At 42.8% G+C, this 60,948-nt stretch overlaps 1 protein-coding gene and 1 long non-coding RNA gene across 2 annotated transcripts; both read left to right on the top strand.

The window, feature by feature from the left end:
• Positions 1–24,000: 24,000 nt before the first annotated feature.
• Positions 24,001–46,448, top strand: LOC120025558 (zinc finger protein GLIS3-like). Its single transcript, XM_038970117.1, has 10 exons — positions 24,001–24,418; positions 29,269–29,476; positions 29,659–30,829; positions 37,539–37,700; positions 38,144–38,254; positions 38,763–38,904; positions 39,090–39,210; positions 45,021–45,187; positions 46,034–46,219; positions 46,324–46,448. The coding sequence occupies exons 1-10, from the start codon at positions 24,001–24,003 to the stop codon at positions 46,446–46,448; spliced, it is 2,811 nt and encodes a 936-aa protein (XP_038826045.1).
• An 8,748-nt stretch (positions 46,449–55,196) lies between these two features.
• On the top strand, positions 55,197–60,712 carry LOC120026294. Its single transcript, XR_005473074.1, has 3 exons — positions 55,197–55,311; positions 59,542–59,846; positions 60,182–60,712. It is a non-coding gene; the product is annotated as an uncharacterized LOC120026294 (long non-coding RNA).
• Positions 60,713–60,948: the final 236 nt, after the last annotated feature.

Here is a 60,948-nt window from a genome sequence, read left to right on the forward strand (position 1 = left end):
CAGCATACAATACATTTTTGGACTCACCTTGTTGTGCTGTGCTCACTTGAACAGGAAGGTGCTGTGGTGGTCCTTCGTGGGCAAAATTTGTCATCCAAGTCTGGCATTCCCTGGATTTATGGTGCTTTCAAAACAACTGGAAACTATGAAAAAAATAAGGTTGAATCATGATGACGTTATTGATCTTCAGGTCGTAGCTCTAGAAAGAGGCCGGATTTACAATTAAAATCAAATAAAATGTTATTTGTCACATGAGTGGCGGCACTGGTTAGTCGAGGTAATTGAGGTAACAGGTACATTTAGGAAGAGTTATTAAAGTGAATATGTATAGATAATAACAGAGAGTAGCAGCAGTGTAGAAGGTGGGGGCAATGCAAATAGTCTAGGTAGCCATTTGATTAGATGTTCAGGAGTCTTATGGCTTGGGGGTAGATGCTGTTTAGATGCCTCTTGGACCTAGACTTGGCGCTCCGGTACTGCTTGAAGTGCAGTAGCAGAGAGAACAGTCTATGACTAGGGTGGCTGGAGTCTCTGACAATTTTTAGGGCCTTCCTCTGACACCGCCTGGTACAGATGTCCTGGATGGCAGGAAGCTTGGCCCCGGTGATGTACTGAGCCATACGCACTACCCTCTGTAGTGCCTTGTGGTCGGAGGCCGAGCAGATGCCATACCAGGCAGTGATGCAACCAGTCAGGATGCTCTCGATGGTGCAGCTGTAGAACCTTTTGAGGATCTGAGGACCCATGACAAATCTTTTCAGTCTCCTGTGGGGGAATTGGTTTTGTCGTGCCCTCTTCACGACTGTCTCGGTGTACTTGGACTGTGTTAGTTTGTTGGTGATGTGGACGCCAAGGAACTTGAAGCTCTCAACCTGCTCCACTACAGCCCCGTCGATGAGAATGGGGGCATGCTCAGTCCTTCTTGTCCTGTAGTCCACAATGATCGAATTTGTCTTGATCACGTTGAGGGAGAGGTTGTTGTCCTTGCACCACACGGTCAGGTCTCTGACCTCCTCCCTATAGGCTGTCTCCTCGTTGCCGGTGATCAGGCTGTTGTGAAATCTGAAAACGTAATGATGGTGTTGGAGTCGTGCCTGGCCGTGCAGTCATGAGTGAACAGGAAGCACAGGAGGGGACTGAGCACGCACCCCTGAGGGGCCCCCGTGTTGAGGATCAGCGTGGCGGATGTGTTGTTACCTACCCTTACCACCTGGGGGGGAGCCCGTCAGAAAGTCCAGGATCCATTTGCAGAGGGAGGTGTTTAGCCCCAGGGTTTTTAGCTTAGTGATGAGCTTTGAGGGCACTATGGTGTTGAACGCTGAGCTGTAGTCAATGAATAGCATTCTCACATAGGTGTTCCTTTTGTCCAGGTGTGAAAGGGCAGTGTGGAGTGCAATAGGGATTGCATCATATGTGGTTCTGTTGGGGCGGTATTCAAATTGGAGTGGGTCTAGAGTTTGAAAATGTCAGTGAAGACACTTGCCAGTTGGTCAGCGCATGCTCAGAGTATACATCCTGGTAATCCGTCTGGCCCTGCGGCCTTGTGAATGTTGACCTGTTTAAAGGTCTTACTCACATCGGCTGCAGAAAGCGTGATCACACAGTCGACCGGAACAGCTGATGCATGTGTCAGTGTTACTTGCCTCGAAGCGAGCATAGAAGTTATTTAGCTCGTCTGGTAGGCTCGTGTCACTGGGCAGCTCGCGGCTGGGCTTCCCTTTGTAGTCTGTAATAGTTTACGTGCCCTGACACATCCGACGAGTGTCGGAGCCGGTGTAGTATGATTCGATCTTAGTCCTGTATTGATGCTTTGCCTGTTTGATGGTTCGTCGGAGAGTATAGATTTCTTATAAGGTTCCGGGTTAGAGTCCCGCTCCTTGAAAGCGGCAGCTCTACCCTTTAGCTCAGTGCGGATGTTGCTTGTAATCCATGGCTTCTGGTTGGGATATGTACGTACAGTCACTGTGGGGGCGACGTCATCGATGCACTTGTTGATGAAGGCAGTGATGTGGTGTATTTCTCAATGCCATCGGAGGAATCCCGAACATATTCCAGTCTGTGCTAGCTTAGCATCTGCTTCATCTGACCACTTTTTTATTGATCTAGTCACTGGTGCTTCCTGCTTTAATTTTTGCTTGTAAGCAGGAATCAGGAGGATAGAATTATGGTCAGATTTGCCAAATGGAGGGTGAGGGAGAGCTTTGTACGCGTCTCTGTGTGTGGAGTAAAGGTGGTCTAGAGTTTTTTTCCCCTCAGATGAAAACTCTCTAGGTAGATAGTGTGGTCTACAGTTTATCATGAGATACTATACCTCAGGCGAGCAAAACCTTGAGACCATGTTTGTATACGGCTTTATTAACTCAATGATATATATATTTTTACACTGATATGTGAATTAATGCCAAAATAACTTCCAAAACAGGCAAAAACATTATATATATTTTTTTTTTTTAATTGCTAAAAATGTGGTGCTCAAAACATACCCTGAATGACGGGTTTGACTTTGTTGCATTTAGGGGGACTCATGTCTCATTCAAGGGGTCTGAGACCACCCTGGGCCCCCTGTAATTCACACTCTGCCTGCATCCCACACAGCTCCGCTGGACAGATGGGACATGGAGGAAGAGAGAGAGAGAAAAGCTTATGTCTCTATCAAACCTTATGAGACCAGAACTGTATAAAAAGATATCGTAGTCATCAATCTACTGCTAAAGTTAGAAAGTGATGAGAAGCAGGATCAGGGTGAAATACTGAGATCCTGGTAGCTAATTACTGGCTTAAGAAGATCACACAGCTTCCGGTTAATCAGGTGAGGTGCCTGTCCTCAGCAGTACATCCCAAACTGTATTATGGGAATGTTCTTTCCAAAATAAGAAGGCTCCACTAATATAGTATGGCCAGATAATATGTCCTCTCTGACACTTTAGAAACACCAAGCTAAGTCAATTGCAAATGGGGTTTCATTCATTCTATGGCCATGAAAACATGCTGTCATACTGTCAAGACATTTAAGAAATGTTAACATCCAATCTCACCAAGTCAATTACTGGTAACTACAGTATGACCTTGGACGCAGATTGTCATTAAAAGTTTGTCCGTTTCCGGAAGCATGCATTGAAACGCTTGGCTTTCTCATTGCTTTCTCATTGCTTTCTTTTGCAAAATAACTATGAATTAACAGACTTATTTTCAAGTCATTGTCAACATACAGTGCCTTCAGAAAGTATTCACACCCCTTGACTTTTTCCACATTTTGGAAAAAAAGTATTAAAAACATAACACTAATATATCTTGATTAGATAAGTATTCAACCTCCTGAGTCAATACATGTTAGAATCACCTTTGGCAGTGATTACAGCTGTTGGTCTTTTTGGGTCTCTAAGAGCTTCCACACCTGGATTGTGCAATATTTGGCCATTATACTTTTCAACATTATTCAAGATCTGTCAAATTGATTTTTTATCACTGCATTTTCAGATCTTGATATAGATTTTTAAGCAGATTTAAGTAAAAACTGTAACTCGGACACTCAGGAACATTCACTGTCTTCTTGGTAATCAACTCCAGTGTAGATTTGGCCTTGTGTTTTAGGTTATTGTCCTGCTGAAAGGTGAATTCATCTCCCAGTGTCTGGTGTAAAGCAGATTGAACCAGGTTTTCATCTAGGATTTTGTCAGTGCTTAGCTCCATTCTATTTATTTTTTGTCCTGAAAATCTCCCCAGTCCTTAACCATTTTGAGTATACCCATAACATGATGAAGCCACCACTATGCTTGAAAATATGGAGAATGGTACTCAGTAATGTATTGTATTTGCCCGAAACATAATACTGGTCATATCTCTGGTCTGTCTTGGAACATATGGGAATTGGCTCCAATTTCATTAATATGATTAAAATGCTATATGCCGTCCCTCAGCCATAGTTATAACCGGCAATATCTGCTCTGCTTCGTTCAGAGTCACTAGAAGCAGCAGACAAGGCGATCCAATTTTTCTTTTATTATCCATGGACCCCTGGCCCAGGCAATTCGCCAATCGAATGAAATAACACAAATTTCCCTCAAATCTACTGATCCCATCTCATATTTTACTATATCTAGACAATGTACTGTATCTCACCTGTTTCCAAAGGCATTGAAGATCATATATAAATTCACCTTAATCTCAAGTTATAAAACGAATATCACCAAATCTCTCAAGACCCCGATGGAGGACTCCATTTCTACTTAAGAAATCTCAAATCGTTTCCTATTTTAAATATTTGGAAATCTTTTTCCTTCATGAGATAAAACCATTGCCAGAAACTTTAACAAAATGCTCAAATCAATTCAAAAGTATGTGGACACCCCTTCAATGTAGTGGATTCTGCTATTTCAGCCACACCCGTTGCTGACAGGTGTATAAAATATAGCACATGGCCATACAACCTCCATAGACAAACATTGGCAGTAGAATGGCCTTACTGAGGAGCTCAGTGACTTTCAACATGGCACCGTCATAGGATGCCACCTTTCCAACAGGTCAGTTCGTCAAATTTCTGCCTTGCTAGAGCTGCCCCGGTCAACTGTAAGTGCTGGTATTGTGAAGTGGAAATATCTAGGAGCAACACCGGCTCAGGCGCAAAGTGGTAGGCCACACAACCTAACAGAACGGGACCGCCGAGTGCTAAAAATCGTGTGTCCTCAGTTGCAACATTCACTACCGAGTTCCAAACAGCCTCTGGAAGCAACGTCGGCACAATAACTGTTCATCTGGAGCTTCATGAAATGGGTTTCCATGGCCGAGCAGCCGCACACAAGCCTAATATCACGATGTGCAATGCCAAGCGTCGGCTGGAGTATTGTAAAGCTCACCGCCATTGGACTCTGGAGCAGTGGAAAAGCGTTCCCTGGAGTGATGAATCACACTTCACCATCTGGCAGTCCGACGGACAAATCTGGGTTTGGCGGCTGGCAGGAGAACGCTACCTGCCCGAATGCATAGTGCCACCTGTAAAGTTTGGTGGAGGAGGAATAATGGTCTGGAGCTGTTTTTCATGGTTCAGACTAGGCCTCTTAGTTCCAGTGAAGGGAAATTTTAATGCTACAGCATAAAATGACATTCCAGACGATTCTGTGCTTCCAACTTTGTACCAACAGTTTGGGGAAGGCCCTTTCCAGATACTTTATTTACATAAGTATTCAGACCTTTTGTTGTGAGACTCGAAATTGAGCTCAGGTGCATCCTGTTTCCATTGATCATCCTTGAGATGTTTCTACAACTTGATTGGAGTCCACCTGTGGTAAATTCAATTGATTGGACATTTGGAAAGGCTCACACCTGTCTATATAAGGTCCCACAGTTGACAGGGCATGTCAGAGCAAAAACCAAGTAATGAGGTCGAAGGAATTGTCTGTGGAGTTCCATGACAGGATTTTGTTGTGGCACAGATCTGGGGAAGGGAACCAAAGCATTTCTGCAGCATTGAACGTCCCAAGAACACAGTGGCCTCCATCATTCTTAAATGGTAGAAGTTTGGAACCACCAAGTTGAGCAATCGGAGGAGAAGGGCCTTGGTCAGGGAGGTGACCAAGAACCTGATGGTCACTCTGACAGAGCTCTAGAGCCTCTGTGGATGTGAGAGAACCTTCCAGAAGGACAACCATCTCTGCAGCACTCCACCAATCAGGCCTTTATGGTAGAGTGGCCTGATGTGCCTTTTACTCCTCAGTAAAAGGCACATGACAGCCCGCTTGGAGTTTGCCAAAAGGCACCTAAAGGACTCTCAGACCATGAGAAACAAGATTCTCTGGTTGGATGAAACCAAGATTGAACTATTTGGCCTGAATGCCAAGCGTCACATCTGGAGGAAACCTGGCACCATCCCTACGGTGAAGCATGGTGGTGGCAGCATCATGCTGTGGGGATGTTTTTTAGAGGCAGGGACTGGGAGACTAGTCAGGATCGAGGGAAAGATGAACGGAGCAAAGTACAGAGGGATCCTTGATGAAAACCTGCTCCAGAGCACTCAGGAACTCAGACTGGGGCCTAAGTTCACCTTCCAACAGAACAACAACCCTAAGCACACAGCCAAGACCATGCAGGAGTGGCTTCGGGACAAGTCTCTGAATGTCTTTGAGTGGCCAAGCCAGATCCCGGACTTGAACCCAATCGAACATCTCTGGAGAGACCTGACAATAGCTGTGCAGTGACGCTCCCCGTCCAACCTGGCATAGCTTGTGAGGATCTGCAGGGAAGGATGGGAGAATCTCCCCCCAAAAAAGTGTGCCAAACTTGTAACGTCATACCCAAGAAGACTCAAGGCTGTAATCGCTCCCAAAGGTGCTTCAACAAAGTACTGAGTAAAGGGTCTGAATACTTATGTAAAAGTAATATTCCAGTTTTTTATTTTTGGTACATTTTGTAAAATTTCTAAAAACCTGTTTTTGCTTTGTCATTACGGGGTATTGTGTGTAGATTGATGAGAGGAAAAAAACGATGTAATCACTTTTAGAATAAGGCTGTAATGTAACAAAATGTGGAAAAAGTCAAGGGTCTGAATACTTTCCAAATCCATGTATGAATAATCTTTTTGCTTTCAAAAATGTTTTTGTAGTTATACACGCTCCATGTTCAACATGTTCAACCAGTTATCAAGTCAAAAAATAATAATATCCTAGTTCTGACTAGCACGTGAACACGGCATAAGTTTCTAAGTGACAAAGTGAGGGCTTTGCATAGACGCTTTGCGGCGATTTTAAAAGAACGTTATTAAAACCAGTTCCCATGCTTTTAAAATAACGGTTATTTTCCCGGAAGAGTATAGATCACTCGGTTTGGGTTCTGCTCCTCAAATAATTGAGTTATTTTCCGGTTTTCGGTTCTGTTCCCTGAACCGGTTCAAACCCTTGATTTAAATATTGTACCTATAACCCCCCCCCCCCCCCCCCCCAACAAAAAAAAGTACAAAATAAAGTACATTTCATCACACAAAAAAAGGTTTGCTTCACCACAGTCAAATGCCATGTCTAAAAAAATAAAAAAATAAAAACAGGCCTTGTGTCATTCTCAGGTGGCCTCGTGGAATTCCTCCACTCTAGTGAGGGGTAGTATGACTACAAAGGTGCCATTAAAGGGGTGATGTGATGGGTGTCCTTTAGGTAGTGTCCCAGTACAAGGAGGAGGAGGAGGGCTATTAATTACCATCTGCCTCAGAGAGAGGCCAGCGTCATCACTTTAATGAAGACGTATTTGTAGATAAGAGAGCCTGACCAGGAGGTGCTAGGCAGGGGGCTAATGACACAGAGGGTCCACTACCTGGTCCTGGCCTCCCACTGAGGCCAATGGGCACACCCATTAACACTCGGGGTGGGTTGCACCAACATGGATTAACTCTTAAACTGGGTTAAATCAAGGTGTGGCTATAAATATTGTTTCACCAAAATGTAAACCTAGTTTTAAATCAATCCTAGTTAAATTCCTCTAAACTCAGTTTCATTGTTTTACTTTAAACCAAGATCAAATGTAATCTTGTTGCTCCATTGTTTTAAAATCAGTTTTAAATTTAGTTTAGGGATTAAATCTAACTGGTTGAGGTTTTTTGTTAATCTAATGTCACTGTATGTGCAGTTTCTTTCTGTGTTATTAACCATTTTAACTCTTGTGGTTTGTCATGTTTGTAAAACTAAACTAGCCAGCTAACTAATTTGACAAAAAAGTTCAGAATTTAGCCCGAAGTCAAAACTCTTGTTTCCACAGAAATATAATTAGAACATATTTCTATGGTGAATCCATTATGACACGTGTCTCTAATCATAATTTTGTGATTTAACCTTGAAATGGTGCAACACATCTCTAGATTTACAAAGTCTAGGTTAGGTTTAATATAACATGTATTTGAAGCATGTTGGTGCAACCCACCCTCAATATTAAAGGTAGACTCAGCGAAATGACGTTGCCACGGACAGCATTGCAGAAATTGAGATGAGCAAGATGCAAAACTTTGCTCTCACACAGTCGCACACAGTATCTGTGCATGTGCACGGGTTCGCTTCACGCTGTTCACATCATGTTAGCCAGAAGTTGAGCCTTCAACGCTCTTAGTTGTTGCGAAAATTTACCCATTATGCTGTTTACTTTCTGCATCTATGTCATATCACAAAGTCTACCTTCAACTCCACACACCCTCACCACCTAGGTCAGAAATCAGGACTAGTGAAATATTACTGTGCATAGTGACCCCTGCGTGAGCTTACACTTTTCAGTGAACCTCAGCTACACACTTATCAAATGCATCTTTTGAAGGCCTGTCACATTTAATGTGACGCTCTGTCTGATTCAAGAGGTTGAATATACATTTGAAACGGTCTGTGTCAGAAAATGAAGACAAAAACATGTAAGACCATATGTAACGGTGATGTCACTTTTTTTTTAAGTGGTTACGCCTCCTGTCTGAAGTGATGCTGCAGTTGAATTGTAGAGTGTAATTTCAGAGCTCATGCTCAACAGCTCTCCACCCATGAACTACTTGGAATGTTGTGACTCATCTCCTATGAGTGCTCATATTTACTCACGGCATCAAGAGGAGTCAGAAAGGGACTACTGCAAACTGTGTTCAACTCAAGTTCAATCCAATCCAATCTAAAAACCTGTAGGCCTACCTCATTCAGAATCCTATTGATACTTTTTTCCTGGGATGTTCACAAACTCATCTGACACAGGCCTTGCTTATTTCCTCAACTACCTCTCAAAACTCACAATAGCTCTGGGAAATTGCAGCTCCAGCTCTTTTATGTTCATACATCAACAGATCGCCACGGTGGAAGACACGGGTCAATGATGAACATCACTGTACTCTGATGTTACTGGATTTCCTTTTGTACGTTTATTTCTTTGATTTTTTATGACCTGGCCCATTTCAGCTTTTGAAGCAGAACAAATGTCCTGAAGCTTTTCATTACGTTTTACAAAAAAACTCCTCTGTTTGCCTTAATTTAGGTGACATGCTGGCCCAGGTATCCTGGCCGATTGGCAGAGGGAGAAGAAGAGCTGTGGAGGATGCCCAGTATGAGGCATCGCATCTGAGGTCCAATAACTGTGCTCTTAATAACATCCAAAGAGAAGTGAGTTTACGACACACACCCTCGGGCCTGAACCTGCTGGCCTACTGAAATTAAAAACAAGCATTTGGCCCGACGGTTGTTTCCAACACAAGCTGTTGTGTCAGCAGTCTTTTACTATAGTCATCCTGTCCTCAAAGACAACAGTGAGAACAGAAAAACAACACATGACAAGAATGAAAGAGTGGTGGCTTCTGTCTATATCTGCATCTATCTTCTGACTGCAATCCATTCATTTTCCTCAGTTAGTGGTTATTCTGTTGCAAAGGTCATTAGTGAAGTAGAATAAGATTGATGGATGAAAGTGAGAGACATTTAGAGGCCCATCTCTCCCTCGCTCATCCCTGTCTGGAGGATGTGAGGGAGGGACTGCCTTCAGAGGGCAGAGGGATGGATGGCTTACACTCCCCCTTAACATTGGCATTCACAGTGGATGGCATCATCTATACTTCAGATGAGAGGAGAGAGAGTTTATGGCCTTTAGAGTGATGATGAGGCATTGTTTCCAGGGCAGCTCAGAGAGCCAGCTCTTATTCATACCCTCTCCACCCCACAACGCTGTTTACAGCAGAAAACCAATCATGATTATATTGTATGAGATTACTGTATGTTACAGGTTGTCCGACATGCAGAAAACATCCATCCTTTCCGTAATGGCCCTCTGGAGTATCTATGGAAAAGCTCTTATTTTTTTGTATTTTGTTTTGCATTCCAGTAAAAAGGATAATGTATCTGTGTAATTTATGCAATTGAATAAAAGCCCTGGGATTTTGAGGGATGATTCAAATAAATTGATAACTTTAAATCACTACAAGCACTCCCTCTGTCTCTCACTCTCCTGCACTAAAAGGGTTGAGTCAGCCTGCAGTAACCTTGTATTTGACTTGTATTGTCATTAGCAAATCAAACGTGGCTTAATTAGCCAGCACTCCAGCGGAATGTGCATTACCCTAAGTGACTACAGTAATATAACTTCAAGAAAAATCACCAATGGTCTTTCACATTGACACCAGAATGAATGAACAAGGTGTTTTGCTGCTTTTGGAAGTGCTGCTATTGTCATTAAGTATGGACATTGATTATTTTAGTATTAGAGAGCCCATAAGTGCATTAATCCAATACAAATGGAACTCTCTCTCCAGATGGGTGCCACCCCTTTCCCCCGGTCTATCTCAGATGGGTGCCACCCCTTTCCCCCGGTCTATCTCTCTCTCTCCCTCTCTCTCTCTCTCTCTCTCTCTCTCTCTCTCTCTCTCTCTCTCTCTCTCTCTCTCTCTCTCTCTCTCTCTCTCTCTCTCTCTCTCTCTCTCATACACAAATAAATGGTTGGAAAGAAACATCTTTAGGGGTAAAAGTAACAATCTTGTATGCTGAGTTTACTCTAAGGTTTACATTAACAGTAAATACCATCTACAATGGACATAAACCCAATCGTGGTGTTCCCGCTCTATCAGTGTTTGTAGTGAAGATGGAGTTAGAGGGCTGTTTGTGTGACTGTGTTGTTGCTCTGCCCCCAGTCCTACTGCTGTTATATTCCTCCACGCTCTGACATTTGAAAACCCACCGTGACTAGCTTAGCCAGGCAAAGGGAAAGGAGAGGCCAAATCACAGAGGGACCAGGGGGAGGTTGCTCCTTGAAGGAACATACCCTGCAAGTATACAACCCTCATGATACTTTTGTAAACAACATCAAATCACATCTAGTTGACCTCGACAGGCTGCATATGTGGCAAAAGGTATTGTAAGTCTATCCTAAAGGGACACTTAACTAATGTACTGTACTAGACTCCAAAATCATCTCATGGGTGTACTAACAGTACCCCCTGCTGGTAAGAGGGATAACTTTTTACATACAAGGAGAACAAAAATGACATGATGTACGTGCTGTGAGCTGATGAAAATTACACGCAGTACTACGCAATAAATATCAAATATTAAATGATGAATGGGGAATGAATTAATAATGACAGCAAGTGAGCAGAGGGAAAGGGATGGGCGTGATCCTGTTTATTGAGGATTAAAGACAAGTCTTCCTTCTACTCTCCAATAGAGGTCATCATCATACTGACTTCCTGCTGAAAGCTGACACAATTACCAATCTGCCCCACTTCCACTCTAATACACAGCCTAAAATGCACAATGGAACGTTACAAGTCAAATGCCATATGAGTTAGAATGTAAGATGTATTTCTCCTAGTTATACTGCCATTACTTTAGCTGGGATTCGTCTTGACACTGAAACAGGTGTAATCAGAGACCCACTGACCCTAAAAGGCATAATACATCACTGCCCACCTAAGAATCTCAGAACGTCCTTGATATCACATGATTTGGCTAAAAGAGAATGTACCCACCATAGAGATCCTATAAAATGAGTATTAAATTAGTAGGCTATTCTAATTCCTAATTATATGGTATCCACATACCGATACGTCAATGCTCAATGTCCACAATATAGTGTTTTTGACCAGTCCCCTGTCACACAGCCTACATATAAAATGCATTTATTTGGTATTTAATGTGCTGTATATTCCCTCCTATTTTATATTTCTCTTGATACTATTATTGGATGTGTTGCCCCGGCACAGAGAATTCCTCCTTTACAGGTTCCCAAGCACTACTACCTTCAAGTCACCCTAGAGTAAACACTGTGGTTGCCATGCCAACTTGGAGCAGGATCCACAGAGCAAACACTTTAGACGCCAGGAGAAAAGTGCGTAACAATGGAGCCTGAACTGGGATTAGAGGGGAAGGGGGAGCAGCACACAGGTAGACTGGGAACATTAAGTTCCATATAGCTAAATAAACAGTGTTCAAAATCTGGGGACACAGACAGGTTTATATCTAAGTCATATTCGGCTTAACATTAACAGTTTGCCAATCTACTGCCATTTCCGAGCCATACCTATCAAGTTAAATTATGGTCAGAAATAGGCCTACTGGTATATCATATAATTATCTGTCTCTGTCTGTCTCTCTCTCTCTGTTTGTGTGTGTGTGTGTGTGTGTGTGTGTGTGTGTGTGTGTGTGTGTGTGTGTGTGTGTGTGTGTGTGTGTGTGTGTGTGTGTGTGTGTGTGTGTGTGTGTGTGTGTGTGTGTGTGTGTGTGTGTGTGTGTGTGTGTGTGTGTGTGTGTCTCTCTCTCTCTCACACACGCACACATACACACACAGAGATTACACTTTTTTATCTAACACACACTCATCAAAATTATGATGTAGCCTAATATTCAGCAAAATGTTAATCATTTTACCAGTTGTAAAATATCTGAAAACCATTGGATTTTCAATTTGCATAGAGCAGAGTTAAATAATTACCTCTTGCTGCAAACTGGACTCAGGGGTAGACATAACATAGTTAATGTAGAGCTGCTTCCTCCATTTAGTATGAAATGATATGTTATGAATTCCAATTTCTTGTTGCTAACGTTAGCTAGGTGGCTAATGCTAATGTTAGCTAGGGGTTAAGGTTAGTGTTAGTAGTTAGGTTAAAGGGTTAAGGTTAGGGGAAGGGTTAGATAACATGCTAAGTAGTTGCAAAGTAGATAAAAAGTAGTAAGTAGTTGCAAATGTGCTATTTAGCTAAAATGCTAATGTGCTTGCTAAGATTCGAACACGCAAGCTTTGCCTTAAGTAACCTTCTGTCTTGTGTAACCATACAAAACATAACATATCATACTAATTTGAGTGTCCCAGATTTTCGTTTATTGTGTCACGTCTAGTATATGAGACCAGGCTGCTTGAATATGAAATCACATCGCTCACACACAAGGGCAAAAGGGTAACCGATACACCTCCCTGCTGGAGAAGATGACCAAAACGAATACGTAGCCTACCAACAAGAGGCTCAGTGACTAGGTGCCAAGAGCGCGTGGGACCAACTTCATCACAACTTCTCAACTTCTCAAACATAGATATGAATAATGTATCGAAACCGCGAACAGTAATTTCACCTTAACTGTGTGGTGATGTCGAAAATCTGCCTTATTTAGATACTTATCTGAAGTCATTATCGCCTTGTCGTTTCGAGTTTTCACCTGTCAATCTACTACTTGACAGAAAATTGTTTCAGTGCTAAAAAATTTGCAGGTGAGTAAACATGTAATTAACAGTATTTACAATTCAATAAAAGTTTGACATTGTCATTAACTTTTTATTTACTTTAATTTACTGTAAACGTTAGGGTTGACAATGATAGGCCTACTGCAAACATTTGAAATAAATGTTCTTGCAAATCACTCTGCTAAGTGCTAAATCTACCAAATTACTTGCAATTGTAATTCGTCTTTAGTAACAAAGTAGCCAACAGTAAATAGAAACTGCAATCTGTCTTGTAGAAAGTTGCTTTTAATGATAAAGCATGTACGATTTGATTTATAATATGCCTGTCATGTTTTTCAGACAGAAAGTGCATTTGTGGGGGACTTAAATCAAATGTAAGGGATTTGCATTTTGCAAGTAACGTTACAGACTTAGCGCTTCAAAATGGTATACCATACACTGTAGTTGGGTCAAAAATGGGGAAGTAATGTTGCTTTAAATGTTGATGAATGTGTAATTCAATTTTGGAGAAAAAGTCTTTCAAAGATTTCGAAGCCATTTACACACTTGCTTTACAATAATCCTTGGGAAACATGTATTTAGAAAATTAATATTTTTACCAAATTTCCAAAATAGATATTCTGTACATTATCTCACTAATTCCCTCATTAGGCAAAACATGAACGGTATTAAATTGCCTATTTGTTGTATAATAAAGATAACCTTTCATATTGAAAAGCTACAGTGCTTCTCTTTGTTCACGCCCATTTAACATAGTTCAAACACTCTTAAGCCTTAGACCCACCCATCTCTATAAGAATTCACATGTGAACCCATGTGACTGTGGCCATATGCTAAAGCAGTGAGGTACATTGCTTAAAAAACAAAGAAAATATTTAAAGATTACAATATTTGATTAACTTCAGGTGCTAGCTTACAAGAAGGAACAACTTAAAACACACAAACACATAAAGGTAAAAACAATCTATATAGATCTAGGCGTATATCATAAGATCCTTTTGAGCAGTAGTGGTGCGTAGTGGAAGCCAAGAACCCCCCCACCCCAAAAAAAGCCATATTAGAACCTACACAACCGTTCAAAAGTTTGGGGTCACTTAGAAATGTCCTTGTTTTTGAAAGAAAAGCACATTTTTTATCCATAAAAAAACATCAAATTGATCAGAAATACAGTGTAGACATTGTTAATGTTGTAAATGACTTGTAACTGGAAACGGCAGATTTTTAATGGAGTATCTACATAGGCGTACAGAGGCCCATTATCAGCAACCATCACTCCTGTGTTCCAATGGAACGTTGTGTTAGCTAATCCAAGTTTATAATTTTGTAAGGCTAATTGATCATTAGAAAACCCTTTTGCAATTATGTTAGTACAGCTTAAAACTGTTGTGTACCGCTGTGTACTACTGAAGGGAGTAGTACACAGCGGTGTACGAGATCTTCAGTTTCTTGGCAATTTCTCGCATGGAATAGCCTTCATTTCTCAGAACAAGAATAGACTGACGAGTTTCCTAAGAAAGTTCTTTGTTTCTGGCCATTTTGAGCCTGTAATTGAACCCACAAATGCTGATACTCAACTAGTCTAAAGAAGGCCAGTTGTATTGCTTCTTTAATCAGAACAACAGTTTTCAGCTGTACTAACATAATTGCAAAAGGGTTTTCTAATGATCAATTAGCCTTTTAAAATTTTAAACATGGATTAGCTAACACAACGTGTCATTGGAACACAGGAGTGATGGTTGCTGATAATGGGCCTCTGTACGCCTATGTAGATATTCCATAAAAAAATCTGCCCGTTTCCAGTTACAATAGTCATTTACAACATTAACAATGTCTACACTGTATTTCTGATCAATTTGATGTTCTTTTAATGGACAAAAATTAGCTTTTCTTTCCAAAACAAGGACATTTCTAAGTGACCCCAAACTTTTGCATGGTAGTGTATGTGTTTTGATAATTGCGTTGTTTGCTCTATAACCTGTTAATTCATATGCCTTGCGAATGTGATATATAGGCCTAAAGGTTGATACAATAAGAAGACACAGTGGCAGAATAAATTCAACCACAACTTTGTTTTATCACAAAACCAGATAGCAACCTCTGTCCAGTGAAGTCCACAAAGCATATTGCATGTACAGTAACAGTAATATGACCCACAGCATGGTCAAGAAAGTTAATGTTTCCGCCATTTTTGGACCACTTAACTATTGATTTAGAACCACAGAGAGTTACCGTAAATCACAAAGAAAACAGGAGCTGTCTGCACTATTCCAGCACCATTTCAGCTTCAACATTTCAAAACCATCAAATCACCACTGCTTAGTCTAATACAGTGACAACTAAAAGATACAACGTAAGCTAAATATGTTGTAGCTGTCCATGGTTCTGCTTTCTGTGTGTGTGTGTGTGCGTGCACGTTCATGCAAGTAGATTTGTGTGTATTAGCTAGTTCTTGTGGAATTGTTAGATTACATGTTAGATATTGCTGCACTGTCGTAACTAGAAGCACAAGCATTTTGCTACACTCGCAATAACATCTGCTAACCATGTGTATGTGACCAATAAAATGTGATTTGATTTGACATGTTGACTAACCCTACTTGTAGAGAAACACCAATGCCATCCTCCTCTCTTTCATGTCTATCACTCTGTCATACACTACACACTTTTATTTTTTGTTGTCCTAGGCTACCTAGCTAAAATGCTTGCTCGCTAGCCTAACTTCCATTCATGGCCAATGGTTATCTAGTTAACATTAGCCTTCTACATCTAGCTACATATTGAACCTCCATCCTCTCAGGCCAGGGGCACAACAATGTATGAATTAATGGTTGGATCAGAATCGCCGTTATAATCATTGGCCAGTACGGAGAATTAAGTTAAACCAGAAGTCCAAATCCCTATCTCAGTCCATGGCTAATTTAGGAAAGGGACAATATTTGCTAGCTAGCTAGCCACCGGAGGACAACAACACAATGAGATGCAACAATTTTCTCTGTCAATGATGTATGCTCTCAATGGGATTTGATAGAGGAGTGACGGCAAAATCCATGTTGGCTTCCCTTGACACTTTGTTTTGGTGCGCCAGGACCATTCACAGTTTAGCTCAACGCTGATTGGAAAAATGTTTATATATTTTTTTATCAAGGGAGGCCAAATGCTTGCTGGCTTCCTTTGCCTTCAATGCTACGGGCGGCAACAATGTCATACTCGTTTGGACCAGACAGCATCAGATAGATGGCCTACACATAAAGAGACAGAGAGGTGCTGTTTCACTCGATCGAATGCTTTCTCCTATGCAATACATTCAGCCGCTTGCGAATTGAAAGAAAATGAGGAAACACAGAGAGACAAAAGATAAATCATTTTATGTATTTTTATTTTTTATTTGCCAATTTTTGGGGGAAGCCTGGCTTCCCTTGGCATCCATGAATACACGCCACTGCCTTTGAGTGACTTTGGTTCAGGTCATGTTATGATATGAACAAAGGAATCTATTTCTGACCTGCCATTTGGAGCAGGACATGTAATATTCATGGCCTTTTCATTCTCAAAAAGATATGTTTGCCGGGATGTGTCCAGTCCAGGGGATGCTTGCACATCTCTGGGAGGAAGGACGTCAACGTTGCACAGCAGCTGAAATCTGGTTCCATCTGAATGAAAGCTCCTTGGCTACAACAACACCAGGCTCCAGACATTTGAAGCCGTAAAAGAGGAAAGCAGACTAAAATAGACAAGACTTTAAAACCTTGTATTAAAAATAACAAACCCAGCACTTATATTCACTGACGCCCAAGTTAAAGCAATAAGCTCATAAAGTACAAATACAAAATACCGAAAGTGCTGCTTGTTCACCCTTGTTCATCTCCTTGTACTTGCAGAGGAGAGCAGGTTCTTCTTATGCTGAAAGACAAATTCCAGAAAATAGGTTAGAGTTAAAACATAAATACATTCATACTCTAATAGCTTGTTATTGGCTGTTGACTGCTACAGCTGTACTAATTCACCAGCTAAAAAACAAGCCCTGTAGTCAACCTGCTTGCAGTGAAACAATGGCAATGCTGACACAACTTATTTAGCAAACATTTAACTTCATAATTAGCTAAATGTAAATGATATTCGTCTAGCTAGCCAGTTAGTTGAAATGGCAAAAAACGACCTAAATCTAAATCTATTATCCAATCTAGATAGCTTTTTAGCTTTTTAGCCATTATTTAATTGTGGCTAGCTAGCTTTAAAACCTTAGCATGTATGTACCTATCACCTGGCTAACATGGGTTAGCATATGCACCACAGTGGCTATTTTCGGTGGTTAAACATGACAAACTGACAAACATGACAAAGATTATCATCATGTCATGCATGGCTCAGCACATCAACCATAAACATTAGCCAATCTAACATTAGCTAGCTAGCTAGAGTTCTGGCCAGCTAAAGTTAGCTAGCTAGCTAGCATGCTACCTGTATTAGTGCTGTTTATTATTAGTTATTATTATTATTTTATTATTAGTGCTTTTTGAGGTCGGTTCGGTTTCGGCTCGATTATTTAAAAAATTATAAAGATTTTTGATTTCGGTTTTGATAATTTAAAAAATAAATACATGCACCAAGCATTATGTTGGTTGAATGCTGTAACAACACGGAATAAAACAATGAATAAAGTCCCATGATGGTAGTGAATGTTCATTACTGCTTATCACTTATTAACCATCAGTTATTCACATTACTTTACTTGAATACAAGATTTCAGTTGTTGTGTATATTACATGTGTTTTATTTGATGACTTTATTATTTCATTCCAAGTCATCATCTCATCTCTATAGAGCTGCTGCCTATGCTGTCTGACAAAATCACTATTTTAGTAGTTCTTCAAAGTAAATAAGGCATACTTTATGTATCCCCTCTTGATCGCGCATTCTTCTGTGTCTTGTGTAGCAAGTGTAAAAGAAACACAGACTGGACGAGTAGCCGTGCAATGGATTATGGTCATTGTAGTTAATTATTTTACATTTTAGTCATTTAGCAGACGCTCTTATCCAGAGCGACTTACAGTAGAGTGCATACATTTTATTACATTTTACATACTGAGACAAGGATATCCCTACCGGCCAAACCCTCCCTAACGACGCTATGCCAATTGTGCGTCGCCCCACGGACCTCCCGGTTGCGGCCGGCTGCGACAGAGCCTGGGCGCGAACCCAGCCCAGCCTGGGCGCGAACCCAGAGACTCTGGTGGCGCAGCTAGCACTGCGATGCAGTGCCCTAGACCACTGCGCCACCCGGGAGATAATTATCATGTTTTCTGTGCTAAACTATGTAGAACATTGGCCTGTTGGAAACTACTACATCTCACAGTTAAGGCATAATCTGATTTATCTCTAGATGAACTGTAGTGCAATGTGCTCATTGAGCTCACAGAAGATTTAAAAAAATATATATAATTCAGATAATTGAACCGACTTCAGTCAATTAGTAAAAAAATTCAGGGAAAAAAAGACTCTTTGTTTAATCGTTCAGCAGTAGCCTGTATGCAGGTGTTTAGTTACACAGCAATAGCCACTGGGCACACCACCTCATTTCAACGTGGATAATTGGGTAATATTTGGTAGATACATTGATCAACAATAGGACTAAATCAAATCTAACTTTAAATACACTTTAAATACAATTTGATTTGATGTAATCTTATTCTTTCAATTGTATTTTTGGTTTAGATGGAGACGTGAATCCAACATGTATTATTAACTTGTAGATTCCATTTGAAGTCAACCAAAGCTGAAACGTAGGCCTATATGTATTTTCTATTTTTAGTTGAACCCTGGGTTGAATTGAAACATTAGCTGTTGATGACTTCCCAAATGCTATACAGGCCTAAATATCATCATTGATGATATATGATTGATAAAGGACGGTTACATTTGATTTGATTTGTTGGACCTACCCGTTGGAATGACTCCGATAGCAACAGTGAATCTATTAACTTGAGATTTTCTCAACAATCATTATCACGATAGCACATTGGTAATAGTCAGTGACAAATATATCATAGCTAAACAGGGCTGGGCTTGGTTAAAATCCTGGATGGGCGACAGAAGGAATAGCTGTAGATAGATCAACTCTTTATATTTTTTGTTATAGTGGCTATTATGTTGAAGATCTGACGTTGTTTCAGTTGTATAAATTCAACATATTTTGGTTGTTGAAATGTTACCCTCAAAATGACAGTTTTAACAAAAGTTCGTAACTTTTTTCAAATCCAATGTGTTTTCCACCACAGGAAGTTGGCTGCACCTTAATTGGGGAGGACGGGCTCGTAGTAACGGCTGGAGCGGAATAGGTGGAATGGAATCAAATACATTAAACACATAGTTTAATGCCATTCCATTCACTTCATTCCAACCATTATTATGAGCCGTTCTCCCCTCAGCAGCCTCCACTGTTTTCCACGTAGATTCCACATCGCAATACATTGACAAATTACATTGATTCAACCAGTTTGTGCCCAGTGGTTAGCTAGCAACGAAAACAACTTTATGACACTGTGTTGAGCTAGCTAATGAAGTGTGCACATGAAGCTAGCAAGCTGTTTCCCTGGGGACTCTTACCTGCATATGGATGATGATTAATCACAGCAGACTAAAACACTTTCAAAATATCCTTCCCACTCGGCATCAACCAATAAGAGCTGCATGATACCAGCACCAGCAGAATTCAGGGCGACATTGTTGTTGAAAGCTGTAGCTACACTTTGCATGTTATCCATAATGAAATATGAGTAATTTTTCCAATATCCGCGGTATCAGAGAGCAGGATGTGACATTTGACAGAAGGCTAGTGACAGACTCTCTCTTGTGAATTTCCCGTCCCCCTCCTTATCCCAACCAATAATGGCGGGGCAAGATTCTGTATTTTCTCTGTGGCTAAACAGCTTCGTTTTAAAAATGTTCTTCATAATTACAGATCACATACAAGTTTATTATTAAGGCATCAATGCGTTAAAAGTTCACATGTTCAAGAATACATTTCTGCAACAACACAAAAAAGCCTTTTAAACGGCTCTACTGTATAGACGGGTTGGCTGACAACATTTTGAAAATGATGCGCGTGCATTGATGGGTCCAGAAGCTGTGCTTTATTATGATTCTCAATGGTCAGATAGCTGGCAAAAATGACAAGAAGCTGCCATGTGGGGAATCGTAGGTGGCTCGTTTCAGGTAGGTTTATCTTGTTCTTGATACCATGCCTTGTTTTAAGGTGTTTTAAAGTAATTCATGTCAATGCTAATATGGCAAAAAATTCGCTAGCTAGCTAACCAAATCAAACTTTATTTGTCCATCAAATCAAAGTTTATTTTGTCACGTGCACCGAAGACAACAGGTGTAGACCTTACAGTGAAATGCTTAATTACAGACCCTAACCAACAATGCAATTTAAGTAAAAAATAGGTATTAGGTGAACAATAGATGAGTAAAGAAATAAAAAACAACAGTAAAAACACAGTGAAAAATAACAGTAGCGAGGCTATATACAGCAGCGAGGCTATATACAATAGCGAGGCTATATACAGGCACCGGTTAGTCGGGCCAATCGAGTGTACCTTACCGTGAAATGCTTACTTACAAGCCCTTAACCAACAGTGCAGTTCAAGAAGAGTTAAGAAAATATTTATCAAATAAACTAAAGTAACTAAAAGTAACACATTAACAGAAACAATAACGAGGCTATATACAGGGGGTACCGATACCGAGTCAGTGTGCGGGGGTACAGGTTAGTTGAGGTAATTTGTACATGTAGGGTAGGGGTGAAGTGACTATGCATAGATGATAAACAGCAAGTAGCAACATGTACAAACAAATGGAGAGGGGGGGGGGGGGGGGGGGGGGGGGGGTCAATGTAATAGTCCTGTGGCCATTTCATTGTTCAGTTGTTTAGCAATTGTTCAGCAGTCTTATGGCTTGGGGGTAGAAACTGTTAAGGAGTCTTTTGGTCCTAGACTTGGCGCTCCAGTACTGCTTGCCGTGCAGTAGCAGAGAAAACAGTCTATGACTTGGGTGACTGCAGTCTCTGATAATATTATGGGCTTTCCTCTGACACCGCCTATTATATAGGTCCTGGATGGCAGGAAGCTTGGCCCAGTGATGTACTGGACCGTATACACTACCCTCTGTAGCGCCTTACGGTCAGATGCCGAGCAGTTGCCATACCAGGCGATGATGCAACCGGTCAGGATGCTCTCGATGGTGCAGCTGTAGAACTTTTTGAGGATCTGGGGACCATTGCCAAGTCCTTCAGTCTCCTGAGGGGGAAAAGAACACACAACTGTCTTGGTGTGTTTGGACCATGATAGTTTGGTGGTGATGTGGACAGCAAGGAACTTGAAACTCTCGACCGCTCCACTACAGCCCCGTTGATGTTAATGGGGGCCTGTTCGGCCCGCCATTTCCTGTAGTCTACGATCAGCTCCTTTGTCTTGCTCACATTGAGGGAGAGGTTGTTGTCCTGGCACCACACTGCCAGTTATCTGACCTCCTCTCTACAGTGGCGTGCGAAATTATTTACCCTGCTTGGCATTTTTCCTATTTTGTTGCCTTACAACCTGGAATTCAAATAGATTTTTGGGGGGTTTGTATCATTGGATTTACACAACATGCCCACCACTTTGAAGATGCAAAATATTTTTTATTGTGAAACAAACAAGAAATATTACAAAAAAAGAGAACTTGAGCGTGCTTAACTATTCATAACTAAAGTCAATACTTTGTTAGAGCCACTTTTCCAGCAATTACAGCTGCAAGTCTCTTGGGGTATGTCTCTATAAGCTTGGTACATCTAGCCACTGGGATTTTTGTACATTCTTCAAGGCAAAACTGCTCCAGCTCCTTCAAGTTGGATGGGTTCTGCTGGTGTATATCAATCTTTAAGTAATACCACAGATTCTCAATTGGATGAGATCTGGTCATTGTGCTGCTGGAAGGTGAACCTCCGTCCCAGTCTCAAATCTCTTGAAGACTGTTTCCCTCAAGAATTTCCCTATATATAACGCCATCCATCATTCCTTCAATTCTGACCAGTTTCCCAGTCCCTGCTGATGAAAACATCCCCACAGCATGATGCTGCCACCACCATGCTTCACCGTGGGGATGGTGTTCTCGGGGTGATGAGAGGTGTTGGGTTAGCACCAGACATAGCATTTTCCTTGATGGCCAAAAAGCTAAATTTTAGTCTCATCTGACCAGAGTACCTTCTTCCATATGTTTGGGGAGTCTCCCACATGCTTTTTGGCAAACACCAAATGTGTTTGCTTATTTTTTTCTTTAAGAAATTGCTTTTTTCTGGCCACTCTTCTTTAAAGCCCAGCTCTGTGGAGTGTACAGCTTAAAGTGGTTCTATGGACAGATACTCCAAACTCCGCTGTGGAGCTTTGCAGCTCCAGTCTCTTTGTTTCCGCTCTGACCAATGCCCTCCTTGCCTGGTCTGTGAGTTTTGGTGGGCGGCCCTCTCTTGGCAGGTTTGTTGTGGTGCCATATTCTTTCCATTTAATAATAATGGATTTAATGGTGCTCTGTGGGATGTTCAACGTTTCGGATATTTTTTTATAACCCAACCCTGATCTGTACTTCTCCACAACTTTGTCCCTGACCTGTTTGGAGAGCTCCTTCGTCTTCATGGTGTCACTTGCTTGGTGGTGCCCCTTGCTTAGTGGTATTGCACACTCTGGGGCCTTTCAGAACAGGTGTATATATACTGAGATCATGTGACAGATCATGTGACACTTAGATTGCACACAGGTGGACTTTATTTAACTAATTATGTGACTTCTGAAGGTAATTGGTTTCACCAGATCTTATTTGGGGGCTTCATAGCAAAGGGGTATGAATACATATGCACTCACCACTTTTCCGTTTAGTTTTTTTTAAACAAGTAATTTTTTTTCCATTTCACTTCACCAATTTGGACTATTTTGTGTATGTCCATTACATGAAATCTAAATAAAAATCTATTTCAATTACAGGTTGTAATGCAACAAAATAGGAAAAACGGCAAGGGGGATATTTTTTGCAAGGCACTGTATACGCTGTCTCATCGTTGTGGGTGATCAGGCCTACCACTGTTGTGTTGTCAGCAAACTTAATGATGGTGTTGGAGTCGTGTTTGGCCACGCAGACATGGGTGAACAGGGAGTACAGTAGGGGACTAAGTACATACCCCTGAGTGGCCCAACAACTGTAACAATGCATTTGAGAGACAACAAGTACTCATTGTGCAAATGTATTTATGTTTTCAATAAACATTTGGAGACTAAATATAGTTTACCTGTTGTTAACAATATAAGCCAAGCCCGTCTGTTTTGCCCCATAGTTGCGCACGTGAAGGTTTTCTGTTGTAGTTCTGTTTGCTGTCAAACATCCCAGACAAGGACACCTGATTCAACTTGTCAACTAATCATGCCCGCAATTAATTGAATCAGATATTCTTTGTCCGGGGATATAATAACAATGTGTACTGTTGGGGGTTCCCGATGGACTAGAGTTGGGAACCATGACTAGACTATGGCAACATATTTTTGGGAGATTTCAGTAAATTCTTCCCTGCGTGAGTTATAGTTTGTGACTCATTTATTACTCAAAACTATAAATGTGTGCCTGTCTCACTGATATATTTCAGATGTCTTTGTCCGTATGGAGAGACCACAGAGGGCCTGAAGATGAGATGCTGATTTAGCCACGGATCTTCCTCTTCTGCAGACTCAAGCATGACTTTTGGGAAGAGGAGCATTTTCGGAAAAGTTGTTCTAGTCTCCTAAACCCTCCAAGGCTGCTTGTGAAAAATAAACTGGGTCAGACATGAACGGTAAGGGCTGTCACCTCTTGGTCTCCCCCTCTGGTGTACCCCAATCGCTGGGCATGATCACAGGACAGCAGGCCCCCTCCATCAGGATGCCTATGCGCACCACCCTGTCCCCGGGATTCTGTGCCACCCTGAGCCCCTCTCCAGTGGGTAGCAGCTGGGGTAGAGGAGGGGGTGTCCACCACTCGCAGGTACCCCTCAGCTCCGGGACAAACTCTGGGAATTCTGGGAGTTCTGTCCTGCTCCCTGCCCTGAGCCTCCGCAGGCAGATGTTGACCAATGGGAAACAGCCAAATGTGTCAAGTGTCTCACAGATGTCACGGCAACAAGTGCCCGCCCTTCAACTCCCACCCATCAGCGTTGCAGCCACCAATCAGGGCATGGCGTCTGACTGCTCTGACAGTGGTGTCAAAGGTACGTTCTTGTAAGCTTTGTCGATATACAGTATTACATTCAGACTAATACATTTACACGAGTGTAGATGTGAGTGATGTCTTGACCTTTTGTGTAGGATAAGGTCATTTCCATGTGAAAGGTTACATGAGCACCAACATGTGAAGTTCATAGGAGGATATCAAATTGGGTGTCAAATGAAAGCTAAGTCTCTATTTATTTTTTATTAAGACATGTACATTTTTCAACAATTTCCATCCTAGAAATTAGGAATAAACATAGGCTTTGATTTCTTGTCAAACAGGTGGAAAAGAGGTCTTAGAAAATATCTACCATAAAAAGCCTTAAAATCTATTAGAAATAAACTCAGCAAAAAAAGAAACATCCCTTTTTCAAGACCCCGTCTTTCAAAGATCATTCGTAAAAATCCAAATAACTTCACAGATCTTCATTGTAAAGGGTTTAAAACTGTTTCCCGTGCTTGTTCAATGAACCATGAACAATTAATGAACATGCACCTGTGGAACTGTCGTTAAGACACAAACAGCTTACAGGCGGTAGGCAATTAAGGTCATAGTTATGAAAACTTAGGACACTAAAGAGGCCTTTCTACTGACTCTGAAAAACACCCAAAGAAAGATGCCCAGGGTCCCTGCTCATCTGTGTGAATGTGCCTACTACAAGGAGGCATGAGGACTGCAGATGTGGCCAGGGCAATAAATTGCCATGTCTGTACTGTGAGAAGCCTAAGACAGTGCTACAGGGAGACAGGACGGACAACTGATCGTCCTCGCAGTGGTAGACCACATGTAACAGCACAGGGTTGGTACGTCCGAACCTGCCCAAGTTACACCAGGAACGCACAATCCCTCCATCAGTGCTCAGACTGTCCGCAATAGGCTGAGAGAGGCTGGACTGAGGCCTTATAGGCCTGTTGTAAGGCAGGTCCTCACCAGACATCACCGGCAACAACGTAGCCTATGGGCACAAACCCACCGTCGCTGGACCAGATAGGACTGGCAAAAAGTGCTCTTCACTGACGAGTTGCGGTTTTGTCTCACCAGGGGTGTTGGTCGGATTTGAGTTTATCGTCGAAGGAATGAGCGTTACACTGAGGTCTGTACTCTGGAGCGGGATCGATTTGGAGGTGGAGGGTCCGTCAGGGTCTGGGTCGGTGTGTCACAGCATCATCGGACTGAGCTTGTTGTCATTGCAGGCAATCTCAACACTGTGCGTTACAGGGAAGACATCCTCCTCCCTCATGTGGTACCCTTCCTGCAGACTCATCCTGACATGACCCTCCAGCATGAAAATGCCACCAGCCATACTGCTCGTTCTGTGTGTGAATTCCTGCAGGACAGGAATGTCAGTGTTGGCCAACGAAGAGCCCGGACCTCAATCCCACTGAGCACGTCTGGGACCTGTTGGATCGGAGGTTGAGGGCTAGGGCCATTGCCCCCAGAAATGTCTGGGAACTTGCAGGTGCCTTGGTGGAAGAGTGGGGTAACATCTCACAGCAAGAACTGGCAAATCTGGTGCAGTCCATAAGGAGGAGATGCACTGCAGTACTTAATGCAGCTGGTGGCCACACCAGATACTGACTGTTACTTTTGATTTTGACCCTCCCTTTGTTCAGGGACACATTATTCAATTTCTGTTAGTCACATGTCTGTGGAACTTGTTCAGTTTATGTCTCAGTTGTTGAATCTTGTTATGTTCATACAAATATTTACACATGTTAAGTTTGCTGAAAATCAACACAGTTGACAGTGAGAGGACGTTTCTTTTTTTGCCGAGTTTACATCAAAACACAATAATGTTGAAGACCCCTGCCAACTAATATCAACATTTAGTTATGGGGGAAAAAATTCTGCCTTCTGTAAGTTTCCATTGCCAAAATCTTCATGATATTTTCACATTTCTCTCTCTCATTAGGGGGGAGGATAATGACAGTTCACAGAAGTGACAAGTGAAGGTAGACCTGCCAGTTAGTTATAGTGTTTTTACTGATATTAATTTTGTAGACTAAGTGATTAAAACAAATTGGTAACAGAATTTCTGCAAATTAATTGGCTACAATGGGAACTCAAAGCAGTCACAAACCACAGTTGGGTCACCTGCTACTGTCCTCCCATCCACTGGCATTCTGTTATGTTCAGCTGACAACTGTTTCCTTTCTCTTTCTGTCGTCTGGTGGTCAAAGCAAGTGTGTGAAAAGTCTAGACAACCCCTCCCTCTCTCGCTCCCTCTCTCTTCAATTAATGTCCCCTCTCCCAGCTCTTACTGACACTCCCTTTCCATTTACTATAACCAGGATCCTCACCCACTGAACACTGACCGACACCTGACGTCCATGGACATTGAAAAGTAGTTTGCATTTGGTCCTGGCCTTGATTTCAACATCCACAGACGTTTTTTGAGGGCCTGGTCCAGACCAGACTTGATTTCAAGGTCCACAGACGTCTGTACTGACCTTCATTTGTCACAAAAATAGATGTCCATGATTCACAAGTTTGGACAGCACAGTACATTACAGTACAGTACAGTAGAGCACAGAAGAGTACACTACAGTAAAGAAATGTAGAGTATAGTACAGTACATTATAGTAGAGCACAGTAGAGAATAGTACACTACAGCAAAGAAAAGTAGAGTATGGTTCAGTACAGTACAGTACAGTACAGTAAATAAAAGTAGAGTACAGTACACAGTAGAGCACACTAGAGTGGACTACACTATAATGTACTGTACTGAACTATACTCTACTGTACTGTACTGAAGAATACTCTACTTGACTATACTGTACTGTTTTCTACTGAACTCTACTGTGTTGTACTTTGATGTCCAAACTTGTGAAACATAGACATCTGTGATTAGTTAAGATTTCGTCCAGTCTGGACCAACCAAATGTGGTCTTATTTGGTGGCGGAGCTCATTAAAATAATAGCCAGTGTGGTAGAATAATACCAAAATCAGAGGATATTACATATTTATACCTTTGTGTACCATTTTAGGATACAACACCATGAAGAGAATGACATTCCTATCCATAATTATGCATTTCTGTGTAGTACAGATCAGGGACCAATGATGAAATTCCATTACTGCAATTCAGTTACTGGATGTAAATCCACTTAATTTACTGTAGTTCAATAACCAGAAGAGATTTAAAGATCAAATAGAAATAAAAATAAAAATAGTGACACGGGAACTAAATACAGTGCATAACGAATAACAATAACGAGTGAAAATAACATGGCTATGTACAGGAAGTAGCTATAAGCATCTGCACAGTTCTTCCAGGAAATTGTTAAAAGTAGTCCTTGTGCAGAGAGTTGTACAGTTTGTTAAACTTTGAAATCAATGGGGGTTTTTTGGCATACAATTTAAGAGAAAAAAATCTGTGTCTCAGCGCAGTTCCTTTAGTGTGGAATTGCCCATAACTGTAATTGTTTTGATCAGTCTTGACTTTGTCCCCTCATTATGAAATATTGTGACCCTCGTGACCTTAGGTTAGTTATCCTCTCTAGGTGCACTTGCAAGTGAGGATGTCCCTCCAAGTATATTGAAAGCACCCTATTAAAGTAATCAGTTGTTTAATAGCTAGCTAAATGTTCCCTACCATAAACTATTTATTTAACGCCTGATACCTATGCCCTCCAAGGACCTGTATGGAGGACCTCTTCCTCCCTTTCAATTGAAAGATCACAGTGTGCACATGTCCCAGTGATATGTTGTAAACAGCATTTCAATCAGCCCCTCTCTTCTCGCCACTCTTCAAAGTAGCACCGATTTACATAGAAGTCTTCATACTTCACTTCACTTCAATGTCGTCCTCCCACCCTAACCACCGTTATTCCCCAGAACTCCTTTCTCCCTGGCTTGTTTATTGATAACTAACCAAGCAGAAAACATATCCCTAAATGAGCGATGGAGGAAAGAGAGGAAGAAAAAAATCTCATTAGTAATTAACAGAGCAGAAAGTGTCTCTGGGCAGTCCAGGTTTGTTAGGGTGAATTCCAGGATTCATAAGCTTCTATTGAACAAGACAAAAAATGTTAGGTTTGTGTTTGATTTCTGTTGATGATATCTGCCTCATGGGTCCCTGGTGTGCAAACACAGTTGCGTGTGTTAATATGGGGAAGTGAACTGTGGCGGAGAGGAACAGACCCTGAACCATGGATTCATTGCGTCTCTATCAAAGTCAGATACTGCCAGTACAAACTAAGAAATGTGTGTCAAGCATGATGACAATGGTTGGATGCAAATGGCAAATGCCACAACCACTGAAGTGTGAACATTGTAGAAGACTACACAGTAGTTGAAGCTCTCGCGACAATTAATGCACAGTGAGAGTTCTCCACAAGTGTCTCTCTATTATCTTCGTCTGGAATTTACTTTGAATGACTTGATTCCATAATTAAGAAAGTTAGTATTATTTCTCATGGTGTTTTCTTTTTCAATCTTGTTTCAAGCTGTGTCGAACGGTTTTGTTTGAATGTGGTCTTTAGCACAAGCAGCAGCACTGGCAGGCTGGATGCTCGGATGTAAAGGCCTCTTATTTATTATGATTTTTATAATATTCCCAGTTGAACATGAATTTGAAACGGTGTTGATTAATTTAGAGCCCGCATGAGGCCTAAGAAATGTCACTCGACATTTTAGACCCTTGGTCATTAATACAGTATGTGGTTCCTCACTATTTAGATATTATTATGCGAGGAGAAATGTCTGTATTTTTTTGTTGTTGTAAAGTATATGGTCTAATTCAAGCAAACCATGTCAAGTGATTGTATTTCCTACTGTATGACCCTGTATACTTTGACATTGATGGTGAACCCTCAACCCTCTAATGGTGAACTTGTCTCTATCAGGTTACTCTGTCTCAGGACCAAGTATGCAGGTGTTGGGCCAGCCAGCTGGTGCTAACCTCTGGGTCACCAGTAGTCCGATGGTGGTCCAGAGCCTGGGCCCAGTGTCTCCTGTGAGTGCCCAGGCATACACCTCAGGTCCTCTGGTACCACACGCCCCCCAAGACTCCCAACCCCCACAAGGCCTGATGGTACCCTACACAGATGCCAGGTGAGTCAACCTCTGCACCACACTAGGTGGGGGAGTATACCTGCAAACTCTTTTCATTGCACTGATTTCTGAGCTACTTTAAACCATTTCCATGTACATTATTAAACAGCTGTGATACTCAACTCTACCAGACTTTCCTGGTACTGCTATCCTTACTCACATACTACAGTGTTGTGCCTCAGGTCCTTGCTCTCCAGAGAGTCCCTGGCCTCCACCACCCTGAGCCTAGCAGAGACCCAGTCAGTTCTGAGTGGCAGACAGGAGTGGCCCTATGGCTACCGAGTCCTTCCTCCACTCTGCCCACAGCAGGGCTCAACCCTTGGCAGCGAGGGGGGTGAGTTGCTCAGCATGCCCCCTGGCACTGCCATGTCAGGGAGCACCAGCATCTCCAACTCTGCGTCCCTGCCTTCCTACCTGTTTGGCGGGGATGCCAACAGCCCCCGGCAGTACTCAGCACGTTCCAAGAAGAGGGCCCTCTCCATGTCCCCTCTGTCAGATGGCTATGGCATCGACTTCAACTCCATCATCCGCACCTCGCCCACCTCGCTGGTGGCTTACATCAATGGCTCCCGGAGCTCTCCGGCTTCCCACCACACCCTTTCACCCCTCCAGCCTGAGGTCTATGGCCACTTCCTGGGGGTGAGAGGGAGCTGTATCCCCTATCCTCAGTCTCCAGGCCTCTTCAGCCTCGCAGGCTCGACGCTGGCCCTGATCCCACTGAGTGACCCCCACCCTGGGACGGAGTGTGGCCGCATGCAGATGCTGGAGCAGGGTGGGGCGCTGGAGAGCCAGATGGCTAACATGGTGGTGGAGCAGCAGTGTCTCCCAGAGGAGGGAGGGACACTACAGGAGGCAGCCAGGAGTGCTAATGACCTGGTGCCATCTCTACACTTTCAGCTAGAGTTAGCCACCATCATCAGATCAGATAGTCCACCGCAGGGCCCTCCGCCCCCCTACCACTCTCACCAGCACCTCCACCTCCACAGACCTCCCAGCCACATCCAGGGCCATTCCCAGGGCCCTGTCTCACAGGCTCCCCCAGCTCCCCCTGTGCATGGGGCCAGCCTCCTGCCTCATCCCCTGTCCCTGTTCCCCATGCTGGAGGAAGAGGAGGGGGAGACAGAGGAATACAGTGGGGGCCATTGCTGCCGCTGGGTTGACTGCAGTGCTGTGTATGACCAAAAGGAGGAGCTGGTAAGGCACATAGAGAAGCTCCATGTGGACCAGCGGAATGGCGAGGACTTCACCTGCTTCTGGGCAGGGTGTCCACGCAGGTTCAAGCCCTTCAACGCCCGCTACAAACTCCTCATCCACATGAGAGTCCACTCAGGAGAGAAGCCCAACAAGTGCACGGTACATAGCAAATCAATCTCTGGTGAATGCCTCAAAACTGTCTTTAACATGCAAGTGTGAATCTGTTTAGTCACCCACTTGAGGATCCATTGGCTTTACCTGAACAAAATGTTACCTCAGTTATTCCACCCCTTTATGCACAATGGTTAACATATTTTTCCCATAAGTATGCTAAGGGGGGGAAGTGAGTGCACCAGTTCCCTTCCAGGCTGTCTCCCCTGTCTACTGTGAGTCAACCAGCCAATCCTCTAGACCGGAGCTGTAGAGGGCCTTTCAGCCTCCTAATAGCCTTGCTGAGACGGTTTAGAGGGAAATCGACGTCTTGAAGTACGCACGTTGTACCTCTTTAAGGCCTTTGTGTGCTCTGATGTACGTCCGAAGGCTGAAGGTTTGGGTCAGAAATATGGTCTCTCTCTCCTCTTAACTGTGGCCATGGGCTAATTAGTCCAGCTCTGTGATAGTTGACATGGCAGTTAACTTAATTATGTAGTTATTAAATCAGCACAAAGGCAGCGCAGCGCTTAAGTTCTGGCAGGGCACCAGTCAGCCAGCCTCCTGATCCCTGCTCTGCCACAGTCCCCTCTCTCTCTCTCTCTGAGCTACTCTACCAGGCAGTCACAGGGCCTGTCAGCAGCCATGAGCCTGCCAGGCAGGGACAGACTTGGCTGGGGTTCTGGGAAGGTGATGTTCCCTGGCCCGGTTCTGATTGGGTCTGGTTCTGTGGCCAAGGAGAGAGAGACTTGAATGGAGCTCATCTGAAAGCCATGTATCCTTGGACCTGGTACTGATGGGGAGGATTGGCTGGATTCCCCTGAGACAGGTGCTCCCAGTCCTAGTGCTACCTTTTGTTCTCTCAGATGTGCTGTTAGAGAAGGCTACGTTTGGTTCTTTTGATTTCATGGCATGACAACATACCATGTTCAAAGCCAAAGTCAGTTGACAGATGAGTTGTTCAGCTCTGTATAGTCTTCCTGTGCTGTAATTGCAGTTATAGGAGTCCTTCAGGAGCCATAGCAGCACAAAACCGATGCACATTAGTTGCAGTAGTGAGCTCGGGCTCTTTTTTAGGCTCATCAAGCTGGATTACTAAAACTAAAAAGAAACTGTAGAAATTATATTGGACCTACACTGAAACAGTCTTTTCACTCTTTCCAGGTTGCTATGAATCACCGAAAAGAAATCTGAATAGTTAGGGAGAATAAAACATTTTAAAACAATTTTGACTGCAAGGAAATCGAACACATTTTCTGGACTTTGATAAAGACCCGAATGTGGCCCATGGGCAAAATGGCTTTGACATCCCTGGTCGAGACAATTGTAGAGATACCCCCCGCCCCCCGCCCTCCACCCCACTGGGAACATACTTGAGGTTCAGATGAGTAAGAGGCCAACAATTCTCATTCCTTGACCCGTTTCGCTGCTTCTTGGTTAGACAATTATTAACTGGATGCATACCTGTGGTCGACCTTTCACTCCAAAACACTCACTTATTAGTACCAACCAGTCCCGTTGCTATGGAGGCTGCAGCTGCAGTCAGATGGGTCTGTGTATCATGTAATCATGTGTTACAGGGGGAAATATCCAGGGTCATGCCCAAAAACAGAACGCTGGAAATGGCACCTTATTCCCTATATAGTTAATAGAGTGCCTATTTGGACATACCCAGTGTGTGACATCCCATCATCCCAGGCTTGACTTCAGCATACGCTGAAAAAGTCAGACCGAAAAGAAATAGAACGAGGTCAGTCTAATTGACAGAAACTGTCAGAAAACCCATACTTACTGAACAAAACAGTCTGAGCAATCAAAGTCAGAGCCGAGGAGCTAGACAGGCAACAGAGACTCTCACAGAGCGAGAGAACCAGTTCTACTTCACTAAAAACGTCTTAGATGCCATGCCAGTCAATTGTCCGAGAATTACACTCGGGCTTATTGTGAGGAATGATTGACAGGAAGGATGGGGCTGGTGAATGGCAAACAGAGGCGCGAGCCGCCCGCCCAGCCGGTAGCATTACAATGAAGTAGATCTGATTACGCAGCACACTGCCCCACATACACCAGGCAAGCCGTGACTTGTACCTGTCAGCTCTTGTACCTGTGAGGGTGATTGAGCACTTTCTTAACACATAGTTGATTCATCTGTGTATTTAGTATATGCCTTATCACTGGGATTTCAACACTTTCAACAGTTTTCAAACGGGTTTGGAGCATTGGAAATCCCCAAGAGCAACGCCTATGTAAACACATTAGCTAATCATGTTTTTACTAATCATTAGCTAATCATGATGATTTACTGTTCGAAGGATGAACAATTACCGCCATAGTTAATAATGGTACATTTTCCGGCTTAACAGCTTTAGATGTTGTGCAGTAGATTCATACAGTTTCTTGTACAGCTGAACCATATCTCCTCCTACAGTAACTATATTATTTTCTAATGAAAGCTCCCTGTGTTGTTGGATCTGGATCGTAGTTAATTAAATAGAGAGACATATGGGGTACCCAAGCAACTGTGGAGGCCAGGGTTCCTCTAGCTTAGTCAGTTTAATAAAGCACTCCATGGGAATGCAGGCGTTCAAGTGTCATGGTAGCTGCATGGCTGTGCAATTAAGATGAACCAGGAAGCTATCAGTCAGCTCAGATAATTCCCGTTGGTTACTCAATCCGCATTGCTGCAGTGTGATGTTCAGCTACGTGAATGATATAGACGATATCTTGACACATCCTGGAGTTATCGGTGTTGTTTGGGCCCCAAAGTATGTACATCTTCTGAATTATAAATGGTCTTGATGCTTCTATTCTGCGCTAGAGTACTTGAGTTGTAGGTTCACTTGAGGAATCACAGTGTGCATTTTAGCATATCTCTTATTGATGTTCAAAGACTGTAGCCGTTAAGGTGTAACACAACCCCAGTAGTTCGGTTTTAATCCACTTAGTTTCCCTTACAATGGACAGCTTGAAATTCTAGTCCTGCCTGCAACGGCACAGAATGCAGGCCTGATGGGATTTATGGTTTGCCAAGATTTTTAGCGCCATCTCTACAACCGTAAGGAGGGAAATAACTTGATTTTGCCGCCAGAAACCGGTTCAGACTTCAAAGTGTTTTAACGAACCAGCTTATTCTCAAGTTTCTGTAACCGTTTTCAGCTCTTATTTTAAAGACCTCAAAATCTCATGAACCAACTTTTTGCATTTATAGAAGATGACGATAGATGAGAAGATAAGAGGGAGAGGAGACGTTGACTGGGCATGAGGAGAGGATATGTGAGAGGGGGTGAGATTTGAGCGTTTGAAGAAGATAAGAAAGGGAGTTGAGCTGTAGATAAGAGTAAGGAAAGCGTTCTGTAAAGATGTGAGAGAGAACAGCTGGAACATGGAAGGGATGGAGAGTAGAAGAGAGAGTGGAGATGTGAGAGAGAGGAGATGTGAGAGAGTGGAGATGTGAGAGAGGGGAGATGTGAGAGAGGGGAGACTTGAGAGAGAGGAGACTTGAGAGAGAGGAGACGTGAGAGAGAGGAGACGTGAGAGAGAGGAGATGTGAGAGAGAGAGGAGACGTGAGAGAGAGGAGACGTGAGAGAGAGGAGATGTGAGAGAGAGGAGACGTGAGAGAGAGGAGACGTGAGAGAGAGGAGACGTGAGAGAGAGGAGATGTGAGAGAGAGAGGAGACGTGAGAGAGAGGAGACGTGAGAGAGAGGAGACGTGAGAGAGAGGAGACGTGAGAGAGAGGAGACAGAGAGAGAGGAGACGTGAGAGAGAGAGGAGACGTGAGAGAGAGGAGACGTGAGAGAGTGGAGATGTGAGAGAGTGGAGATGTGAGAGAGAGAGAGAGAGGAGACATGAGAGAGAGGAGACGTGAGAGAGAGAAGACGTGAGAGAGAGGAGATGTGAGAGAGGGGAGACGTGAGAGAGAGGAGACGTGAGAGAGAGGAGACGTGAGAGAGAGGAGATGTGAGAGAGAGAGGAGACGTGAGAGAGAGGAGACGTGAGAGAGAGGAGACGTGAGAGAGAGGAGACGTGAGAGAGAGGAGACGTGAGAGAGAGGAGACGTGAGAGAGAGGAGACCAGAGAGAGAGGAGACGTGAGAGAGAGAGGAGACGTGAGAGAGAGGAGACGTGAGAGAGTGGAGATGTGAGAGAGTGGAGATGTGAGAGAGAGAGAGAGAGGAGACATGAGAGAGAGGAGACGTGAGAGAGAGGAGATGTGAGAGAGAGGAGATGTGAGAGAGAGGAAAGAGGCTGAGGCACTACAGAGGGCACTAGACTGACTCTGCTGGCACGCTGTGGGCGGGTCATTGTTCCCCAGGGCATGCCCGGCTGCCAGGACCTGTCAGGAGGCTGGCTGTGGCATTCAGCTCCACTGAGGAGCCATGTTGCTGTCTATTCAGACCCTCTGTCCCTCACAGCAGCTAAAAGGGGACTCTAAGCTTTATTAGCAAGAGAGTGTGTGTGTGTGTGCGTGAGTGTGTGAGTGTGTGAGTGTGCATGACAGGCCACTCCTGGGCACCGCTGGGCTCCTGGCAGTATATTTGTGTGTGATGCTGGTTCTCAGTTCTCTTCCCATCCCTAGGCTGAATGGCTATTTATCCTGCTCATTCTCCCTGGCCTGTATTTTTCTTATGCTAGCCCATCTGAATGGTCCGATGCTGATCCTTTTCTCTACACTGTGGTTTGGAGTGTCCGGTTGTGGTGTACTTCCCTGGTATGCCACCGTTTTAGAGAGCATTTGGACAGAATATCCTGCTGTGTGTGAAGAAGACTTGTGAAAGACTAGAAAGACTATGGAATGGTGGTGGCTTTCTCCACTTTCAGGGATACTTCTGTTAGGTCATTACTCGTGTCCCCAGACAAGCAGGACATAGAGTGGAGTGGTAAAGACCCACAAGGAGAGATATCGTCATCGTTGCATGGGAGACCTCATCTGTAAGCACTAAAATGCTGTTGATTGTACCCCGAATTCACACATTCGCTATGATACAGTCATACAGAATACGTTTGCTATCCCCAATAGGCTGGTGAGCACTGATAGAATTATCAGGCATATCTGCCTCCCTCTTGAATTACTTAAGGCTTATAAAGTCTGATTCCCATTCCTTTTGACAATATGAACATATGGTTGCCATCAGAAGGAGTCATAATGGCCTTACTGGAATTGAGGGTCAAAGTTAGGCATAATGAGTTTTGGCATAATGACAGTACTCTGCTGGGGGTTTTGCTCGGCAGGGTGTACAGTATGTTCGTGCCTGCTGTTTGCCAGCTTCAAGACAGAACAACATCGAGTGTAGTGGCTGTTGAGTAGGTAAGACTTTGCCTATACAGTACGTTAGAGATTTGAATTTCTTCGCGATATTGTCTTGCAAGAAGAGAGCGGCAATGTTCCATTCAGATAGAGTTCAGAGGAGAAATCCAGTCTGAAGTTAGCAATATGTTAATACGCAAATCAAAGGAATCAAAGGAGTGAATCAAAGGAATATGTCCCATAGCAATGCAGATGAATGTGATGAGTCAAATATTAAAGGAACTGATTCATTTGTAGTTGGTCAGCTCAGACTGAGGGAGAGGTATAGCTATGCAAGGAATCCAGTCCTGGAGGGACAATAATAAAATGGGTCATGGTTCCATGACTTTACTCTGTGAAACTGAAGTAAGGACATTCCAAGCCCTTTGACTGTGGAGTGAGAGAGCAAAGTAGTAGGCTTAACTTACAGTAGGAAACTGTGATGATTCACATGTCTTGGGGGTGAGGTCATTGCAGTGAGGTGGTAGTACTCAGGGGCAGACTGGGACCCGAAGTTGTCTCAGGCATTTCTAACACACCGGCCTATTTTATTTCTTGAGGCCCCCACACACACCGGCCTATTTTATTTCTTGCGGCCCCCACACACACCGGCCTATTTCATTTCTTGCGGCCCCCACACACACCGGCCTATTTTATCTCTCGAGGCCACCATTATTAGCCAGATAATGATAATTTTGCAAAAACAAGTTTGACAGGCACAATAGGCTAAAAGTGGAAGGCCATCTGGCATTTGCCCGAAGTGACAGATGGCCAGTCTGCCACTGGTAGTACTGCACAAAGGAGAGCTGTTTAGTTCTGCTGACTTGGATCAGCTTCCATCCACTACTCTTGAATCCCATAGCTTGTGACAGCTAGTGCACCTGGGCAGGGAGCAAGCCCTTTTGACGAGGAACAAACCCCTCTCTACCTTAACCTCTCTACGAGTTGGTGGTAGCATGTTTCTACAATGAGTTCATCTGTCAACATGTTTAGATCCTACAAGACCCTTGAGACAAGACAGATTTTACAGACTGAAGTCTGTGTACACACAGATACTGACCCCTGCTGGATACATTGACCACCACACGTCTTATAGTGTTAACCAGTGGTAGTTTACATATCGAGAGCTTCCATCGGCATTAAAATTGGGTTATTGATATACCCTTGTTTTGTGCAATGTTCTCAAATCTATATACTACTCATGTTGTTGTTAAGTCCAAAAGAAAACAAGATGAAAAATTGCTGACACCTTTCAAACCAATTATCTCAGAGAATCCTATTTTTGCAGATATAACTTTATAGTCTCAAGGTCTCCATATGCTGAATGTTTGGATGTTGTTTTGTGGACCCCTGATGTACAGTATAGGTTAATGATAGGGATATTAAGTGTACACTATCCCTCCTCTCCCTGTGCCCTTTGTGTGTTGTTGCAGTTTGAGGGCTGTCAGAAGGCTTTCTCTCGGCTGGAGAACCTGAAGATCCACCTGCGCAGCCACACTGGAGAGAAGCCTTATCAATGCCAGCACCCAGGCTGCCACAAAGCCTTCAGCAACTCCAGCGACCGAGCCAAGCATCAGCGCACACACCTGGACACGGTGAGTTGAGTGGCGTATCTCAGACAGACACACAGAAAACACACGCATTGAGAATTGAGACACTGATCTCTTACTCTAAGTGTTCTTCCTTGTTCACTCTCTTGTGCTCTCTCATTCTCGTTTTTTCTCTCTGTCGCTGCCTTGTTTTCCTCTATCGAGCTGGACTTACCCACATGGCAGCTAGCTAGCATTTCCACCTTCAAGAAAGCTGTACACAAATTCTTCTGTGTAGACTTTTATCTAGACAGCATCTATGTGATGTGTATGCTGTTATTGATTATATGGAACCCAGGACTCCCTGGAAAACAGTGACTGAGTGGACTATCCTGGCTAAATAAATCTAATCAAATGACATACACACACACACTGAAAGTCGAAACTGGAAGTTGTTGGTTTTGTGACATTATTTACAGTTGTGTGTGTCCGTGTGCGTGTTTGTGCAGAAGCCGTACGCGTGTCAGATCCCTGGTTGTGTAAAGCGCTACACTGACCCCAGCTCCCTGCGCAAGCACGTCAAATCCCATTCCTCCAAAGAGAGGCAGTTGAGGAAGAAGGTCAGTATGGAGCTGCCTGGACTCTACTCTTTACACTTGAAAATTCGCTCAATCCCCCTCAGCATCTTACACTTTTCAAGTGAAAGGATCCACTTGACTTTATCACAGTCTCAATGTCTTTTGAGACACCCGCTCTCTTTCACAGCCTCTTACTTTTCCCCACTTCTATTGTATCGCAAACACATCCACTTATACAGTACACTAACGCAGAATGCCTCCACATATTGTTGTATAAATCTTCACTAGGTAGTTGATTTTCTTTGCTGCGCTGTAATGCTCAGACCATATAAAAGTCACTGTTGGGGATAATCATGCTCATTAATTATATCTTACAGTTAAGGTTATGTCACCATAGATACAATTTGCCGCAGGAGGTGGGCTGTTTCTATTTTTAAAAAGTATTGTTTTTACGAATACTCCCATATTCACTGTTTTTTTAAGTTAGTCTATTCTCTACTTGCATTTATGCTGATCTCTGTACCTCTGTATCTCTGTGATTGGTCTAAAGCTGAGGTTGTCCGTTGACATGAGCCAAGAGGCATTAACGGATTGCCTAACCATCCAACCCCTGAAACCCAGCCTCTCTCCTCTGGACATGATTGACAGAAGGTTGGGCCAATCCACTAGCCCCTCCCTAGATCACTACACAGGTACACATCATCCAGATGCTCTGACTGTGCCTTTATTTAGATTTAGGTAGACCTATTCGGGTGTGAAATCCATAGTTTGATATGTACGTATATTCTTCTTAATTAGAGTCTCAGTGATGGGTTTATGTTGTGTGTAGCCTTGTCCAGTGTATCTATATCTCTATTTTGTTGTCTGTGTTTGATAGAGTTGCTGTCCAGTGGTCAGTCAAGCCACTGTGTGTCTCTATCCATCCCTGTCCCTCCAGCTGTTCCACAGGGCCAACCCTCCTCAAACAGCTCACACCTGGCTCTGCAGGACAGTTACAGGTACTGCAGCCACACAGCAGAACAACTAGTGTTAGTCTTCTAATCTATTTGAGTTCACCACAGAAGTTTATTCAGCTTTGACTATGAGGCAATTCTAGAGTTTTTTTGTTTTGTTTCATTGCCGGTTGTAAGTTTATATGCAGAGGGAACATTTGCATTTGTGATAAACAATTGGTATTCATACAATGGTGTTTTACCTATGCTCAAATTATGAAAATTCATTAGCAGCTGTCACAATCTGGACCATGCTAAACTTCCCTGACTTCTGTCACTTAGTACTTGTTGCTGTGGTAGTTATGTGGAAATCGTTTTCTAAGACATTGGTGGTGAGAACATTTCCATTTGAAAACTTCACCACGGTGATATGTGCACAGTGCGTGTTATACTGTAATTCTGTATTAAATGTTAAAATGTGCAGGAGACCTAGTCTTGAACTAAAAAAAGTGGGTGCTATTTAAACCATTCATCATGCATAGTCATATTTAGTCACATATTTGTATCTCTGTAACGAAGTCTACTCATCATAAATGCAGTAATCAATTTACAATAAACATATAGGATTAGAAGTCGAGCAAGGATTTCTATAACTGCGTTCAATGTTCCTTCCTTGAGACTTTGAGAATTCAGTCATGTTCCCAGATCTTGTGTAAAGGTCGAGGCATTTACATTGAATGTGTTTCGTAGTTATGACAAGTGCTGGCTAATGAAAGTTCTGAAAGTCATTACCTTAAGAACAGTCTTTCAGTCTCTCTCACTTCCTACTGAGTAATCAATTAACAGCGTTCTTGGAATTCTGCAGGTGAAAAAATGCTACCTGTATATAGTGAAAGACCTTACCTAGTCCTGTTGAAAGCCACAGCCCCTTCAAGACACTCTATTCATGGTATTTGGCAGATACTTTTCTCTGTGTGTCTAAGACATTGACGACGAGATATGTGTTTTAATGGCATCGCTAGTAGCATAATGTCTGGCTCTCTGACAATGTGTCAGACAATGATGAATAGATGGTTATATTTCTCATCCATCCTGTTAAAGTGGTTTGGTTTTTGAAACATGTTCACATCTACTTTCTGGGAAGAGAACCTGCTGCAGGCCCAGTTGCATCTGTTGGGCAAGCGACTTGGTATTTCTATTCATTTTGAGTTCCCATTGGCAGAGTGACTGTAGCCATGACTGATTTAAATGCCTATCCCCTTTTCCTTCTTTTTTTTCTGATCTGAAACAAATAAGTACTTAAACGTCGGTTGTCATGGCTTCATGGCAGTAAACTCATAGTTAGAATAATCAGATTAAAATAAAGCACCATTTTCTCCCCTTTTGAAAGACCCCAATGGGCTTTCTTGTGGCCCGCAGCACCTCAGCTGTGAAGAGAGCGGTTGGGAAGAGGTTTTACAGGTTGGGAATGGCCAGCAACACTGTTGCCTGGTCAGCCCACAAAAAAAAAACATTCCTTCTTCCATGCACTTCAAAGGCGGTGAGAAGGAGTGTTTTCTGAAGTTTTGGGCAGCCAGATGCTCATGGCTTCTCACTGACACTGATTGATTGTCCTGGTAGCAGCGGTAGGCCACAGCATTCACCACAGGATTCTGGGTACACAATCAGCCAATGAAAGCAGGCCCTGCTTTGCCTCATCAGTCTCTAGGGCCTGCATTAGTGGATGCTATAGCCACCATCTAGAGTGGCTCAGGAATTCAATAAGTGAATCATAAAATTGGAAAAATACCATTCAGAGGCTCCGGGAAGAGGATTGCTGTAATTACTTTTCTAGATGTTAAATCGATTGTAAAATCCCATTTGCTATTTTATTCACTGCCATTATGTGATTTCTTTATTTCCTCATTCAGCCTGTGCATTGTTATCCCCTTAATCAATTGCATTGTAAACACCTCAATTATTTTAATTATTACCCTGGTGCCAGTAAGAAAAATGAAAAAGGTTTACAGATACACCATAAAAGCACTCATTGTTTGGCTTTCCTTCTAAGGATGTTCTTCACAATATCCTCTTTCTTACTTTCTGATGCTTGGTATGGGAAGAGAAGGTTGCCATATTTAAGTAACCAGGCATTTTAGTCTGGGCAAACAAACAAACTAAAACAAGTCATTAAGATTTCTCTCACGTATCTGTGCTTAGTTAACATGGGTTATTTAAAGTCTGAGAGGTGTGCTATGTTACTATCCCTCAGTGATGAATTAGCGGCCTCTTTTAAACAGACTTCTACTTGTCAGATATCAGTGTCTTTTCACTGAAAGTGCTGTCTGTGGGGCAAGGGTGTAACTTTGTGTTTCTTATTGGGGGAGGGGTACGACATAAAAAAAACAACTGTGAAATGGTTGTTCCTGGTGAATTTTGAAGTGAAATATATCCATAATGTTCCTGATAATATGGTCAATATATCCCAACCACAACATTTATGTATTACTTAAAACTGTTGGTCTAACACTGCATTTACACAAGCGATTAGTGCTTTTTGAGGTCGGTTCGGTTTTGCTTCGATTATTAAAAAATAATCACGGTTTTTGATTCCAGTTTCGATTATTTATTTTTAATAAATGCACTATGCATTATGTGGGTTGAATGCTGTAACAACACAGAATAAAACAATGAATAGAAGTCCCATGATGGTAGTGACTGCTCATTACTGCTTATCACTTATTAACCATAGAGAGTTATTGATTCACATAACTTTACTTTTAATAAAACATTTTAAAGAATATTTCAGTTGTTGTGTATAATACATTTGTTTTATTTGATGACTTTATTATTTAATTCCAAGTCATCATCTCATCTCTATAGAGCTGCTGCCTATGCTGTCTGACAAAATCACTATTTTACTAGTTATTCAAAGTAAATAAGGCATACTTTTATAACTTCTGAATACCAACTATCAATCACTTAGATCATGTATTTTCAGGTAGAGATAACTCATGAAGCAACTGCTGTCTATCCCTCTCGATTGTGCATTCTTCTGTCTCTGCTCTGTCTCTCTCTGTCTCTCTCTCTCTCTCTCTCTCTCTCTCTCTCTCTCTCTCTCTCTCTCTCTCTCTCTCTCTCTCTCTCTCTCTCTCTCTCTCTCTCTCTCTCTCTCTCTCTCTCTCTCTCTCTCTCTCTCTCTCTCTCTCTCTCTCTCTCTCTCTCTCTCTCTCTCTCTCTCTCTCTCTCTCTCTCTCTCTCTCTCTCTCTCTCTCTCTCTCTCTCTCTCTCTCTCTCTCTCTCTCTCTCTCTCTCTCTCTCTCTCTCCATGTCTGCCCCACACTTATCTAAACTAGCAGGCATAGAAGAAACACACAGACCGGACCAGTAGATGTGCAATAGTTTATGGTCATTGAAGTTAAATACCATGTTTTCTGCTCTAAACTATGTAGAATATTGACCTGTTGGAAACTACAACTCCCTACTACATCGCAAAGTTCAGGCTTGAGGTGATTCATCTCTAGAGAAACTGTGCAATGTGCTTATTGAGCTCACAGGGGGAAAAAATGGAATTCAAATAATTGAACCGAAGTCAGTCAATTAGTTGTTTAAAAAACGAAAAATAACCGAAATGTCCGTTAATCACTCAGCACTAGTTTACACAGGCAGCACAATTCTGATATTTTTTCACTAATTTGTCTTTTGTCCAATCAGATCAGTTCTTTTGCTAAACCCCTTTAAGTGTCATAACCTATAATGCTTATTTGTATACTTTTCACTACGCTTTTCACCCCCTCTAATTCTGTAGCCTACTAGAAACAATATATTTTAAGGTTTATAATACTACCAAAGTTGTCTTTGAACTCCCAAAAATGTGCCCAATATACCCGTTAACAATATCACTCATTTTGATAAATATCACTCATGCGCATTACGTCACTTCACAATATAAACTTTCTCCATCATTCATATTCGTGTTTATGAATTTACCATGTCAAATTTGACTGTACTATTTTATTTGTTCCAAGTTAGCTCACAAAGTTGAGGGTTTGTTAAGGAGAGAGAAAGAGATACTGCATGTTTCTCCATTCTCCTTACAAGCAGGCATGTGCACAGATTGGGCTCTACCTGTGCAGAGCACATGCCCCTTTGCCCTTCAAGCCTCCAAAGTCTCCTTTTGGGCGGTGGTAGAATTTATATGAAGCTGAAAGAAAAATTTGCAGTTTTACAGCTAATTTCCTGTCACTCTAAACAGTTTTGACACAAATTATGATGTGTTCATATCCTATCTGGGGAGGGGGCTATATCATAAGCCCTCAAAGTTCCAGAAGGGGGTGGTAATAGCAGCCATATTGGTCAGGGAGAAATCCAAACCAGTCTAATTGGAATGAATGTCAGTAGAGGCATAATCTTGATTTAAAAAATGTAAAAATTGTGTAATAGAATTATTGTCAACCTAAAATATTGTCTATAATTATAAATACAGTTGATATGGGTTTTATACCAACTTTCTGGATAAATAGCCTCTGAAATATATGTATATACTCGGGGCTCCCGAGTTGCGCAGTGGTGTAAGGCACAGCATCTCAGTGCAAGAGGTGTCACTACAGTCCCTGGTTCAAATCCAGGCTGTATCACATCCGGCCGTGATTGGGAGTCCCATAGGGCGGCGCACAATTGGCCCAGCGTCATCTGGGTTTGGCTGGGGTAGGCCGTCATTGTAAATAAGAATTTGTTCTTAACTGGCTTGCCTAGTTAAATGAAGGTTGCATTTTTGAGACCATAAATGTCTGAAAAAATATAAATTGGAAAGCTGAGAGTGCTATTATATAATATCAGTACTTGTTACATTTACAACTTGGCTAAGTCCTATCATCAACTGATTTCAGCCAGTGTATGGCTATGAATTGACTACATTGTTTGAATGAAATGTTGGCATATTGGCAGTTAATTTGAGAAAATGTATAGAATCATTCTTCTAAAACTGTCTGGCTAGCTAGCTAACAAACAGTGTAGAAAAATTCTTAAAATTCATTATTTTACACAATATCTTATCACAGCACTGGCATACCATGGTTGACCAACTCCATGACCAAAATGGCTGACATTTATCCAATAAGAAGGTTCATGTCCACTCTAGCATTCTGATGCCTAATTATACTGGGCCGACCTCAAGGGGGCCCCCAACCCCAAGAAATCTAAATATATATATACATTTTGGGGGTTGGGTGCCCCCAAAGCCTGTAGGCCCCCCGCCTTGCATAGGCTGCGGGGGTTTGTGGTACGCCAGAGACCCCCCACCCACTCCGTTGGTTGTGCATGTTGATCTGCCCTGTACGGATCTCGCGTGTGGCCGGTTGTGCCTTTCCCAGTCTGCCCTGTACAGAGATTCAAACATGCATGGCTTGAGAGATGCGATTGCCGATCGAGTGTGTGTAGCTAGCTACTTAGTTAAAATATCAACAGTACTGCCACAGCAGCATAACATTTGATCAACACTTGATAACACTTGATTTAGCCAACATCATCATCAATATTTGGTCTGGTTGGCTGATACGTGCAGTAGAGAGAGACAGAAAAAGGTAAATCACAATCAGTAAAAGAAATCGAGCTAGCTAACTAGCAGATTTACATGACTCATCAACATCAATGATCAGCTGATATCTCACCCTCTTTTCCCCATGTGAATCATGTTTTTAGGAGGCACTGTAAATAGATTGCTTAAGATTTGTGATGATGAGTGAGTGTGTTGTTGCATAAATAAATGAGCCTACTGCAGGGGCAGTGTCACAGTATCATGATGTTTTGCAGCAGGTGTGCAGATTAAATTATATATGTCCATTTGTATCTTGAACAACCTGATATTATTTCATATACCGGTTTGTGAAACATTTCAGGTTTGCCAATAGGTCCCCCCACCATCTCAGCCCCGGGTCACACCAAAACCAACTGCCTGGTCCCTCCACTCTTCTTACCCACCATCCCACTGGCTTATCCCTAAAGACCAGCACAGCTCTGAGTCATCCCAGTCACACTCCTGTAGTAAAAACAGACCACCACCCAGGTAAATGACATCTACCAACTACAGGCACATCAAATATGTTCACTGCATTCATCTATTCGGTGATAATGTACTGAATTGAAGATATCCTTCCCTGGAACGTCAAAAGGGACAGCAGATCAGGTCGGTAATGCGTCCCAGAGATCTGCATAGGATTACACCTGCACCTACAGGAGGGCATAGCTTATTGACTGTGGAAATGTGCCTGCGGAAAGAAAACAATGGTACAATTCCACAGGGAAATTCCTGCTCTGAAATGAGAGTTACTGTTGGTTTTATTGTGTGAAAGTCTATTAAAGAAGTGTGTGGGTGGTTTGACATTCTGTTTTGACAGATACTCCGATATAGGATGATCATGGCTTAATGCTGTTTGTTGTGCAGCAGGTGGCTGATGTTTTTTCTATTTAGGAAAGAAGAAGCAGCTTTACTCTCTAGATCATAGCTTAAAATAGATTGCACATTTTCCCCACTGGACTTGCCAGCAGTGCTTGATGTTGACAAGGTGTTCATGCTTTGCACCGCTTCTATTGTTTTAATAAGAACAATGCTTCAAACTACTCAAAAGTACAGTTCTGTAGTATCAGATGAGTAATAGTGCTTCCATAAGGTGCCATGGTGGTTGTAAGGGTTCATAGAACTACAACTGAGTATTCTACCTTTTATCTATACCAGGTTTATTTGTGCCTATGAATATCAAGATATGAAGCCAATGTGCTTGTGGGAAGAAGTAAGAATGAATGAAGATGAAAAGAGGGAAACACCAGAGGAGGAAAACAGATTCTTCAGTCTCCCCCTTCATCTATTCGTGAAATGTAAATAACTAGATGTACCTGTTATTTTCCTCCTCAGGTTTTAGTGGTCAGATCCAAATGGTGTACTCTCCGTCATACAACAATGATACACACAAATCCGCCAAGCAGACCAACTCCTGTCACCTGATGCAAACCCCAGTGTTTGATGACAGCTTTGCTCCAACATTTACCACTCAGAATGGACTAGACATCTCCCAAAGAGCTCTGTCGTCTGGGCTCACAGGTAATGAAGAGACAAAGAACAATAACAGTACAGTACGGATCAACGTGCATTCATTTGCATCTATCGTATAACAATGACTCCCTGTGTGTGTGCTGCATCCACAGTATACGACCTGCAAGGTGCGTCACAGGATCTGCCGGCGCCAGTGATGTCAGAGGACGCTTATCTACATGTCAGCGCGGTGGACCGTTGCCCTAGCCAGCTCTCCTGTATCTACACTGAGGGTTGACGTCAGCAAATCTGTCCACTTCTTAAGGCAGATGCTTTCTATAATCCTCCTACAACAACCCTATTGTTCTTCAGCTCCATGCTCACTGACATTGACCTGAGTGTGATGCCCCTATTGGGTGAGAACTGTAGACAAGAGGGGACATACAGTAGTTTGAATTAATTAAATGGGCAAAATGAACATATATATATCACTTATTAACTGATATTATTCAATCGACATTGTTTTCATAATGGCAAGTCATATGGTCATATGTATCATAAAAACTATTCTGAGATCCTTACTTTTGAAGTCTGCAAGATGCTGTCTTCATTCAAGTGAGTATCATCCACAGGAGGCTGCTGAGGGGAGGACGGCTCATAATAATGGCCGGGAAGGGAGCAAATGGAATGGCATCAAACACCTGGAAACCATGTGTTTGATGTATTTGTTGCCATCCCGCCAATTCCGATCCAGTCATTACCACAAGCCCGTTCTCCCCAATTAAGGTGCCACCAACCTCCTGCGGTATCACCGGATGTCAGAGTCTAAGCCCGCAATGAAATATGCCTCCTAAAGTTTGTGTTGTACTGAAAAAAATGACACTTCTGTGGATGCCTATGGTCTTGAGCTTTGGAGGATTTTTTATGTTTACATTAGTTGAATGCATTTGTACTACAGTTGTATCTAAATATTGTCCCTCCTATTATGCAATTACTGTAGATACCATAAAAAGCACATGAAAGGCACGTTCTTTTGTTTTTAAAACGTGTTAGTAGCATATGAATTATACTGAACAAAAATATAAACACATCATGTAAACTGTTGGTCCCATGTTTCATGAGCGGAAATAAAAGATCAGAGAAATGTTCTATACGCACAAAAAGCTTATTTCTCTCAAATAAATGTTGTGCACAAATTTGTTTACATCCCTGTTAGTGAGCATTTCTCCTTTACCAAGATAATCAATCCACCTGACTGGTGTGGCATTTCAAGAAGCTGATTAAACAGCATGATCATTACACAGGTCTTCAATTGTCTACCATAAGCCGTCTCCAAATCAAAATCAAATCAAATTTATTTATATAGCCCTTCTTACATCAGCTGATATCTCAAAGTGCTGTACAGAAACCCAGCCTAAAACCCCAAACAGCAAGCAATGCAGGTGTAGAAGCACGGTGGCTAGGAAAAACTCCCTAGAAAGGCCAAAACCTAGGAAGAAACCTAGAGAGGAACCAGGCTATGAGGGGTGGCCAGTCCTCTTCTGGCTGTGCCGGGTGGAGATTATAACAGAACATGGCCAAGATGTTCAAATGTTCATAAATGACCAGTATGGTCAAATAATAATAATCACAGTAGTTGTCGAGGGTGCAGCAAGTCAGCACCTCAGGAGTAAATGTCAGTTGGCTTTTCATAGCCGATTATTAAGAGTATCTCTACCGCTCCTGCGGTCTCTAGAGAGTTGAAAACAGCAGGTCTGGGACAAGTAGCACGTCCGGTGGACAGGTCAGGGTTCCATAGCCGCAGGCAGAACAGTTGAAACTGGAGCAGCAGCACGGCCAGGTGGACTGGGGACAGCAAGGAGTCATCATGCCAGGTAGTCCTGAGGCATGGTTCTAGGGCTCAGGTCCTCCGAGAGAGAGAAAGAAAGAGGGAATTAAAGAGAGCATACTTAAATTCACACAGGACACCGGATAAGACAGGAGAAGTACTCCAGATTTAACAAACTAACCCTAGCCCCCGACACATAAACTACTGCAGCATAAATACTGGAGGCTGAGACAGGAGGGGTCAGGAGACACTGTGGCCCCATCCGATGATACCCCCGGACAGGGCCAAACAGGAAGGATATAACCCCACCCACTTTGCCAAAGCACAGCCCCCACACCACTAGAGGGATATCTTCAACCACCAACTTACCATCCTGAGACAAGGCCGAGTATAGCCCACAAAGATCTTCGCCACGGCACAACCCAAGGAGGGGGGCGCCAACCCAGACAGGAAGATCACGTCAGTGACTCAACCCACTCAAGTGACGCACCCCTCCTAGGGACGGCATGAAAGAGCACCAGTAAGCCAGTGACTCAGCCCCTGTAATAGGGTTAGAGGCAGAAAATCCCAGTGGAGAGAGGGGAACCGGCCAGGCAGAGACAGCAAGGGTGGTTCGTTGCTCCAGAGCCTTTCTGTTCACCTTCATACTCCTGGGCCAGACTACACTCAATCATATGACCCACTGAAGAGATGAGTCTTCAGTAAAGATGTAAAAGTTGAGACCGAGTCTGCGTCTCTCACATGGGTAGGCAGACCATTCCATAAAAATGGAGATCTATAGGAGAAAGCCCTGCCTCCAGCTGTTTGCTTAGAAATTCTAGGGACAATTAGGAGGCCTGTGTCTTGTGACTGTAGCGTACGTGTAGGTATGTACGACAGGACCAACTCGGAAAGATAGGTAGGAGCAAGCCCATGTAATGCTTTGTAGGTTAGCAGTAAAACCTTGAAATCAGCCCTTGCCTTAAGAGGAAGCCAGTGTAGGGAGGCTAGCACTGGAGTAATATGATCAAATTTTTTGGTTCTAGTCAAGATTCTAGCAGCCGTATTTAGCACTAACTGAAGTTTATTTAGTGCTTTATCCGGGTAGCCTGAAAGTAGAGCATTGCAGTAGTCTAACCTAGAAGTAACAAAAGCATGGATTAATTTTTTCTGCATCATTTTTGGACAGAAAGTTTCTGATTTTTGCAATGTTACGTAGATGGAAAAAAGCTGTCCTTGAAACAGTCTTGATATGTTCGTCAAAAGAGAGATCAGGGTCCAGAGTAACGCCGAGGTCCTTCACAGTTTTATTTGAGACGACTTTACAACCATCAAGATTAATTGTCAGATTCGACAGAAGATCTCTTTGTTTCTTGGGACCTAGAACAAGCATCTCTGTTTTGTCCGAGTTTAAAAGTAGAACGTTTTCAGCCATCCACTTCCTTATGTCTGAAACACAGGCTTCTAGCGAGGGCAATTTTGGGGCTTCACCGTGTTTCATTGAAATGTACAGCTGAGTGTCATCCGCATAGCAGTGAAAGTTAACATTATGTTTTCGAATGACATCCCCAAGAGGTAAAATATATAGTGAAAACAATAGTGGTCCTAAAACGGAACCTTGAGGAACACCGAAATGTACAGTTGATTTGACAAACCATTCACAGAGACAAACTGATATCTTTCCGACAGATAAGATCTAAACCAGGCCAGAACTTGTCCGTGTAGACCAATTTGGGTTTCCAATCTCTCCAAAAGAATGTGGTGAACGATGGTATCAAAGGCAGCACTAAGGTCTAGTAGCACGAGGACAGATGCAGAGCCTCGATCTGACGCCATTAAAAGGTCATTTACCACCTTCACAAGTGCAGTCTCAGTGCTATGATGGGGTCTAAAACCAGACTGAAGCATTTCGTATACATTGTTTGTCTTTGCTGCGCATCCGCTTTTTCAAAAACAATTGAGAGGAATGGAAGATTCGATATAGGCCGATAGTTTTTTATATTTTCTGGGTCAAGGTTTGGCTTTTTCAAGAGAGGCTTTATTACTGCCACTTTTAGTGAGTTTGGTATACATCCGGTGGATAGAGAGCCATTTATTATGTTCAACATAGGAGGGCCAAGCACATGAAGCAGCTCTTTAAATAGTTTAGTTGGAATTAGGGTCCAGTATGCAGCTTGAAGGTTTAGAGGCCATGATTATTTTCATCATTGTGTCAAGAGATATAGTACTAAAACACTTAAGTGTCTCTCTTGATCCTAGGTCCTGGCAGAGTTGTGCAGACTCAGGACAGCTGAGCTTTGGAGGAATACGCAGATTTAAAGAGGAGTCCATAATTTGCTTTCTAATGATCATGATCTTTTCCTCAAAGAAGTTCATGAATTTATTACTGCTGAAGTGAAAGCCATCCTCACTTGGGGAATGCTGCTTTTTAGTTAGCTTTGCGACAGTATCAAAAATACATTTTGGATTGTTCTTATTTTCCTCAATTAAGTTGGAAAAATAGGATGATCGAGCAGCAGTGAGGGCTCTTCGATACTGCACGGTACTGTCTTTCCAAGCTAGTCGGGAGACTTCCAGTTTGGTGTGGCGCCATTTCCGTTCCAATTTTCTGGAAGCTTGCTTCCGAGCTCGGGTATTTTCTGTATACCAGGGAGCTAGTTTCTTATGACAAATGTTTTTAGTTTTTAGGGGTGCAACTGCATCTAGGGTATTGCGCAAGGTTCAATTGAGTTCCTCAGTTAGGTGGTTAACTGATTTTTGTCCTCTGACGTCCTTGGGTAGGCAGAAGGAGTCTGGAAGGGCATCAAGGAATCTTTGTGTTGTCTGAGAATTTATAGCACGACTTTTGATGCTCCTTGGTTGGGGTCTGAGCAGATTATTTGTTGCGATTGCAAACGTCATAAAATGGTGGTCCGATAGTCCAGGATTATGAGGAAAAACATTAAGATCTACAACATTTATTCCACGGGACAAAACTAGGTCCAGAGTATGACTGTGGCAGTGAGTAGGTCCAGAGACATGTTGGACAAAACCCACTGAGTCGATGATGGCTCCGAAAGCCTTTTGGAGTGGGTCTGTGGACTTTTCCATGTGAATATTAAAATCACAAAAAAATTGAATATTATCTGCTATGACTACAAGGTCCAATAGGAATTCAGGGAACTCAGTGAGGAACGCTGTATATGGCACAGGAGGCCTGTAAACAGTAGCTATAAAAAGTGATTGAGTAGGCTGCATAGATTTCATGACTAGAAGCTCAAAAGACGAAAACGTCATTTTTTTTTTTGTAAATTGAAATTTGCTATCGTAAATGTTAGCAACACCTCCGCCTTTGCGGGATGCACGGGGGATATGGTCACTAGTGTAACCAGGAGGTGAGGCCTCTTTTAACACAGTAAATTCATCAGGCTTAAGCCATGTTTCAGTCAGGCCAATCACATCAAGACTTTGTTCAGTGATTAGCTCATTGACTATAACTGCCTTTGAAGTGAGGGATCTAACATTAAGTAGCCCTATTTTGAGATGTGAGGTATCACGATCTCTTTCAACAATGGCAGGAATGGAGGAGGTCTTTATCCTAGTGAAATTGCTAAGGCGAACACCGCCATGTTTAGTTTTCCCCAACCTAGGTCGAGGCACAGACACAGTCTCAATGGGGATAGCTGAGCTGACTACACTGACTATGCTAGTGGCAGACTCCACTAAGCTGGCAGGCTGGCTAACAGCCTGCTGCCTGGCCTGCACCCTATTTCATTGCGGAGCTAGAGGAGTTAGAGCCCTGTCTATGTTGGTAGATACAATGAGAGCACCCCTCCAGCTAGGATGGAGTCCGTCACTCCTCAGCAGGCCAGGCTTGGTCCTGTTTGTGGGTGAGTCCCAGAAAGAGGGACAATTATCTACAAATCTACAAATTCTATCTTTTGGGAGGGGCAGAAAACAGTTTTCAACCAGCGATTGAGTTGTGAGACTCTGCTGTAGAGCTCATCACTCCCCCTAACTGGGAGGGGGCCAGAGACAATTACTCGATGCCGACACATCTTTCTAGCTGATTTACACGCTGAAGCTATGTTGGGCTTGGTGACCTCTGACTGTTTCATCCTAACATCGTTGGTGCCGACGTGGATAACAATATCTCTATACTCTCTACACTCGCCAGTTTTAGCTTTAGCCAGCACCATCTTCAGATTAGCCTTAACGTCGGTAGCCCTGCCCCCTGGTAAACAGTGTATGATCGCTGGATGATTTGTTTTAAGTCTAATACTGCGGGGAATGGAGTCGCCAATGACTAGGGTTTTCAATTTGTCAGAGCTAATGGTGGGAGGCTTCGGCGTCTCAGACCCCGTAACGGGAGGAGTAGAGACAAGAGAAGGCTCGGCCTCAGACTCCGACTCGCTGCTTAATGGGGAAAACCGGTTGAAAGTTTCTGTCGGCTGAATGAGTGACACCGGTTGAGCATTCCTACAGCATTTCCCTCCAGAAGCCATGAGAAAGTTGCCCAGCTGCGGGGACTGTGCGAGTGGATTTATACTACTATCTGTACTTACTGGTGGCACAGACACTGTTTCATCCTTTCCTACACTGAAATTACCCTTGCCTAATGATTGCGTCTGAAGCTGGGCTTGCAGCACAGCTATCCTCGCCGTAAGGCGATCGTTCTCCTGTATATTATGAGTACAGCGACTGCAATTAGAAGGCATCATGTTAATGTTACTACTTAGCGTCGGCTGTTGAAGGTGCTGACGAACCATGTCCAGATAAAGCGTCCGGAGTGAAAAAGTTGAATGAAAAAAAAGTTTTGAGGGAAAAACAAAAAATATAAACGGTAATTAAAAAGTAAAATCCGTAAAGTTGTCAGGTAGCAATGTAAGGTTGGCAACAAAACACACAGCAACACGTCTGCAAGTTTCCACTTATGCAAAGTATTGGACCAATGTGTCCAACATCGTTTTAGAGCAGGGTTTCCCAAACCCCCTGGGTGCACGTTTTGGTTATTGCCCTAGCACTACAGAGCTCATTCAAATAACCAACTCATCATCAAGCTTTGATTATTTTAATCAGCTGTCTGGTGTTAGGGGCAAAAAACAAAACCTGCACCCAGGGGGGGCCCCAGGACCGACTTTGGGAAACTCTGGTTTTAGAAAATGTGGCAGTACGTCCAACCGGCCTCACAACCGCTAACCACGCCGGCCCAGGACCTCCACATCCGGCTTCTTCACCTGCGGGATCGTCTGAGACCAGCCACCCGGAGAGCTGATGAAACTGGGTTTGCACAACCAAAGAATTCCTGCACAAACTGTCAGAAGCCGTCTCAGGGAAGCCCAATCTGCGTGCTCGTCGTCCTCACCAGTGGACAAATGCTGACCTTCAATGGCCACTGGCATGCTGGAGAAGTGTGCTCTTCACGGATGAATCCCAGTTTCAACTCTACCCGGCAGATGGCAAGGTTCGCAAGGATCTGTACACAATTCCTGTAAGGTGAAAATGTCCCAGTTCTTCTGTGGCCTGCATACTCACCAGACATACAGTATCACCCATTGAGCATGGTTGGGATGCTCTGGATCAACGTGTACGACAGTGTGTTCCAGTTCCCGGGAATATCCAGCAACTTCGCACAGCCTTTGAAGAGGAGTGGGACAACATTCCACAGGTCACAATCAACAGCCTGATCAACTCTATGCGAGGCAAATGGTGATCACACCAGATACTGACTGGTTTTATGATCCATGCCCTACCTTTTTTTTGTTTAAAGGTATCTGTGACCAACAGATGCATATCTGTATTCTCAGTCATGTGAAATCCATACAGTAGATTAGGGCCTAATTTATTTATTTCAAATTGACTGATTTCCTTATATGAACTGTAACTCAGTAAAATCTCTGAAATTGTTGCATGTTGCATTTTTGTTTTTGTTCAGTGTAATTAATGTTCTTGGATAAATCAAAGTTCTTTTGTGAGAAATATATTAGAGAAATCTAACCTGAATTGTGTGTGTTTTTCTGCTTGTCAGATTAATTAAATGTTTTAATGACTGAGCCTAGAGAAAATTGAGGTGGCTGTACGACAGCATGTCTGTACTATTGTACAAAATTGTGTAAGAAGGGAAAAAAAGCTTGTAATTTATTATATTTAGTGGCGTAGGTAGATGATTATGAAACGCTGACTGTTAATTTGGACCTAAACAATAGAAAATAGCTAGAGTGTAAATTACATGTAATTAATGACAAAGTAATGTGTATTACAGAAGTAACCTTAGTTTACTTTTTTCCTAGCTGGCTCTGAAAATGCCCATTATTGATTGGATGGAATAAAGCAATTATTTGTACCTTTTAAAGGTTAACTGAAACATTCGAATGGCATCGATGGACCATATTTAGAAATATACTCCAAAAAGTCCCTCATAGTAATGTCTAATAGGTTCACTATTCGTATCTGTGAACTGTTAGGCTAATGAAATTATGTATAGCCTTTCACTAAAACACAAGATTTTACATGATCTGGCTGTAGCTTCAAATTTAAATTGGTTTAAAAATCACATATTCACTAATATCTCTGTGTTTATATGGTGTGTGTTATCTGTGTCTGTTTGAGTGTGTGTGTGTGTGTGTGTGTGTGTGTGTGTGTGTGTGTGTGTGTGTGTGTGTGTGTGTGTGTGTGTGTGTGTGTGTGTGTGTGTGTGTGTGTGTGTGTGTGTGTGTGTGAGAGAGAGAGGGGGGGGGGGGGGGGGGGGGTGGATGGATGGATGGATGGATGGATGGTTGCCTCCTTTCTTTGTTATCTCAACCACTCTTTATCACCTATTGGTGCATGGTAGTCCCGCCTTGGGAAATAACCTGATTCAATGAACTAATGCGATTATTAATGCTGTTTGCCATGTTGTATTGTGCGCATAATGAAACATTCTGTGATATTTCTATTGCCATTTTTCATACATTTGAAGACTTATTGAACCAAGAATAGTGTGATCAATCCACCCTAATGTGATGATGTTCTGAGTAAATGAAAGATGAAAGATTCACTAACGTTATATTGATGTTAATTCATTTTAATACCGCTTATAATACTAAGCAGTTTTTCTTTTATAATAATTGTTTTCTTCTTATCAGGAGCACATACATCCATTTATCAAATAAACCTTAATATGCATCCCTCCAACGCTCCCTCATCGCAGCTCCTCCTACAGAATATTCAGTTAGGTTGCGCGGGGTGAGTTTTATAGCAACTGTTGCCCAGTGAGGCAGCGCCATAGTCACCGTAGTCCTGGCGACTGTAACCCACCAACAACAACAACCTCTCGTTCCATCATTGCCACCTCCACCATCCTCACTTCATCCTCATCAACCAGTCCTCAGCCCAGGTTTGAATATACTTACTATTTCTACCAGCATCTGTTTTCTCGATTCTTCGCCAACGCATTTTACTTTATATATTAAATGTCTAGCTTGCTAGTTTTGTCATGAGCAAGTTAATGTCTGCCCTCCTTTATTAGCTACATGGTTAACGATAGTTAGCTGATCTGATGTTAGGTGTTATTTCCTTAACGTTGTTAGAAGAAAGCAATGTGCTTAACGTTATCTGCGAAAGTAAACTGGCTACCTAATGAACTAGGCTGTTAATTGACGTACTGTTATGTTTCTGTTAGTTAGCTATTCTACCCGAGTTTGCTGTGCTGTTCGTCGGCCGTCCAATGACAGCTAACGCTAGATAGCTAGCGCGATAGCCAACACACGCTATCTACGGTAGCTAAGTTAGCAACGCAACTAACGTTAGCTAACGTTACAGAGCAGGTGTCTGATTTATGTGTGTCGTTCAATGACCGCTAACTTCCTGGTGTGATGTTGGTGGCTGTCAAGATACCTCATATTTTCAATAATATTATACAATATATAACTACTTGCTTTGGCATTTTGAATAAATTCGAACTAGTACCATCTTCATTCAGTAATTGCTAATTGAGGTTAGCAGTAGCTTCTCCCTTTTGTCTTGGCTAGCAAGCTAGTTTCCTTTGTAGCTAACGTTAGCTTTGCGAAGCAGGTGCCACAAAGGCTTCGTTAGCTAGCTAACGCTGTTAGCGAGAGCGGCTAGCCACGCTAGCTACTTTAGCTAAACCTTCAATTTGTATTGATCTCAGGTCTCTTATCACAAACCTTTACCCTTTTAACCAGCTAGTTTCATAAATTATATCCCATCTAGCTACAGCTAGCTAGGTGGCCAGTTTGAAATGCCTATGGCACAGTGCATTAGCTAGCTAACATTTTTGAAGCTGATACAAAAAGTAAAAGCAATAATAGCTGTCACATTGACATTTAGCTACAGTTGCGTGTGTGTCTCAGAGAGATATGTACTTTTGAGCAGATAGAAGAGTGAAGTAGAGACTGTCATCTTAAAGACAGCACATAATAAATGCAGCAGTCATCTGGCTGTCATAGGGCAATTCCATGACCAAGGTAACTGAATTAAGCCGAGACTTCCATCTTTTACTTTAAAATGTATGCCATCAAAAAACATTTCAAAGTTTAACAAATCAAACGACTCTATGCAGAAGGACTACTTTGAACAATTTACACAGAATCATATTTACTTATGCTACCATATTTTCCCAAAACTTTGTTAAATATCTGCCCCGAATTAAGATGCAAAGATGTCTGCAGGAAGAATTGGGTGTCTGTTATGACATGACACCTTGGGCTCTATTTAATGACCCTAACTCAATGGTAACTCTAAGCACTGGCGGTAGACCTATAGGTCCTGTGGTGTCAGAAATAATTTAGCTATTTTCACAGGTGGAATTATGAGTGCAATAGCTGGTCGTGGTGCGAAAGGGCTGGGTTTTGATGAATAAACAAGTTGTAGGTGTGACAAGGGTTTGACCACTTACTCGCCAATCAATGCAACACGTTCCATGGCTTAATACTGCAGGCATTTGTCTCAAGTTCTGTAGGTTATTGACATTTGCATTGTGATCAACTCCAATTCAGCTGGGTGCATGGGATATTCATCTCCTGGTCCCTTGTGGATTAAAACTGCAGTTTGTTAAATAGCATAGGCTACAGTAACGAGTAATAGACACAGTGCAAATTAAAACAATCCAGTGTTTGCTCAATAGCCTATGTTTGGAGTGTTGCAGTCAACATTGCTATATATAGGGAGTAGAAAATAACATGGCTATATACAGGGAGTACCAGTACCGAGTCGCTGTGCAGGGAGGGGTATGACGTATTTGAGGTAGTTATGTACTGTACATATAGGTAGCGGTAAAGTGACTACACAACAGGATAGATAATAGACAGTAGCAGCAGCATATGTGGTGAGTGTGAAAGTTTGTGAGTGTGGGGCATCAGTGTGTGTGTGTGTGTGTGTGTGGGCATATGTAGTGTGTGTGTGTTGGGGTGTAAGTACTGTACAGTCCAGCGTGTGTGCATAGTTGGTGCAAGCGAGTTAGTGCAAAAAAAGAGTCAATGCAGGTAGTCCGGGTCGCCATTTGATTAGCTTTTTAGCAATATTGTTTAGAAGTTTTATGGCTTGGGGGTAGAAGTTGTTCAGGGTCCTGTTGGTTCCAGACTTGGGTGCATTAGTAAAGCTTGCTGTGCGGTAGCATAGAACAGTCTGTGGCTTGGGTGGCTGGAGTCTTTGACCATTTTTTGCAGCTTCCTCTGACACCGCCTGGATGGCAGGGAGCATGGCCCCAGTGATGTACTGGGCCAAACACACTACCCTCTGTAGCACCTTGCGGTCGGATGTCAAGCAGTTGCCAAAGCAAGCAGTGATGCAGCCAGTCAAGATGCTCTCGATGGCGCAGCTGTATAACCGTTTTAGTATCTGAGCATTTGGCATGGGCCCTCAGGGGCCCCCATGCTGTGGGTCAGCATGACGGATGTGTTGTTGCCTACCCTCACCACCTGCAGGCGGTCCGTCAGGTAGTCCAGGATCCAGTTGCAGAGGGAAGTGTTCAGTCCCAGGGACATTAGCTTAGGGATGAGCTTCGACGTCACTATGGTGTTGAACGCTAAGCTGTAGTCAATCAACAGCATTCTCACGTAGGTGTTCCTTTTGTCCAAGTGGGAAAGGGCAGTGTGGAGTGCAATAGAAATTGCATCATCTGTGTATCTGTTGGAGCGGTTTGGGAATTGGAGTGGGTCCAAGGTGTCTGGGATGATAGTGTTGATGTGAGCCATGACCAGCCTTTCAAAGCATTTCATGGATACAGATGTGAGTGCTGCAGGATGATAGTCTTTGAGACAGGTTATCTTGGCGTTCTTGGGCACAGGGACAATGGTAGACTGCTTGAAATATGTAGGTATTACAGACTGGGCCATGGAGAGGTTGAAAGCCTGGGCTCGAACCAGCGTCTGAAGTGATGCAGTGCCTTAGACCGCTGCGCCAGTCGGGGGGCCAAGTGAGCTGATGTTAGACAGGTAAATTGCCGAACCTGGCATTAGGGCTGGAAAATGCCAGTGCGCCCATTTTAACATCACACAATTGCAAACTAATGTGTGTTTGACACTAGTGGGACCTTAAAGCCAGCTGAAAATGGAGCCATTTTGGTTATTGAACTACAGTAAGTGAAGTGTATTTACACCCAGTAACAGAATTACATCGTGGGTCCCTGAACTGTACTACACAGAAATGAATCATTATGGATATGCATTTCATTCTCTTCGTGGTGATGTAACCTGAATACGTACACAAAGGTAGAAATATGCAACATCCTCCTTTGCATATACCGTATGGGTGTTATTCTACACACTGACTATTATTCTAATGAGCTCCACCCCAAACAAGACCACATTTGGTTGGTCTGGACCGGACCAAATCTGAAACATCATAGATGTCTGTTTCACAAGTTTGGATATCACAGTACAATAGAGCACAGTAGAGTACTACAGCACATCACAGAGTAGAGTATAGGTCAGTACATTATACTGTACTCTTTAGTATGGTCTACTGTACTAAACTCTGCTCTACTGAACTATACTCTACTTTTCTGTACTGTACTGTGCGGTTAAACTTGTGAAACATAGATGTCTATGATTGGTGGCCAGACCAAATCAGAACCAATCATGGTCCAGACCGGACCAAAAACGTCCGTGGACAGTGAAATCAAGGCCACGGCGGTCTGACCAAGTTTCCACTACTTTTCAACATCCATGGACGTCCTGTGTCGGTCGGTGCTCAGTGGGTGGGGATGCTGGTTAGAGTAAATAGAGAAAGAGAGGGGACTCATGGGTAGGTAACATTGAGGGGTCTACATACAATACACAAACAGGGCCGACGGAGCGCAGTGTTGCAATGCCGTTTTTTTGTCACAAAAGGGCGGCTCCTTGTAATACGCTCCGTCATTTGACCCAGTTTTTTCCTACCTCGAAATTGAGACCCGACTTATCATTCCTTGCGAAGACTGAGGGGCAGTATTGAGTGAGTTTTGCAATGGAAGTCGCACCGCTGTGTGTCAATCACATACTTTCCAGTATCTCTTCTGGAATAAACACAGAAGAGATGTTCTGCTTCTTCGTTCTACTACTTGCAACCTTCCTTTTTTGTGCTTTTTATTTCGAGATTTGCTAAGCGCAATTATTTCTATGTTTAGTTTTGAGGAGCGTCTGTGCGAGCTGGTGAGACAATACGAGAACGTATACAACCCTTTGATGCGGTTGTATTCGGACAAGCAAAAGACAACAGCTGGAGGGAGATATCACGGAATTTGAACACCGGTACTGATATCAAAGAAACATGGAGAAAGATTCGGGACCGGTATGTTCGCAATCTGAAAAGGGTGATGGAGATGAGTAGTGGGGTCTGCCGCTGGTGTGTGTCCCACCGATTGTCAGACAACTGGATTGGCTTCGTGTTCACGTGAAGCATCATCAGACAGACAACAATATGCCAGATACGGTATGTACTCGTCATGCAGCCGAGTCCTTTTGTGCAGTCAGTGTGTGTGTTTGTGATCTTATGTTTAGCAGACCTTGTTAGAACATGTGAAATCAGCTCTTTTCTGGATGGGCAAAATTGTGAGTGGGAAATGTTCAGTGGCTGTGTTATCATAATGATTAACAGGGCTAGTTCAAACACCAGAAAACCTACAGAGTGGTGTGTGTGTTAATTAGATTGAGATGTTTATGAAATCATTTCTTTTGGGTAAACATTTTAACACAAAGGTGTCCATGGAGATGGTTTAAGATTGCTTGCATTGTATTCACCATCTGCTTTTGTGGTGTTTTGGACAGTCCAGAGATGGAGCTGAGCCCTGAGGGGCCCATCTACAGGTGGTTCATCGCCCCTTGATTCATCATCTCCCCGGCTAGCAAAGACCCATGCTCTCTGCCCTGCAACTCCATCAACCTCCATCCCATCTCCCCGGCCCAGCTCCAATGGCCGGAAGAGGAAGACCGCCTGGGATCCTTTGGACGCTGACATTATGCAGCGTGTGGATGACTGCAGCAGGAGTAACAGAGACAGCAGCAGTGTCCAGCAAAGGCTGTCTACGATGTCGTGGTACCAGGGATGGTATCTATTCCTTTTGTTTGTCTCACTCAAAAAACGATTGTGGTTTTTTTTTAATTATTGTACATACGTTAGGGGGGTGGGTAATTTTCCCGGGGGTTTTTTGTATGTTTTTTTACACTTATTTCCTCATTCATGTGTTACTGGTGTTTACTTTGTTTAAAAAAGTCTTATTTCCCCTTTTCATCACACTTCACCTGTTTTTACATTGCACTATTTTCTTCATGTGGTAGTAAATACATATCTAAAAGGTCTGCAAATGTATTTGTCTGGTTATTTGTACTTATACTGAACAAATATGTAAATGAAACATGAGTTAGTTCATGTAAGGAAATCAGTCAATTGAAATAAATTCAATAGGCCCTAATCTATGGATTTCACATGACTGGGCAGGGGCTCAACCATGTGTGGGCCTGGGAGGTCATAGGCCACCCACTGGGGAGCCAGGCCTAGCCAATCAATTTGTTTTTCCCCCACAAAAGGGCTTTAT

This window comes from Salvelinus namaycush, chromosome 31 (genome assembly GCF_016432855.1).
Source record: "Salvelinus namaycush isolate Seneca chromosome 31, SaNama_1.0, whole genome shotgun sequence".
In the NCBI taxonomy this organism is placed as follows: domain Eukaryota; kingdom Metazoa; phylum Chordata; class Actinopteri; order Salmoniformes; family Salmonidae; genus Salvelinus; species Salvelinus namaycush.

Coding starts and splice junctions, on each gene's coding strand:
- LOC120025558 (XM_038970117.1), top strand. CDS start 24,001: ATGAACGGTAAGGGCTGTCACCTCTTGGTCTCCCCCTCTGGTGTACCC. Junction 30,830..37,538: donor AGAAGCCCAACAAGTGCACG/GTACATAGCAAA, acceptor GTGTTGTTGCAG/TTTGAGGGCTGTCAGAAGGC. Junction 45,188..46,033: donor AAAAACAGACCACCACCCAG/GTAAATGACATC, acceptor TTTCCTCCTCAG/GTTTTAGTGGTCAGATCCAA.